The 60,271-nt window shown below is 38.7% G+C and overlaps 3 protein-coding genes across 12 annotated transcripts in view; 1 reads left to right on the plus strand and 2 right to left on the minus strand.

Annotated features, from left to right (window-relative positions):
- Positions 1 to 6,654, minus strand: part of marchf3 (membrane associated ring-CH-type finger 3) — a 12,697-nt gene extending 6,043 nt beyond the window's left edge. For 3 of the 7 annotated variants that reach the window (XR_015777742.1, XM_088083850.1, XM_042489794.2), the window contains exons 1-4: positions 5,458 to 5,784; positions 4,185 to 4,393; positions 3,213 to 3,417; positions 74 to 280 (exon numbers count right to left, since the gene is read on the minus strand). Coding sequence is in view for 5 of the 7 variants with exons in the window: in XM_088083850.1 (XP_087939976.1) it covers positions 74 to 280; positions 3,213 to 3,417; positions 4,185 to 4,372 (600 nt within the window). In the remaining 2 variants the exon portion in view is untranslated. The other 4 variants (XR_015777765.1, XM_088083753.1, XM_088083701.1 and 1 more) reach the window with 3 other exon arrangements.
- Positions 6,655 to 11,021: 4,367 nt separating this feature from the next.
- On the plus strand, positions 11,022 to 13,709 carry gjd6 (gap junction protein delta 6). The gene has a single exon (XM_042489891.2). The coding sequence runs from the start codon at positions 11,311 to 11,313 to the stop codon at positions 12,490 to 12,492; it is 1,182 nt and encodes a 393-aa protein (XP_042345825.2). The 5' UTR covers positions 11,022 to 11,310; the 3' UTR covers positions 12,493 to 13,709.
- Positions 13,710 to 13,843: 134 nt separating this feature from the next.
- sh3gl3a (SH3-domain GRB2-like 3a) lies at positions 13,844 to 52,236 on the minus strand. Of its 4 annotated transcripts, XM_042490290.2 has the most exons (11): positions 52,035 to 52,236; positions 28,944 to 29,012; positions 28,765 to 28,837; positions 27,825 to 27,968; positions 26,604 to 26,737; positions 25,375 to 25,533; positions 23,593 to 23,696; positions 21,975 to 22,099; positions 21,765 to 21,797; positions 19,589 to 19,654; positions 13,844 to 19,124 (listed from the first exon to the last, which is right to left on the minus strand). In XM_042490290.2, exons 1-11 carry the CDS (start codon positions 52,077 to 52,079, stop codon positions 18,922 to 18,924), a joined length of 1,155 nt encoding a protein of 384 aa, XP_042346224.1. In that variant the 5' UTR covers positions 52,080 to 52,236; the 3' UTR covers positions 13,844 to 18,921. The 4 variants fall into 4 exon arrangements, with proteins under 4 accessions (XP_042346224.1, XP_042346233.1, XP_087940130.1 ...); XM_042490299.2 differs by lacking the exon at positions 21,765 to 21,797; XM_088084004.1 differs by lacking the exon at positions 19,589 to 19,654.
- Between the last annotated feature and the right edge of the window lie 8,035 nt (positions 52,237 to 60,271).

Raw genomic sequence — 60,271 nt, forward strand, 5'->3', positions numbered from 1 at the left:
TCATCTTTCTGGTCCTCGTGGTGATTTTAGCACATTACGAGGTGTCTGCATGAGAAGGAGCATCAGATCCTACCACGGTCCAGAAGACGTATATGGTGAAGAGGGCCAGCGTGAGGACCAGGAGCCCCAGAGCCTCCATGCCGTTGGTGTAGTGGAGGTCCATGGCCCCCTGAACACACAGCCACCCTGACAGGCTGGCCAGAGGAGTGATGAACAGGAAACACACGGCGTCGCCACACAGCGTCCTCCTCTGCTGCTGCATGGACGGAGAACACAACCACTGCAGGGGACAAGGAGGAGAAGAAGGTTAAAAACACCTCAGAAAAGACAAGCAAGAAGACATTTATTGTACCACGATGAACTCCTTGAGGTGTATCGCCTTGTTTTCCAGGGGTCCCAAAAAAAGTTCAACCATGTTGGAGGGCATGATGCAGATGAGTGCAGCGATACGACTAAATCACTGTCCACAGACCTGCACCGAACTGACACCAGGGCCGGAGAGTATGGCATTTGTCCAGCAGATGGAGCTGAAAACTTTGATTCTGTCAACTGTTGCATTAGGTTTAAAGGTATTACTAAAAGTGAAAATAGGATTAACCCTTTAAAACCTGAGCAAACTGGTTTGGTTTCTTTCAAAAACATGGGGAGAAGGCAAAGAGCGACTTACAAAACACTGACCCAAAATTTGCAGGAACTTTGTTGAAAAAGTAAGAAGTAAGAATGAACAAAAACAGAAAAGTGACACCAAGAAGTGCCTACTTTTTTATTTTTTAAATTGTTAACATCACATTACATTACATTTTCATCTAAAAAAAATAGGTCTAAAATGTCAGTCCTCAATAACATTTTCTGGATTTTGTTTTGAAAATGTTCTTCCTTTGTTCTCATGTGACATTGCAGAAACGTTTATTTGTTCTGTCGCCTCTCAACATCCCCAAAACATCCTCAGATTGTTGCAGTGAAAATGTCACGTCTTAGTCAGTTTTTAATCTCACAGAAACATTATTTGAAATGTTAAACATTAAACATTTAAAATGTTCTTTGAACATTAGATTAAAATGTTTTCTTTGAAACATTACTGCAGCTTGTAGGTAACGTTAGCCAATGTTGTGGAAACGTTTCCTCACCGTCTCCGTCTACCAACATCATTATCTTATTTTAAATCACTTTTAAAAACTGATTTTTATCTAAAGGAATTACTTCTCTTTTCAATGGATTGTTTTATTAATATATGGTACCTGAAACTGTACTCAAGTCATTTCACAGTTTTGACAGCAGCTGATTTTAATTTTTTCTTCTGTGTTGTATTCTTTTTCTTTTCTAACATTTTTCCTGTGTAATATTCTTACATTTTTTCTTTTGTGGTATGTTTTAAAACATTTTTCTGTGTGTGTTTTGTGATTTTAAGTGTACAACACTTTGTGACATTGGTTTTGATAAGTGCTATATAAATGAACTTTATTATTATTATTATATTTATCTAGCAGGACTCAATCTGCACACAAAAATGCATAAGAAGACCTCTTAGTAACAGTGATATATCACCCATGTGAGAGCACCGTGTGTGTGTGTGTGTGTGTGTGTGTGTGTGTGTGTGTGCAGGACCTGCTGTTTGGACAGAGATGTCAGCACACACACCGAGCATCACTCATGTCAGCTGTTGTACCTGCGTCTCTGTGCATGTGTGCGCATGTGTCCAGCATTGCCTGACAGCAGGCTTATGTTGCTCACTGCTGTAGCTTAACCTGGTGGAGAACGTGGTGCTTAATCAGCAGATTACTGTCTGTGACCGCACATGCAGCAGGAGGAGCAGGAGGAGCAGGAGGAGGCCGCCAACACACACTGCTGCACCGCGCTCTGCGGAGGAAACACCATCTAATCTGGCTCTCAGGCTAAGTGGCTTTAGGGGGACACACGGTGCAGCTAACAGCAGCAGGTCCTCCAACGTGAAGACAGCACCTCGCCACGAGGCTCCTCCTCCTCACGGTGGCTCCTCCTCCTCACTGTGGCTCCTCCTCCTCACTCTGACTCCTCCTCCTCACTCCTGCTGCCTCATTGAGAAAAGAGAGCAGGCCTGCTGGATATCACACTGTGTTTGTCACATTGGCTGGACATAACATTGTATTTCAGTGGGGCTTATTATGGCATGAAATAGTTCAATATTTGGGGAAATGGGCTTATTTATTGATTTTTTAAAAACGTGTTTTTAAAGTGACATTTGAAGACTGGGGGACAGAGCTTTTGTCACTGCTGCCCAAACCGTCTGGACCTGCCTCGCTCTAAACATCCGAAACTCAGACTCACTCTCCATCATTTAAAAAATAAACTCAAAACCCACCTTTTAAAAAAAAGCCTGTAATACCTGTGTCCCACTAACCTCCCAAATCTGAATATCCTCTGAGTTTTGCTTTTGTATTCTGTTCTTGTGTTTGCATCTGCTCTGTTCGTGCAAGAGGTTGTTTTTTTTTAATATTTCATATTTCTCTTTTTTGCATTTCGTGTAAAGCGTCTCTGAGTACCTCAAAAAGCGCTATACAAATTATTATTATTATTGTTGTTGAGATTGATATCAATGTCACACGTTTTTGCAGCTCAGTTGCCAGAAAAGAATAAAAAACAATAATAAGTATAAAAAACTAAATAAGCTCATTTCCTAAAATATTGAACTCTTTCATGTGATAATAAGTCCCACTGAAATACAGTTCTATGTTCTGCCGAACAACACAGGGTCTCTTTTCCCAATGAGACGGCAGGAGTCAGAGTCAGGAGGAAGAAATCTCTCTTTGTATTATTTAATAACTCATTAAAACTGAAATTATCTGTGTGCTCGCATTCAACAGAGCTGCTTGCGATTAGTTTTGGCGGGAACTTCCTCCACTGCGGATATCGCTACAGGCAGCCTCCGGCTCTCAATGACATCACCCACATCTCGGATATTTTAACCTCACTTCAGGACAGCGGGGGTAAATTGGGGCGTGTCGTCCATCTATATATACACTGTATGGTCATACACTCCTCAAATGTTTTCAGAAACATCTTTTAATGTTCTGTTGAGCTGTAAATGAAAAAGTTTGCGAACTGGCTGCAATGCACCCAAAAGCAACAAATAGAGACCTCAAAGTCTGGAAAACCATATAGGGAGTGAAAGCTAAGAGGCATGATGAGCCACACTGTCACAAAATAACAAAGCTGTGTGCCGTGAAACGTCCTACCTCAGTGAGAGGTTTGGGAAGGCGCTCCAGTGCAAACTGGTGGTGGCAGAGTTCACAGTGGCTGCTGTTGGAGGCGGTGAGCCAGTGCTCCAGGCAGGCCCGGTGCACCATGGCCAGGCTGCCAGAGCACTCGCAGGGGGACAGCAGCTCCCCCGAGGCCCTGCCCTCATGGCAGATCCTGCAAAACGGCTCCTCGCTGCACAAACTGAGACACAGAGAGAACGGCAATCGTTTAATTATAATAATGATAATAATAATGGCTAACTTTATAAAGCACCTTTGAAAACTGAGTTTCCAAAGTTTTTTGACAAACAAACAAAGCAGAAGCAAGACGGGTTTCTTGCAGAGGCAACATAACAATAAGAGCCAAACAATAATGCCGAAATAAGGCCAGACAATAGAGAGAATAACAAAACAAAACAATAACAATCCTTACCAACAAGAGTAATTACAATTCAAAGAACATTAGCAGCAAACACAGAAATAATAGTACTAATAATAAAATTAAACACGATTAATCACCAACTTGGCAAGAAATGTCCCACAAATCGCAAGAAATCTGTAAAATGTGACAAAAAATAACAAAAAAAAATAGTTTTAAAAAAGAGGACAGGATTATTAGAAAATTATCCAAAAAAGGAAAAATGTCCCTAAAGTTATATTTATGATTAGAACAATTTAATATCTAAACGTGTGTAAAAAAGACAGATAGATAAAAAAATTTCTGTACCTTTTTGTTGGTCATTTTCTTGTCTGTTTTTGTCTTTCATTTTTTGTTTTTTTGTGCATATTTTCAGGTAATTTTCTTGTAATTCTTTGATTTTTTTCTTTTTTTGCAAATTTTGGGGGCTTGTCTTGTTAAGTTTCTCGTTGCCTTCTGCTCATGTTTTTGAAAAAAGTCCAAACAATCATACGTGCTCAGAGGGATTCTCTGCAGGGACGCGGCGCTGGACAGGAGAGATGAGACCTTACCTGTCAGTGATTGGTGGATCTGCCTCGGTGTCTGGCGGGCCTGTGCGATACTGCGTCACGTCTCGGTTGCAGTCGTTGAGCTCCTCCTCCAGTCTGCGTTCAGGCGTTAACTTGAGCTCCCCCACAGGGCTGGACACCCAGGGGCCCACGGGCTCCTCTGCTGTCATGTCTGCTATATGAGGGGCCATTCACTCATGTCAGCATCACATCTGTGAGCAGACAGAGAGGAAACAGAATTTAATAGACACTGTTTTCCTTTAATTATACCAAACTAAAGCAAACACGTTAGACACAACTCTTTGTAACTCCTAAATAAATTAAAAGGATGTTAAAGGAATTCATGATCCAACGTGCACAAACAGAGTTCGACTTGTTCTGCTGCCCAGAGTGACACCAAAAATAAAAAATAAAATTAAAAAAATCAAGGAATGCAGCTTTGAAATGTTGCCTGGGGTCAAGCTGTCTGTCCACCAGTGAAGCAGTGAGGCATTTTTGGACTTAAATTACTACAGAGTGACTGAAACAATGTAATAAATAATAAACATTGCTTTTTTAGACAAGCAACAGATTAAAAACAAGGCCGTGATAAAACAAAAACAACAAAATGTAAACAAGACAGTGATCATATATCAAAACCTAGAAAAACAGCCACATATTCAATATCGATAAATGCTTTCCTATAAAAGAAAAAGTCTTAAGACGGTATTTAAAAGAAGCGAATGATGTAATGTGCGTTCATGTACCAAAATAAAAGCAATAGCGGAGAAAAAGAACTATTAAACAATCTGTCAGTGTTTGCAGAAACATACATATCTGTTTTAAATGAAATGCAAAGATTTCTAAGATTCATTTGTATTTCTAGTGCAGCTTCCTTGTTTGTTTTATATCGTCATTTCTGGAAGATTGCTGATTTTTAAAAAAAATGTTTTTACTGAAAGTAGGATAAACGGTTCTATTCAAATTTTATCTTTCTTTTTTAAAAATTAAACTATATAGTAAATTTCTACTGATTTCTACTGAAAAAAAAGGTTCACCAAAATATTTTTCCGCATTGCCAGGTTTTAGCTTTGTTTTTTTTTTTAAAATATATAAAATTTTGGACTGATCATATTTTCTGCTGAAAAAAGGTAGAATTTTACTGAAAATAGCTCACCACATTGCCAGATTTGAGCTTTTTTCCTATTATAAATACATTCTTGGACTCAATATAGCCAGAAATTACTTGCTAATATTGAGCTTTTACAGTTTAGATCTGAATAGTAAATGTACTTACCTTTGTCTCCTGTGTCTAAAGCAACAGACAGGTGACTCCCTCTCACAACATTTGTACTCCAATTGTTGTCTTGTTTTTTACTTTTTCATTTTCTGTTTTTTAAAAAAAAGACAAAAGTGTTGCTCAGAGTCAGCTCGGGTCAACATGCAGCTAAAATTAATTTGCACGATAACGAACTCTGCTGCTGACACAAACACAGAAGGCATCGACACGCAGACATGAACTGTTGCAGAGATAATCTCGAGTAACAGTGGAGCTAATAACAGCTGAGCCAGCAGACCTCAAACATCACTTTATATAAAGCAACAAGTCAGTTTCTAACAGCAGTCTTACCAGCAGCCTGACATCCACAAACTCTCTGTGTGTGTGATGCTCCCTCCTGCACACCGACCTGCTGTTTATAAGAGTCTCAGTGTGTGTGTGTGTGTGTGGAGGCTTCTCCTCCTAAAGCCTGCCAGCAGATTAACCAGGTTGACGGACGGCGGTGAGAATAGTGAGGGATTAGCTGGAGGGGAAAGTGAGGGCCAGGCCAGACAAATGGAAATCACATCAGAGTGAGTTACACCAAGAGGGAGCAGCACCTCACCGTGTCCCCCCTTAATCCTGTTAGGGGGCTCCTGAGCAGCAGAGCGAGCCTTTCAGCGCCGCCCCCCAAAGATCAGATGGAAATGGAGGCTGAAAACAACACAGAAGAGGAAGGACATGAGACTGTGGTGGTGTTGTTGTGTTTGTTTTGAGACAGGTGTGTGTGACGGAGAGAGACTCGATCTTTGATGTAAAACCACATCAACAGTCTTCAGAATAGAAATCTGACAGCAAGTGTGGACAAACAGAGAGACAAATATTACAAACACATAACTGTCCCCCTGTTAGAAATGATTTTAAAGACTGTTTGCGTGTTTGTGAAGCTGCACTCTGTTTAACGCACCTTCACTTTCACTCAGATCCTCCTGCAGGTTTTTTAGACTCTGTGTGCCAAAGTGCAAATTAAACTGCTCGAGGCAGTCGTTTGTCACCATCAAGTTTTGCTCTTTGCACTAAGAGAGAAATCTGCATCACGTCAGAAACACCTGCAGTCGTGCAGCAGGACAGGGTTTCAGGAGTTATTAAAACATTTTACTTACATGGTTTGTTGTTTGAAGCAGCAGGAGCAGAGCAGAGCAGTGCTGCGGGAATCCCGCTTCACGGCCAGATAATGACACGTAGTCTCGGTTTGATGATGAAGACAGCCTGAAACAATCAGAGACACATTTAATACTCTTCCAACAGAGCAAGACCACCGAAAACCCAGAGAACAGCCTCGCCTCTCAGATGATGCTGAATCCAAATCCAGCCCTGATAAAACACGACATTTATAATGCAGAATAACCTCGGCAAGTCTTTTTTTCTGTAAAATATCAGAAATAAAAATCTGTTAAGACATAATAAGCAACTTCAAAGACACTTATATCTTTCTTTTTTTTAAAAAGCAAACTCAAGACCTACCTTTGTAGTCTGGCTCAACTAAACCTATCTATTTATTGACTATTTATTTATATATTTTTAATCTATTTTTCTGTTTTACTAGTTGATATAACATTTTATCTTACATTTTATCATATTCATTTATTATTCTACTTTGTGCTGATGTACTCTCATTTATCTCATATCTACAGTTTAGAGTATTTTATTTTGTGTCATTTTTTAAAATTTCTTCATTTATTCATTGAACTAATACATTTCTTCAATCCTTCTGTCTTATTTTCCTGCCTCTGGTGTTTCCTCACTATAATATTTATATATTTCTGTGTTATGTATTTCTTTATATTTCCTCATATTTCACAAAACTGCAATGGAAACACTTTTTTGGCTTTTCTAGGTCACATGATGCTGTGGCTCTGTGCTTGTCAGCAGGAACTGGCTCCCTCATGATGCAGCAGGAACTAAAACAGCTGTTATTGCATCACATAATCCCAAAAAACTGAGCGAATAAAGTTATAACTCCACAATTCCTCTGAAATCGTCGTCTATCATCTCCCAGAAATCCCTCATACGTGGCCACTCCCACTATAAGTGGCTCGCCCATTTAACACGCCTACGTCGCCTTGGATTGGAAATAATAACGGCTAGTGTGTTGGCTGCAACAGAAATAAACATGCTAACATCCATCGTCATGCTTCTTGAAATGTTATCGCCAGAAGAGAAGTCGAGAACATCACTCAGTGGAAAAACAGTCATCTCGCAATTGTGTTTTATCGACATTTTGAAAATATCATGCAAGTTTTGCGTAAAATCTGTAATGGAAACACGACTAATAAACAAGGAAATAATCAGTTTTTTAGTTTCACCTGCTACACAGAGTGAAAGCTGTCTGTAAGGAGCAGCTTCAGCGTCGAGCCTGCTGTTCTTAAAGAAGCCCCTCCATTCATATTTATAGCCTGTTGGAGCTTTTTACACATAAGCTCAGATAAAAGTCCTGCTGAAAAATAACTCCTGAGCACAGAGGAGAAAGAGAGGCACTTTCTGTGAGTGTCAGAGTGGCCGTCCCTCTCTTTCGCTCTCTTTTCTCCCTAATCCTGTCTGTTATTCATTCCCAGGCTGCTCCTGACAAAGCCCAGAGGGGACGCACATTGTTGGGAATTCCATCATGAACAGACTGAGAGGGTGGATAATTCCTTTGACATCGGCGGCGCACACAGCCCCAGACGCGCTGGATAAAAACATATATGCACAGGGCCTCCGTCACGCTACTCTGGAGAAAAGCCACTTCCTGTCCTCTCTGTGGCCGGCGCTGGCCCGGGCCTGACGGGCGCTGCCTCTGGCTGCAGGTCTGGGTCGGCTCATGTTGTGTCTGGGCTTTTAGTCAAGGTCTATTTGCGCCCGGCGGACCCTTTGACCCCCCTCCTTCATTTGCATTGTGTTAGAAGGGACTGGGGCCCTCTCTAATCCTGCCAGGAGCGAGGGGCCACTCTCAGTGTATCGATCCGTCGCTTCATCAGGTCTCATAACAGCCATTAAAAGATGTTAATCCAGCGTGTGCCTCAGTCTGGATCGATGGCAGACAAAAGCTCTGTTGGAGGCTGTCTGGACGTGAACTCACACATGTGCTTCGTGTGTTACCTGAACGCCATCATCATCGTGATGAAGATACAGCAGCACCAGCTCCTGAGGATAAATGAAATAGCAGTAAAAACAAAACGGAAAGGCAGGAAACGCAAGCGCAACATCGGGTCAACAAAGGGTCAAATACTTAAAAAAGGTGTCTGGACGCAGCAAAAGAAAACTGATGTTGATAAAGGTTTCAAAGGGTTAACATCCCATCACTAATGGCTGTCTTTGGGTGATTTTGGAATAGGGCCCTGACACACCAAGCCGACAGTTGGCCATTGACTAATCGCAAATGGTCGGTTGAGGGCCTCTTGCTCTGCAGTGTCCCACACTGCTGGACCTCGTCAGCTGTTTTTTTGGAAGATTCATTTTGCTGAATCAGCATCAGAGACTGTGGATAAACTCACTCTAATTCACGGGACGTTAAATACAGCAAACTGGTCATTGGCTCTCAGCTTTGTCTGCAGCAATGATGCTGCCGCAATCACATAACTCCTCAAAAGTTGAGCGGATCATCCCAGAGTTTTGAATCCACAATTCCTCTGTGAAAATCGTGGACTATCAACGCCCAGAAACCCAGAAATCCCTCATACGAGGCCGCTCCCATGTATAAGGGGCTCGCCTTTCCATTATTGCTCGCATAACACGTCGCCTACGACTAGAAATAATGACGGCTAGTGCAGTGGCTGCAATAGAAATAAACCTGCTAATGTTTTGAACATCCATCGCTGTGTTTTTTGGGACGTTTTTTTGAGAGAGGAAGTCGCAGGCCATCACTTAGTGGAAACATAGTCATCCTGCAATTGTGTTTTATCTACATTTTCAAAATAATGCTGAAGTTTTGTGCAGTGACGTCTTTACAGTTAAATGACTTCAGTTTAGCCGATATTTCTAGCACAACTTCAAGGGGGGCGTTTCAAGGTAACGAAAAACATCAATTCTCATCTTCAGGTGATTAAACACAAATGGAAAGATAGTTCTAAATATTCCATTTCTGCAAATATATCCTCTAAACCCCACACATTGGACCTTTGAGAATATATAGCGTGACTTAAATGCCATAAATAGCAGGTGGGCAGAGCTCTGAGACTCAGACGGAGCAGCCAGCGCTGTTTGAAGTAAAGAAAGGGGTCACTGAGTGTTTTATCTGGGGACACGACGATTTGATGCTCGCGGACCTTTCAAGGGTCTTTTTTTAAAACACAGATAAGAGGATTGGCAAGTGGCTGGAGAGGAGCAGTCAAAACACGTCCCGGGACACAAAACCTCAGCAGACACCAGACTGAACTCTGGAAAACCCCATCAGTCGTCCAACTTGCCGTTTTGTATGAAACAGTACCGATGCTCTTCTGTACCGGTCATCATTTAACCCTTAATATTACACACACTCTCAATTCTCTGTGTAGTAATATTATTTTCTAGTTTCTTTGAGTTTATTATTTTAACCAACATCAGTCCTAATCAGAAATATCAAATATTCATTCATTTTCGGAATTTCAACCCTTTAAATGCCAGTTTTTTTGTCATGATGCCACTATGTTTTTAATTAAAAAAAAACACAAAAAAATGAATTATTCTAGCCTATAATATGTCAATGATTGGCAGCAACAATGAGTTTTATACATTATTTTTTGTGCAGGGTCAAATACTCGCACTCATACTCCGCAAAAATCAGGTTATGAAAAAATATTATACATTCATATGATTTTCTGCTTTCATTCGTTTTGTTTTTTGAATCAACATCAGTCCTAATCATAAATATCAAATATTCATTAATTTTTCCTGAGTTTTAACACTTTTAATGCCAGGTTTTTGTCATGATGCCACTACGTTTTAAATGAAGAAAACAAAAAAACAAAACACAATCAAATGAATTATTTTCAATATACTACATGCAAAGTAGATGTTTTTTTGCTGATCAGAGTCTGGGATATGTCAATGATTTGCAGCAACACTGATTGTGACAGTGCACCTAGTGGAAATAATAGACTGAATGGTAAAAAATGACGTCATCAGGTGGAAAATAGTAAAAATGACAAATTCAAAGGAAAAAGCCCAGAATGACACCCAGAAATAACACAATTATTTTCTGCTTCTATGGCTGTGGGATCAAAAATGTCAGTTTCATGGGTTTCAGTGAAGCATTTTTTCCACAGTGTATTTTAGACTTATTTTAGGAGCTGAGCTAGAAATTCAGCCAAAAAATTAAGAATGAAAACAGTCCCTCAGGGTTCAAATGCGTCTCTCCATGAAAGGACGTTTGCTTTCAGAGGACTAATCTGTGAAGAATGCTCTTTCGGTCGCTGCTATCAGCAGCTCCTCCAGCAGAGGAAGGGTGATGTCTCTCGGTTTTAAAATGGATCCTAAAGACGAGAGAGAAGTGAGCGTGCCAAGTGACTCATGTCAAGTGGACATCCTTATCTAGGAAAGATGGGTGGCTCTCGCTTCCAATGGCTCCACTGCTCTCAAGGCAGCCGGACAGAGCTGGAGGACACTCAGACAGAGAGGACGTCTGGACCCAGGGAGGGTCGAGCTCTGATTTTAGGAGAACCGTTTTACGAAGGAATAAGACGTTACTAGAATTGAATAAAACGCTGGAGAACAGCAGATAAGTTTGCTTCGATCTGGTGTTCTTCGATGTTTACGATGTCAAGACGTCCAACAGGGTAGGCGTCCAGGAGGCGGAGAGGTGGATCGGACCAGAGCAGACTGCCCTTTTCCAGGCAGCTTGTCCCTCCTCGAGGCAGCCGGCAGCCACAGGCCACCATGACGGAGTGGACGCTGCTCAAACGCCTCCTGGATGCTGTCCACCAGCACTCCACCATGATCGGGCGCCTGTGGCTCACCGTCATGGTCATCTTCCGGCTGCTCATCGTCGCCGTCGCGACCGAGGACGTGTACACGGACGAGCAGGAGATGTTCGTGTGCAACACGCTGCAGCCGGGATGCTCCAACGTCTGCTACGATGCCTTCGCGCCCATCTCGCAGCCTCGCTTCTGGGTCTTCCACATCATCAGCGTCTCCACGCCGTCCCTCTGCTTCATAATCTACACGTGGCACAACCTGTCCAAGCTACCCCACAGCACCACCCAGAGGCAGGGGCCAGCCGACGTCCCAGGGCAGCAGGCGGAGGTGGGTCAAGGCGGCGGACGGGAGGTGTACGAACGCAGCTGCGACTCAGACAGCTGCTCCATTCGCTCCCATAAACATCTGGGACACAGTCTGGCGGATGTTTTGGAGGGCATCAACCCCAAAAGCCTCCAGAGGATAGACCCAAACCACATGGCGTCCCTGAGCCACGCCCGAGACTGCACCTTCAAGGAGGGGGAGGTCTCTGGAGGAGTCCTGTCCAAATGTTACGTCTTCCACGTGTGTTTGCGGGCTGTTCTGGAGGTCGGCTTCGTCCTCGCTCAGTGGAAGCTTTTTGGCTTCCAGGTGCCCGTCCATTTTCTTTGCACCTCGGCGCCCTGCAGCCAGCCGGTGGACTGCTACGTCTCCAGACCCACGGAGAAGACCATCTTCTTGCTCTTCATGTTCTGCGTCGGCGTTTTTTGCATCCTGCTCAACCTGCTGGAGCTCAACCACCTGGGCTGGAAGAAGATCCGGCAGGCGGTGCGGCTGAGGGAGACGGCGTCCTGGAGAGGCTGTCCCGGGAAGAGAGCGGGGTATGAAACCTTCCCTCCGGACAGCCCGTCTCCGACATCCTCGTTAGGCCTCAGGGACGTGACCAGCACCACCTCGCTGCCCACTCTGGACCTGGTGGTGGGTCACCAGCCGGACTGGACCTGCGCTGTGAACTTTGGCAGGATGAGGGAGCCAGAGGAGGTCAGAGGGACGAGACCGGAGAAACCGAAGAGACTGGACTCCCAGAAAGGAGAGACGCTGCCTCTGAAGAGTAAGAGGGGCATCAGAGAATCCAAACAGAGGAGCGCCGAGGTCTGGATTTAACCTGAGACCACGAGGACGCCGCCGCTGCCTTCATTTGTTTGACCCAAGGATCTCACTCTGGAATTTAAAGCTCCTGTGTGTCGGATTTAGGGGGATATTTTGGCAGAAATGGAATATAATACAGTGGTGGAATGTAACTAAGTACATTTACTTGAGTACTTTTTCTGTAAAACTTCAATTAATAATATTATTTGTTTAAATCGTTCGCCTCAACAGGCTTATATTTGAGACAGGCTTTTATTTCCATTCACACAAAATTGTTGTCCAACAAATATGAGAAATACTATCAAATTGGGTGTATTTATTTTTATATTTTCAAAAACGTGGGAATAAGGTAATGTGCAAAAAGAGAAGAAATGAACGAAGTTCAAGAAAATTACTAGAAACTTTGCAAAAAGACCCCGAAAACCTAAAAACGAAACAAAATAAAACACAGGAACGTTGTTTTTTTTCAAGTGAGAAATTACATATGAAATATTAAATATTTATAATAAAAATAAAACATAAAATTATTTTAAATATTTTTGGGTCTATTTCAAATAACCTTTTTCATTTTTTTCCCCGTGTTTCCTGAATTGGTTACTTTTAATTCTAATAATTTAGGTACATGATCTTGATTATACTTATTTACTATTACTTAAGTTAAATTTTCAATGCAGAACTTTTACTTGTAACAGAGTATTTCTATAGTGTGGTATCAGTACTTTTATTTTACCAGAGGATCGGAGGACTTTGTCCACCACTGATATAAAATAATACGTTTGTTTTCTTTAGTGTATAATCGCCCAAAAATATGAATTGTTGTGTTTTTGGAGATCGCCATGTAGCCCTGCTGTGTTTCTACAGTAGCCCAGAACGGACAAACCAAACACTGGTGAAAGACAGACGTAAGTGTTTCTGTACTGTAGTTTGCAGCCCCTCCATGATGAACAGTGCTGGAAAAACACTTTTTTTTAATGTGAAACTGCTTTTTTCAGTGTTTTTACCGGTTTGAATCCCCTGGTCTGCTTGTTGTGGCGAGGAGGAGACCTCTGTGAATAATTCAGCTCCTGGTAAAAACCTCCTGAACGTCTGGATCTAAAGTTAGCAGAGAAAAAAGGTGAGCACACAAGTGCAGCCTCAAAACCTGCAAACTGACACTATAAAACAAAGAAAAATGAAGCAACAATGCAAGTTTGAATGACATTTCTAACATAAATTGATGCAGAAAAAAAATGCACAAATCGGTGCAAAAAATTTAACCTTGATTTATAACATGACTTGTCTCAATTTTGGAGCTTAAGTGGTCAACAACTTCATTTTTCAGTTTTCCGCTCGGTCATCACGCACACAAACAAGGCACAGATGTGGCTCAATATTTGCTTGTCATTTATTTACGCAATATATTTATTAATATATTCATTTACAACATCTATAAAACACCTTTTGCATAAATTATGCTACTGGAAAAATAAAACACAACTGCGCAGCCAGTTTCCTTTGCCTAGTCGTTGGTTGTACAATGAATACTGAGGAGAGACTTTCATGAGCTGCAAAAGGCAAACAGAGGTACAGTGTTGAGAGAGATCTGGTTTTAGTGTATCAAAAGTCAGTCGCTCAGATTGTGGAGCCTATCTGCAAACAAAAGCAATATTTTTAAAGTCTTTAAGCAGTAAACAAAGTCTGGTTAAAGACTTACTTTGTAAATGCATGGTTACAATGAATGGTTTCATGATTTTCCTTAAACCAAAGTGCAGTCTTCTGTTGTTTTCTGGAGACCGACCGCAGGATTTAACGCTGTGATGGACATTCCTTGTGCTAAGAGCTCCCCAGTATCCAAAATCCATAATAACAATCTTTAGAAAAAAAGAAAATCATCATGCAACATCTGGAACATCTAGGCAAGTGCAAGCTAACAGTAAGTATCCTATACATTTTTCTTTATTTTCTCTCTATTGTATATAAAGTCGAGTTGGTCCACATACGATAAAAGACAAAAATGTAATATCGTAGATTCAGAATGGAGTCCATCGAGCACATGTGGGGACAAATACCCAAATCTGAGCTCAGGTTTGGGGTCACGTCTGCTCATATTATTAAGACTGTGGATAACACAAAAAAAAAAAAAAACTGAAGAAATGCGCAAACTCCTGGAGGGAAGTGTTTTGTTTTTGTGTGTGTGTGTGTGTGTGTGTAATTGCCATGACAACATTCTTGAGCTCCTTAAATTCTGGTGTAAAAGTCAAATAGTAAACTAATAAAGGCAACTTAGCATTAACCCTTTAAAAACTGAATTGACATCAGTTTTCTTGTGCTGCGTTCAGGCGCCTTTTGCAAGATATTTAAACCTCAGAAAAATGAGCAAATTGTTTCGATTTATTATGAGAGCATGGGAGAAAAGTTCCAAGAAGTTAGTAAAATGTGACAAGAAAATTACCTGAAAATTTGTTTTAGAAAAGGTGGGAGGATTATTAGAAAATTATCTAAAAATGAGGGAAAATGTTCAAAAACCTATAATTATTATAAATATATATTGAAAACTGTTACAAGACAAAAAACCCATGTATTTCTTTAATATTCACTTTTTTGAGTCACTTTCTTGCTTCTTTTTGTGTATTAATTTTAGGTGATTTTCTTGTAAATTTTTACAAATCTTGCTCATTTTTGGGGCCATCATTTCCTTCTTGCTGTGTTTGTGAAAGAAATCAAAACCATCTGCTCAGGCTTCAAAGGGTTAAAATGGGGAGGGGAATTACCTGTGTAATGCACTCGATAAATGGAGATTAAATGTTCATCTCCACAGCACTAATTCCATCTGTACAACATCAGAGTCGCATCAGACTCACCACTTTGCTCTTATTAACAAAAACGCTGTTTTTGTTCACAAATTAATCTGCTTTACCTTTTTTGACGCAACGATGACAAGATACTATCGGTTTCCTGCAAATGTTAAAAACTAGAAGCTTAATAGAAGAGCAGTTATTATTGAAAACAAAGCAAAATACTTAAAACAATATCCTCAAGGTTTCTTCTGGATAATACAGCAGTCCGACAGGTTTATGTTAGTTTTAATTATTCAAGTTTCGAGCTGAGAATTTGTGTTTTGTCCAAATTCAAATGTGTTGCAATTGTGAACAAAACCCACTGTAGCAAAATGTAAAATGTAAAACCACTTTCCATTGACAGTGGACCACGTCACAGATTTTTTTGGAAAAAAATGGTGAAAGAAAACAGTATTTCTGTTTGAGATGAGGAACTGTGAGCAGCAGAGTGCTGAGTTACAGTTATGACTCTGTTGCTGTACAGACGGAAAATTTAAATCAGCACAATTTAAACAAAAAAAGGAGAAGATCAGAAAACAGGGGGGCTTCTTACTGAAGTATTTTAAAATAAACTTTAAAAATGTGACAAATAAATAAATCTGCAGTCGAGGTAAATAAAGGCCTCGGACAGTCGTCAAAAATTTATTTTAATTCATCTCTTCGACCCGTTTTGTTTGGTGGCTGAATTCTCTAAATCTCGGTTCTTGGTCATCAGGCAACCATGTGGAAAGCCCAAAGTGTCATTAAACGCCTCGATTTTCACCCGACTTGTTTTAAAAGTTTTTTTCCACAGTTTTATGAAAAATAAAATAAATAAAAACAGTGCTTTTAATGCTGTTTTTTCCTTTTAGAGCATAAAATAAATCTCATTTTATGGCGTAAAAAGATCTAAAATAGTTCTTATTTTAAAACAGTTTTTTTTTCAAAGCATAAGAGAAAAGCCATTAAAAAAACACACTACTTTTTATGTTTTAAAATAATTCAGTGACTTACTTCAAAATGATGCTTTTTTACAGCAAAAAATAAAAATTGTAAAACAAAAAACCCAAACACTTTTTAACTGCGTAAAAAGGAAAAAAAACGACTGCTTTTGTGGGGCTTGAGTGATAGTTCAAAAAAATTTTTAGGCTGTTATAAAAAATACATCAAAAAAACAGAATAACTAACAAGAGTGCTGTAAAAAGCGGCATTTTTTCTTTTTCTTTAAAGAAAATCGTGTGAAAATACAGGCGCATAATGACAGTTTCGGCTTCCCGTGCTACCTGGGTTTTTTTTAACCAGCTGACGCCGTGATGAGACTTCCTAAATAAACACGTTTATCAGCACGGCCACAATAACTGCAGGCTCCTCCTGCAGCTTATCACGAGCTGACAGAGGAGCTGGAGTGAGTTTCACGAGGTCACAGGATCTTCTACTTTCACATATTTAAGATGTGATTCGACCACTTTTTATCCAATCTACGTTACAATAACCGAGACTCATTATAGCACAGTCAAAGAACATCTGCGGTTATATGGATCTAAAAATCTACCACTCTGACTCGACGTACGTTTCTGATATGGTAGTGATTCTAACCCTGCGGTGAGGAACACAAAGTGCCGAAGAAAACCGAAAAACTAAATATCAACAAAGACAAAAAGGTGCACGTCCATGAGCGCATGTGGTAGGTAGATTCTAAAGCTTCAGTGCAATAAAGACGACATTTCAAGAAGCACTTTCTGACGGTGCGTTCATCCCTATCGGACACAGAGCGTACGTTATGTCGCAATAAGTCAGAGCATGTAAACAGAGAGAGACAGAGAGGGACATTCAGAGAGACAGAGTCCACTTCAGTTCCTCACAGTCCTTAAAAACATGTTCTGGGCCACACTTAAGAGCACAGCAGGCAAACAGGCAGAGTCCGTTTTTGGGGAAGAAAGACGCCACAACACGAGACAGGTCCACCTGAACGCAGGCAGAGTCCAACATTAACATCACTGTCGCTGTCGAACTCTGCCGACTTTAACCTCTCGCTGTCCCAGAGCTGTGGTTCAAAAATGTTCACAAAATCAGAAAAAAACGTGTCCAAAATAAATAGCAACGTGGAATGTCTGTGTGGAAAGAAAGAGCGTCGTCCAGCTGAAGCCCACGCTGAGCTAATGCTTCACATTTTAAAGGATAACTCTGGTTTATGACAACTTGTTTTTTGTAATTTAGGCCTTAATTTCTGTCGGTGAGGCAGAAAACACGAGCAGTCAGACAGTCAAACGGGGGCAAGCCGAAAATGTATCCGGCTTATATGAACAAACTCTTTCTTTGGAGGAAATTATTAAAGTGAGCACGGCTGGAAAGTTGCTGATAATTCTTGATTGCACAGAGAAACCGTGTGTGCAGCTATGCCGAGCGTCAAAATTAAACAGAACGTCAGTGGACGTTTAAAGTGGACATACTGGGTATTAACCAGTTCTCATTCCGAACACGTCAAATGGCGCCGCTCTGTTGGTACTGTTGTCCTTCGAGTGTGACACCAAAAACAACTTTATACGTCCATGTGCAACGCACAGGGACGTTGTTATCGTGCGCTGTCGGACGTCCAAAACGCTCCAGGTGCGTCCACATGCAACACGCACTGGTGGCGTCGCTTGAGAATGCGACCAGATCAAACTGGTAGCGTTCGCATGAAACGCTGAAGGACGGCGGTAATAACGCTGCCGGTAACCACATAATACAAGGAGACCCTTGATGACAGCAGAAACTACAAAATTAAGATAGAAGCTGTAATAAACTGGAATTATCCTTGAACTTTGGTAAAGCTCTGCTGGAAGGCCTCACAAGGAATCAAAAAAACTGTTAAAAAATGAGGCTCGAGTTTGGACAATAACACAAAACATAAAAAAAAACACGAAACACAAAATACGGTGGAGCAAAACGCCGTGGCGACCATATATATTATTCTATTGCGGCAGTGTGGCTGAGAAAAGGTCGGGTTTTTTTGGGTCATTTCACCCAAATTAAAGTGAAATCTATTTTCTTAGCCACCTCTTGAATTTTGGAGTGGCTGAGTGTATTTGTACTGTGATTATGTAACTTTCTTGGAGCTGGTATGAGGCCTCCATCATTTTTTGGGTAATTCTATGGAAATATTATAGGACTAAAATATTCTGAAATGTATAAACTGTCTCTAATATGAGACATATAATTAGTTTGAAAGTTTTCAGTCGCGATGTCCGTTAACGAGCTTCAGTTTGAGGTGAAACCAAAAAAAGGCAGACAGCTCGACGAGATAAACTTCAGCGTAAACAGGAAGCAGAGTCCTCTGAGGGACAGACACGATGGACTACAGAGTTTGACGACTGTTGGACATTTTCACCTCGGTCGGACCCAAACGACACCGAGGGTCCAACCTGGCGGAGCGTCCCACTTAATGGCTTGGGTTTCAGTTGGCTTCAGGTTCATAAATATTAACAGAGAAAACAACGTAATCGGTGAAATTTGATCTTAAGTCAGCTCGGGGACAAAACTACTACCTCTCTGGCTCGGTTTGAAAATCAGATTTTTTTTTTCCAGCTTCGGGCTGAGCTGGCGTCCCCGAGTCAGGACGGAGGCGACGGCGATGAGGCAGGACGGAGTCTGCGGAGGACTCGAGTCTTCACTGAGGCAGGGGGACGATGACCTCCACGTAGTTGATGGGGAAGAAGCCGGACTCGCCGTTGATCATGCCCTCGTACCAGTTCTCGTCTATCTGGTTGGTGAGGATGATGATGTCACCCTCCTTGAAGCCCAGCTCGCCCTCGTTCTCCGGCTCGAAGTCGTAGAGGGAGCGGCAGCACGGCTGGTCCAACAACTCCGACTCTGCAACACCAGACGACATTTTTTCACGACGGGAAAATTCTGCTGCATATTTATGGTGAAAAATGGCATCTTTTCTGATTTATATGTTAATAAAAATGACAAAAACACACCGAGCAAACCGCCGCTCAGTGCAGTAATTTTTATTTAAAACAATATTTTTTGTAAAGCTGAGAGGCGAATTCTAATGTTACAGGTGGAAAGAAATTCTTTGTAAAACAAGTCAACATGTCACAAATGTCACTCTGTTCGCTGACGTATTTTCTGACAGCAATTTTCACCTTTCACTAACATTTAAACCTAAACAAAAATGGCTTGATTTTAAAAAACATGGGAAAAAACACAATGTAAAACGTAGAAAAATAGTGAACTGATGCAGGACTCATTAACCAGCGACACTGCTGTTGATTAACGTCTTTCAGCACAGATTTTGAGCTGTGAATGCAGAGCGAGTGTGTGTTACTCACGGTGAACATTGCCATTGGTAGTGGGGCTCTCAGGCCATGACAGTGGAACAGAGGTTATATGATCAGCTGGATGAGATGTGAAGACAAACGAAGATGATGTTGAGCACAAAACAACAACAAAAAAAAACACACACTCAGTTTATGAGGACGAAATCATCCCGATCTACAGCAGAGCTTTGATTCTCTGCCTGAGCTCATTAAGGCCCAAATGACCCGCCGCTTTTAGGCTGTAATTTCTCACTGTTCCCTCAGGCTTGAATCAGGTCTGATTCTTGCCAAATTAACATTTATTTTCTAAATATTTTTACTGAACTGTCTCATGCTTGAATGGCACTTTGGCAGAGTTTTATTGGACTCAAGAGGGAAAGAGAAAGAAAAAGAGACGCAACATGTGGAGAGGGGGACGGAAAATGTGAGAAAGAGAAAAAGAGTTGGTTGTCAGTTTCTGCTTCTCCCTCCCCAGCAGTGAAAGAGATGGAAATAACAATCAGCAGAGAGTGATGATCAACATCTGCACGCTGCATCGCCATCGCCGTGTGTACCACACGCACTGAGCGGCGCTGTCTGCTGTGCCGGAGCTGTCATGCATGAGAGGACAAACTAACAGAAGAGGAAGGAGAAGTGGTGCAAAGAAACACTCCCTTAGCTTGTAATACACGTATTAATATTAAAAAAATGTATTTTATAATATAGAAAATGTAATTTACTATTGTAATAGTATCATTTTTATAGCACAAATTCCTTAATCCGGCCAAAAACTGCTGCCGTGGTTCAGGAAACTGTGCAGGTTCACGCAGGATCAGGCCTGATTTTTTTGGGCCCAATCAGAGCTCTAATCTACAGTGGATCACTCTGCACCGCACGTACACACTATTTGCATCTGTCTGTTACCAGCAGAGGGCAGCAATGTTTCCTCAGACATGGACGAGACTTTGCACCAACATGCGTGCTGGGGATTGTTACCACACTAACTGCACAGTAACAGCAGGATCATAAAAGGAAAACCACTTAAAATCAATTCATCAAGACACAAGTTGAATTATGTTTCTATAGCTGATTCAAATCAGTCTTCTTTTATTGAGTTTGTTTTATGCTCACTTAAGATTTGTTTTGTTATTAACCTTTAGGGACTGTTTGGTGCATTTTAAGCACCTTTTATTCATTTATTTTTGATAATTTTGGCTGTGTTCATGCATATGGCAGAAATTTTGGCAAGATTGTGTGTTTTTGTTTAATTTCCAGCTCAGCTCCTACAATGAGTCTAAAATACACCGTGTACTAAATTGTTACATTCATACCATAAATCGCAAAAAAAAGCGCCATTAAAAACTACTCAAACTGTAAGTTTTGTTCCTACAACCATCAAAGCAAAAAAACATGCACTGTATTATTTCTTTTTTTTGCCTTAAAATGTGTCATTTTTACTATTTTCCACCTGATGACATAATTTTATGTCACATGTTACATGTTATTTGCACTAGGTGCACTGTCACAGTCAATGTTGCTGCTATTTACTGAAATATCCCAGACTGTGATGATTAAAAAAAAATCTCCTTTGTATGTAGTATATTGAAAATAATTCATTTTTTGTGTTTATTTTTGATCTAAAACATAGTGGCATCATGACATAAACCTGGTATTTCAAGGGTTAAAATTCAGAAAATTAATGAATATTTGATATTCATTAATTATATTTATTAATTTTTTTTAAATATTAATTTATATTTATGATTAGGACTGATTTTGGTTAAAAAAAATTATCTCAATGAAAGTAGAAAATAATATTAAGGTATAATCATTTTTAAAGCTTGATAATGGAAAGCGCATTTTGTGCACAGGGCGATATGAGTGTGTGTAATATTAAAGCGGGCCCTAAAGGGTTAAAAAGCACACAGACAGCTCATGTAGTAACAATCAGACAGAAATGGTTCGTCAGGACGCTGGCGGACAGGAAATAAGTGAGACGTTTGCTGTCGGTTTTAAAAGATGGAAATATTCCTAAACAGTGTGCATGTTAATCTGCGTCTGGAGATGCACGAGAGACACACTGAGTGCATTACATGTTACATGTTTACATGAGATCCACACACTTTACATACATGAGAGACATGAGTATAGCAGGTGGAGGGGAGCACGCATGAGCAGAGACCTAAACACTGTACAAAGAAATACCTACTTTTGCCATTGACTGTGTGGTTGATCTGGATCTCTGTAAGGGATAACAGAAACAAAAGTGTACACCACAACTCAAAGCGAACAGTGAGGATGGGGCTGACAGAGAAAATGACAGGAAACAAAGCAAAAGCACAGCTTGATGAAAGGCAGGTGTGTGTGTGTGTGTGTGTGTGTGTGTGTGTGTGTGTGTGTGTGTGTGTGTCAGGTGTACCGGTGGATTTGAGCGAGGAGCTGTAGGTCAGGCCGTTGTGCTGACTGTTGTCCAGGGTCTCGATGCTGCTGCGGATCGACTTTGGTTTGAACTCTCTCTTGGGCCGGCTGCTGGCTGTGGATATCCTGAGGAGACGAGATGGCGAGGTGAAAAAAAAACATGTTTCATTGGACAAACAAATCAGTATTTTGAAGTTCCCAGCTGTGTTTATACTGCTGTCAGTTCATACCACTAAGAAATAAACAAAAATTATTTTTTTGTCTATACTTTTTTTTCATACAGCTTTTCAGTTTGCAGTACATTTCAAATAATTTTGCCAGTCAAAATCAAAATATATATTAAAAGACATAAATAACCAATATATCTGCAAGACAAACAAGACAAAAGCTAAAATACTAAAAGACAAAATAAAATAAAATAAATTAAAATATCATCTCTACAATCACGAGTCTCTTCCCCTTTAGACACCACAGACAAATATATGGAATAAGTATGTCATAAAAAAACAAAAACAGCAGTGATACTAGACTTTTTCTAAAATAACATAGAAAAGAAAACAGACCAGAGGCTGAAACTCTGCAGATCAGTGCTGCAGAGATCAGCCTCACAGTTTTGGGCCGTTTGCAGCCCCACTGCTTCCTCTCTGAGCCTGACGTTCTCACTCACATGCAAACTCAGGAACCAAAATTTGGCACTGAATGATTTAATGTGAATAGTGACTCAGCAGTACAACTCAAGTGAGAACAGCATTTTTTACATTTTACAGTGAGGAAAAATTTACGCTATTATTTGAATACCTTTCAGCTACATGATGTGCATTAAATTATTTTCCTTAAAAAGTTGGTTTTTTTACAGTAATATGCACGCCCATATTTTTGAAAATGTTTGCTCAGACCTCTTTACCGACATGCAGCTCGTCTCAACATTTCATCCATCATCAAACATGCGACTGAAACAGTTTGTCGCAACTCAGAATCAACTCTTTGACCAAACACGGACAACGCTTTTTGTTTTCCAACAATAACACTTTGTCATTCGTTACACAATGGCCTCACAACAGGTGGCATTACAGTATTTATCACTATTGTTCTTGAAGCGGCTTTAATATCTTATTTAATGTCTCATACTTAAATATAACATTATGTCCATGTATTTTTACAATTCTACTTTTTTTCTGAGATGTAAATAGAACAAAATGTAAATGTGAAAAATGTAAATTAAATGAAAATGTGCAGAGGTTTGGTGTTTGAGTTTGACTGTGAAGAATTTTTTAAGGAGATACAGGTCAAAAGTTTGGCTTATTTTTTAATTACAGAAAAAACATGTTTGTACTGAGTAATGTGCAGAATATGAGACAAAAAAAACTTTTGCAAGTCTCTCATTCGCTGTGTCATTCAGACAGTTAGTAAGAAGTCATTCACCAGTCATGGCCACTCTCGGTTTAATCCCACGTGTTGACAAAAACAACAACACGCAGTCAGTGTGCTGCCAAAATGACGAAGAAATGAGGGAAATGACTTTTTGAGCAGCAGGACCAGAGTGAGACTGTGATTGTCCCACAGGGGACAGACGCTGAAAAGTAATTACTACCAGCAAAGTGAAGTGTGTCCTTCCTCACCTCTTCTGCAGCTTTCCACTGAGCTCCTCCAGGATCTCACTGGACTGCCGGTGGTACTCGACGGCCGCCTCGATCAGAGCCGCCAGCTGGCTCACCTGCTCCACCTGTTGGACACAAATAAACACGCAATCATTAACTGTACGGAGGACTGACACAAAACAGCTAAATAAATACATTTAAAAATGATTAAATAAATATGTAATATGGAAATTCAAATAAATGTACATAAATAAATAAGAATATACATATGAAAATGAATAAATTGATGAATAAAATGGAAAATTAAATGGGAAATTAAATTATTATTGGTATTTTTTGGCATTTTCGGTTATTTAATAACAACTATTTTTGAATTTGTCAGTTTCAGTCCTCCATATAACTCACCCTCCAGCAAAGTGACATAACTCGTTACAAAAAAACCCCTTACATTCATTTATGGTCATTATCATCATAAAACATCATAATACACACACACTGTAATGTTTTATACATTAAAAAAATGAAAAAACACCTAGTGCAAACTGGTTTGAATTTTTTCAGAAAAGTGGGTAATACACGATAAACAACTTAACAAGACGAGGGGGCAAGTAGTAAAAAAAGTTACAAAAAAAAAACAACCTGAAAATTAGCAAAAAATGAAAGTAAAAAACAAAAACAAACAAAAAAGTATTGAAAATAAAAGAAATAAAAATAGGTATTTTATTTGTTCCGGAACATCATTTTAAATATAAAAATGTTATAATTTTAATACCGTGACAATTTTATTTCACACACAAAATTCCTTGATTTTTCAAAACTTCCAATCTTTTTTTAATTCCACAACTTTTCTAGGCTTAAAAAATGTGATTTTGAAATTCTCTGAATTTTTAAGGTTTTCCATGACCATGGGGACCTATTTTTTTGTTATTACATTTTTTTTTTTGGATGTCTACAAATTAGGAAATATGTAAAATCTTTCTCAGCAAACTTTGTCGCAGTTGCACCAGACAAACTTTGTGAGTGTATTATGTTTGGGATGAGGTCAGATCTGTGCCTGAAATGTATCACGCGTCTCAGAGTGGCTCCTGGGAATCACCCTGAGTATCGTGTTGACCTATGACCGAAAAACTCCGACCTCAGAGTCGGATTTGACTGCTTACTCAAGAAGTTTTCAGCACTAACTTTCAGCAAAAGGAAAACTCTGCAGAGAGTTCGACAACACTGACAGCTGAAATGTGTTTTCTGACAGCTGCAGTCTGAAATATTTAACAGTGAAAAAACAGCTGTGAAAAACACATTTTTATCACGTAGGATTATCAAGTGAGGTAAATACTGGTGACTTAGCTGTTTAGGTTTTACAAGCAAAAATATCATGCCAAAAATAATAAATCAAGGCTTTGCAAGGCTTTAAATATAAATGTTTATCGTTTAAAACAGTAAATAACTGGATTAAACTGGATTAAGCTGGAAGAAATAAACTGAAACTATTTAATTTTATCTTCTAAATACGTATCTGAGAGTTCTCTAAAACCTTATACATAGAGAAAAATTCGATATGAGATGTCAAGGAGATTTAAAAAGATATGACAGTTCCTTTATTATACCTCAGCGCTGCAAGGACTTTTCACTGACTTTAACTTTCAGTTAAATATTTGTCTTCATGCACTTTTCATAATTTAATGTAATTTTATCATAGGATGACCACAGAAACACTGCACACTGTTTTTTGTTTTTGCTTTTTCTCAATGGAAAAATGTTTTAAATAAAATATATTTAAAAAAAGAAGAAGTTGTGTCCTCTTACGTCATTCTCCAGGAAGTTGAACATGCTCCTCTCGGCCAGCTCTCTGCTCTCGTCAAACTTCTCCACGGCCTGCCGGATCTCCTCGTCCGGGATTTTTCCGTGACGCTTCTTCTTATAGTCAAAGTCTAACCGGCGGCCCTCCAGCTTCTTCAGGTGGTGCTGCAAACAGACAGGAACTTGTCAATGCTAATTATTATTATTTTTATCTTTATTTTTTAATACCTCATGACCTTTTATGTATTGGCATCATCTCACAGTCTTAACAATAACAGTAACATGTACATGATGTACATGCAGTTTATGCATAAATAAAGATTCTGTTTTATATCTCTTTTTTTGGGCAAAGATATGTGACGTCTGTGTGCAGAACTAATACTTTAACTGAATTTTCATCACCCAAAATCCAAATTCACATTATGGAACTTGGAGCAAATGCATTTTATTTTAAAGCTGGTGAGGTTTATGACTCGAGATTTCACGGACAGAACTGAAAACTTAGCAAACTCAGTGTTTAGTGTCAGTTTTTTTTTGGTTCTTTCACATGTTGATTGTTAAGAGGTTTAGATTTGAGGTATCAGCAGGGGAGAAAAAGTTAAAGCGTCTCTTTTTACGTGTTGCAATTTGAAAGGTAGATTTATTAGCCTGCATTTTCATGATGGGTATATGCAACTGATGGATGAATGTATTTGGGTTTTTTCTGTTTGTTTTTAATTGTTGTATTTCACTGTGTATGTATTGTCGTTTTTATGGTTTTTTTTTTATACTGCAGACACTGAATTCCAAGGCAAATTTCCCACTGGGCCAATAAAGTCTATCTAATCTGTTGCTAAACCAAAATCAGCGTGCTGCTAATTAAGATCTGAATCTGAGGATATTATTTTGATGTTTTCCACAGTTATGACTGTTTGGCGTGTTGTTATGGGTATGTGCTGTTTGTGTAATTGTATGTCTAATTTGTGTGTGAACTTCTTGCTGTCTGAGGACGCAAAATTAATTTCAGTGTAAAATGGCAAAGTTGTATCATAAATGAAATTAATGTTTTGGCCTGATTGCAGATTACAAACCGTTATTGACACAATCTGGAAGTGTCGTCACATTTCCCCTCTGTTGCAAACACTTTTTAGAATTTGAGTGTGAGACTTTAAACTGTAGAAAATGATGAACTGTCTCGCAGTCTCTAGTTTGTGTTTCACTCTGTAAAATCTCAGTTACAAGCTGCTTTGACGTACCGTGATCTCTTTGAGGTCCTTGTCCTGTAGATTCTGCAGAGGGTCAATAAAGTTCTGTTTGACGTTAATGTCCAGGGAGTCCTTCACGTCTGCCATCTGCCTCATGGCCTCACCCATGTCCACCAGAGCAGAGCCTGCAGGACAGAGACAAAGCACATTACACAACCTGTGGCCTTTTCAGCAGAGCTGAAAACAAAGACATCATCTGAAGACATGAACCAAGTCTTTATTTTGGCTGAACAGGTGTATCTGTGACAGTGTTGTTTTTCTTTATTTATGCATGCATGTATGTATGTATGCATGTATGCATAAATGCATGTATGTGTGTAAGTATGTATGTATGTATGCGTTTATTTATTTAATTATTTTTGTAATTCCCCTTTTATTGGTGTATGTGAATGTACAAATTCAAAATACATAACTAAATCAACATGAAGACCTTTCCATCATGGAAAAAGGATAAATAAAACAGATTAAAAAAAAAATAATAATATATATATATATATATATATATATATATATATAAATAAATGAAAAAGAATGAACAAAAATGTGTGGGAAAAAAATTTTAAAAAGGGGGGAGTTAAATAATTAAAAACAAAAAGTAAGGACAGAGGCAAACAAAAAAATACATTCTGTTGACAACATACACATGGGAGGTACAGTACTGTTTTTTAATACTACAATTTAAAATCCTACAATTAGTGGATTCAAACTTTAAATTTTTTAAGAAAGACATATCTTACTTGTCCCTTTAGTTACTCCACCTTTAAATATTAACTCGTTAAAATATTTGTCTTTTCAGCCACTATCTCAGCATTCCTGGAATATGACAATGCTTAATAAAGCCCATCTGATACTGGATTTTTGGGGCAGATGTTTAAACCAATTCTGGGAAGCAAAAAAAATTCTGATTTATCGGACGGTATTATATGCAGTTATGCAATGCAATTATCCCTCAGATTGTTAGCAAATACCTGTGACAGTGATATGTGATGGAAACAGGATATCAGTGCAAATTAGTGCACTTAAACAGTAGAATTCAGAGGGAAATCGATAATTATACATTAGTCTGAGCATCTTTTTCTGCGCTGTGTTCTGTTAAAAATACACTTTTGATATTGTGCAATTTATAAGCCGATACCGATACATGTGTCATGGGCCAATATCGGCCAATAAAAACAGCCGATTGATATAAATCGGTCGGGCTCTAATGGTTACCAAAGACGGAGTCCTCTCCCAGCTCGTGGCCGTAGCGCAGCATGCAGTCGCCCAGCAGTCCCTCAGTCTGCGGGTAGCCGGTGGTCTTCACCTGCCCTCGGATCTTCGACATTGTGTTCAGCATGTTCAGTTTGGCTCGGGAGGCTGCGGAGGAGAACGATGGATAATAAAGTGTAACAATAAAGTGTTTAACCCTTGGGCCCCGCTTTAATATCACACACACTCATGTCGCTCTCCGTACAAAATGCGCTTTTCAAAATCAAGCTTGAAAAAATATAAAAAAATAATATGAAGTTTCTACTTTTACTGAGTTTATTTTTTGACCGACATCAGTCCTAATCATAATTATCAAATATTCGTTAATGTTTAGAATTATAACCCTTTAAAGGCCAGGCTTTTGTCATGATGCCATTATGATTTTAGATTAAAAAAAAAAAAAAACACACACAAAAATAAATTATTTTCAATATACTACATGCTAAGTAGATTATTATTTTTTTTTACTGATGATTAGCAGCAACACTGACTTTTATACAGTATTATTTTTTGTCCGTTGTCAAATACTCACACTCATACCGCTCTGCACACAAAACGCACTTTTGAAAATCAGGCTATAAAAATATTATTCATTAATATGATTTTCTGCTTTCATTAAATTCATATTTTTAACCAACATCCGTCTCAATCATAATTATAAAATATTCATTCATTTTCAGAATTTTAAGCCTTTAAATGCCAGGTTTTTGTCATGATGCCTCTGTGTTTTTAGATGAAAAAAACAAAACAAAAATTGAATTATTTTCAATATACTACATTGATAAGCACCAACACGGATTGTCTCTCCATATGCCAGATATGGTAAAAATGATATAATCAGGTGGAAAATAGTAACGCATGTGATCCATGTTTGTTTTAGTTTTTTTTTTGGTTTTTTTTTTACCTGGGTTCGGCTGGAGGTATTCTTGTGTTTTGGACAACAGGTCAAACACCGACTTGTTGGTCACCTCAATTTTCTAATGAGAGCAAGACAACGATGTTAAAAAAAAACATAAGAGATACTGCAACACCATCGTGAGACCGTGTTTACCGCTGAGCAGACGCATGATGTACTGAACTCACCCTCTCCATCTCCATGAAGTCTTCATCCAGCTTCGTCCCCTCTGCCCCGCTGATCTTTTCACTGAGGAGCTGCAGGAGGAGAAAAGAGAGAATTTTGGAGGGACTGATGAAAACAGGAGGACAGGAGGTCGGGAGAAGAGCATAATGTTTATCTTATATTTTTGTATTGTCCACTACTTTGTCATTTTATTTGCCTTTTCTTTGTCTGACAAAGTACTTTGTAAACAACTGTTTTTAAGTATTATTATTATTATGTCTCAATCCATAGTTTTAATTAAATTGTTAGTCATGGTATTTATTGTTTAAATTCAGTCGTATCTGAACATAAATGTCTCAGTAAATTCATGACCGTGTAACCAGCAGTTGTTCTATTATTAAAAGTCTGGCATCATCAGGATTTGTCTCTAGATGACATCATCCTCACAATCTGTCCCTCTGTGGTTCAGCTCGAGTACAAATTGTTTCAAATAAAGTAGAAATTTGCAATTTATGAGCACCAAAGAAGACACTATTATTGGCAAAGTAAACAAGAAAGACAAAAAAGAGATCAGTACACGTAGAAGACAACATTTAAAAAAAAAGCTAAGGAAAAATGTCCAGTGAACAATCCGAATTATATATTTAAAATTATTTTACAGAATTATTATAATTTTTATGCATTTTTTTTTCAGGTTTTCTTGTTTGTTTGTTTTTTTAAATTGATCATGTTTTGTTTATTTGGATTTGAACTTTAAGGTAATTTTCCTGTACTTTTCACAGATTTCTTGCTAACCTCTGGGTCATTTCTTCGTTTGTGCTCATTAACTTCTCCCCATGTTGTTGAATAAAATAAAGCTAATTTATTTAGGTTTCAAGACTGAAGACTAAATCCATTCCTGATTTGGATTCAGTCTTTTAGGTAAATCATTGTTTCAGTTACTAGTATGATACGATATGTGGCCATCCATTAGTAGTTTAACCCTGCATGGTTTTAAAATGTGCATCAAACAGAGAAAATGGGACTTTGACACCATTCTCTGGCAGATTTAGAGAGGATTAAAATTCTGTGTGCACAAATAGTGGACTAATGCTGAAAGATTTAGGGCAGCTGGCCAGATAGGAGGAAACTTCTGATTGTAGGTCAGTTACCGAGTTCTTGTTCTACAAATGAAACACCCGGTTTGTAAGTTATTATAATTATTTTGCACTTTTCTTTCTGATGAGCCCACTTTTATGTCAGTCTGCATCATAAATCCGCTACTACATCAGTGATTTTCTGCATTATATATGGTTTCCACTAGAGCATGTTTATACTCTTTAATGGTCAAAAACACTTTATTTTCCAAATACTGTATGTTGGAAGACCTGTATTCACATCCTGTCTGAGACGCCCCGTTGTAGCTGTCTCTTTAAGTCCCCCTACCAAAAAAGCCTAGTCTGCTATGATGGTTCAGTGTTTCCGGGTCACCCGTATCATAAGTAGCTGTGTACTTGCAGCAAAGGAAGGACTGTAACAAAATATGCTGGCACTTTCTGCCATGAAAAATCATTAACAAAAGCTTCTAAACCTAAATCCTTTCAGCAGGAATATGAACCAAAATGTGGGTGAAATTTCCAACATTGGCAATCAATTCCTGGCATTAGCATGTAGCTACATTAGCTGTGTACTTGCAGCAAGGGAATGACTGTAATGAAGTATAGCTACTTTTTCTCCTGTATTACCGATAATAACATCTACACCAAAATGTTCACAGCAGAGCATGTTCCAGCAGCAGTATGATCCGAAATTAGAGAGAAATTAACATCAACAACCCAGAATAAATGATTCCCTGATGTTAGCATGTGGCTACACGTAGCTGTGTACTTGCTGCCAATGAATGACTGTGACAGAACATAGCACTTTCTACTGGTAAACAATCACCATGAAAAGTTTCCTCCCTAAAATCTTCACAAACCGACATATTCCAGCATGAATATGATCCGAAATTGGCAAATAATTAACAACACTGGCAACCAGGATTACATGTTTCACTTAGCATGTAGCTTCATGTGTGCACGTATGCAGCAGGAGAATCACGTACAGTACAAGTACAGTAGCACTTTCTCCTGTGACAAATCACCAATAAAAGCTTCTGAATACAACATCACATGTTCCAGCAGGAATACGATCCGAAATCAGGAAGACGTTAACAACACTGGCAACTAAGATAACATGCTGCCCTGACATAAGCATGCAGCTACATGTAGCAGTGTAAGCTACATAAACACTTGCAGTAGCGTGCATGGAAAGGATGACTACTATATATATATATATATATATATATATATATATATATATATATATATATATATATATATATATGTATGTATATATATATATACACGAATTCTTCCTTCAGTTGCACAGTTTATTGAAGCAGCTGCAGGTAGAGGGCAGACAGTGATATTGGGTGCTGCAGCATCACTAAAAATAGGTCTAATTAGCAGCTCGGCAAACAGCACAACCTTTAACAGGGAGCTACTAAGTGGAAGAACCTGGAGATGGACTCAAAATAGAAACGAAATTTCAGTCATCGTGACTGGTGCTGGTATACGGCAGAGTCATCAGGGACATTAGTTGTCATATATGGAATAGGAGCATCAATGTAAATGAAGTGCAGATCCTCTGCAGACTTTCTTTAGCTTACAGCAAGTTAGAATTAGGAGTTTTTAATTTGTTTTTCATGCATATCAGAATGAAATTTAAGATCAATTTACCAATAATCATTAAGTGACATCATTTTGATGAAATTTCTATTGTCACAAAACATTTTTTGGAAAATACCTGGTGTTTGTTGGCAGATTTTCTGGGTGATTTGTGTTTTTTTACGCTGCCTGTGGGATTTTACTGCCTTGATTCCCATCAAAGTTGTGGAAAAAATACATTGAGCCTTGAATACATTGCCTTGTACCAGTTTTAGCCATGCCAGTTTATTTTTTCCAAACTGTGACCAATTATTCTTAGATTTTAAAATGCAAGTCTGGACAAATAAAGGATTTAAGAGAGCCTACTCGCAATGTGAACATTTTAAGATTTTTTTGAAGATTTTAGACATTTTAATTCAACTTATAGCCTTATTTTTAGATTAATTAATTCAGTGCCCTTTAAGACTTTTTAAGGATCCAAGGGAACTTTGCTCTAAGACTTTAGAAGCAGGGTCTTGACTCAAAATTTAAAGGGAACCTCATTCAAAAACAGACGCCCCCTCTACCTCTGGATTAAAGCTCAGTTAAAATACAACACACAGGCATCATACACAATACTGGATGCTCTGTGGTTGTAGTGGTATTCATAAATATCCATAAATCAATGTAATAAAATCCTAACTTCAGATCTTGCCCCAGAGACAGCATATTTCGACATACCAAATGTTATAAAGACATTCAGGTGACCCAATGATCTGTATATTTGCTATGATCAAAGTCGATCTCTGCCACCTGATTAAACAGTCATACCTGGAAACTAACATGTCATTTACACTCCAATCAGTCATCATTTCAGAGGGAAATCCCTAGTAGCTCAGTAAATGACACATAAATGGCGTCATGCTCTGCAGCCAGGCCTCGGTGGTGGAGTTTCAGTCATGCTGTCACATGGTCGCAGCCTACGCATCTTTCACAAAACAAGATCCGCACATCTTTAATCCAATCCAAGAAACAAACGATGATTATTATGCTTTTTTAACGTACATCCAGGTGATGAAAGCTTACAGTTGCTCTTCTTACCACCGGCTGGCTGGTAAGTTTTGAGCCTTCTGGGGCAGAGTATAAAATGTTTCTTTAGATTCAGATTCAGACAACTTTATTACCCAATGAGGGCATTTCATTTCCAGCTTACTCCATCCACAAACAACACCCAGCCTGTTATATGTCAAAAAGCACAGATTAGCAAACAAAGAGGTCGCAGAACGGCAGCAATTTAAAGTTAAATAAGGTCAAACACATAGCAATAAAATAAAATAGATAAACAGACATCAATACGTGTGTTATTATAAAATGTAAAAGGCAAAGTCATTAAAATATAATTTAAAATGACTACTGTCTGCGTTTAGTCACCTGAACGCAGATGGAATAAAAGCTGTGGAGTTTCTGTTAGTTCTCCTCAGAGGTCCATGATAACGTGAACTCCCGAGACAAAACATGATGAGTTTGGCTGATTATATTGTTCTTTTTCACTGAATCATCCCAGAGGGAAAACACAAGTCTCTTTGCTTGACTCAGTCTTGAGTGTCTTGCTTGAGATTCAGATGATGAACATTAAACTGATGGCCCTGAGGCCGGTCACTGTAATTATCATAGTGCTAACATGGGAAATCATGACGCATCATTTCTTCAAAATTCATCAAAGGCCATGTAAAACAAACACGTAAAGAAATATAAAGAGCAACTTGTTGCAAAATTTTGATTTTTTTTTAGAAAAGGTGACAAGGAAATGACCTGAAAACGAGTAGGGTGAATTGTAAGATATTAACAAAAAATGTCCAAAAAACTATATTTATAATTCTCTTACATATGTATTCAAAATTATGTCATAGAAAAAATATTTTTGAGCTCTCTCTTGAGGTCATTTTCTTGTTCTCCGATATATTTTAATGTAAATTTTAATGTATCTGTTCAGCTTAGTTTACATTTTAAAAAAGTAATATTTTCTGGTAATTTTCTTGTATTTTTAAAAATTACTTTCTTGCTATTTTTGGGCCATTTATTTTGTTTTACTTTTTTAAATATTTTCCACAAATTTTCTTGTTTATTTTATTTTTTTTTAATGAATTTCTTGATATTTTTGGGCCTTTTCCTCCTGTGTTGCTTGTCACTCTTCCATGCTTTTCAAAGAAATCAGGCCAATTTTCTCCGTCAAAGGGTTGATGTTTCATCTGTTCAGCACAACTCAAACATTCTTCATCTAAGAAGAAAATTTGCAGCCTCAAGTGGTTGATTTCAGGTTTTTACTGCCAATATTGTCGTCCTACACAACAATGGAGCAGTGTTGACACCTCTGAACATCTTACATCATGTGATTCACAGCGATGCAAATATTGATGCAATGTATTCCTGGCTGGTGCTGAGTAAAGAGTCTGCGTCTGTTGGCTGAGCGTAAGAGGAGCAGGGTAGGAAGTTGCGGTCACCACCTCCAGCGTGCTGCATTGTCTTGTGTCAGTAAGTGTCGACAGCAGCACTGAAGTCAGTGCCGCTGCTGCCAGGCTTTGTGAAAGCAACAAGACGGGATCAACAAACAATGTACAGTATGACTGAGGCTTTGGGGAAGCATGGGCGGGGGGCGGGCAGCTTGAAAACTGCAGCGGCTCTGTGTTGATGTTGTGAATGTGGAGGTCACACAGTATAATGAGCGGTTGAAAGCACTGGTAAAAAAAAACAACAACAAGGAAATAGAGCCAATGTCATAGAGAACAAGAGCACACAGTGACAGCAGTGCCGTGTTCTGGGTTTCATCGCTGCTGTTTACTTCACTGATGTTACGTTTCCCTCAGCTGAATCCAAAAATCATCCATACTGGGAGTACAATTAAATCCACAATAGAACTGTGTCTTAACTTTATCAATACAGCTTTCCAAAAGAGCACAATAACTATATAACTATATTCACCTGTGCCTCCACAACATTTACAGCGCACATGCACACAATCAATGCCAAAAGCATATTAATAAGAAATACATGCACCTGAATCTCAACAGAATTAACAGTACAGGAACATTCAAAGCCAAAAGCACATTAACAAAATACACTGCTGGGAGGTAAGTTTAAGAAACCCAGGTATCAGTCGGCAGGAGGGCTGCAGCTACTGTATATTTTGCGAACAGCTCTGCCAGAGTCTCATGTACAAATCTTAGCTCAGTTACTTGAGTATTTTAAACTCATGCCACTTTCTACTTCTTCACTACACTTCAGAGGAAAATATTATACTTTTCATTCCACTTCTATTATTAGATAACTACTTTACAAATTAAGATTTTTGCGCACAAACCAAAAATATGAAAATAGATTAGCTGAAACAATTAGTTGAACAATTAGAAAATTAATTAACTATTTGTATATTAGTTTAAGTCAATTTTCATGCAAAAAAAATGTCATAGTTCCAGTTCATATATAGGGTTATTTATGAGGGCTTTCACATTTTTTTACACAATGAATTTTTTTTTAAAATAATGGGTAAAGTGGTTAAATAATCGAACAGCTAGAACAGTCCGGTAAGTTCAGAAAATTACATGATTTTAATATAATGCAGCCTTTAAACCCAGAAAAACTTAAAAATATAACAATATCCAAAAATCTAAGATGTCATCTAGTATCATATCACAATATTGATAAAACATTAGCATACTGCTCAGCCGTACATAGACTGATCCACTTGAAGGGATGAGGAGAGGAGACAGTCGGTTTCTGTCTGCACCTGCTTTTTAGGTAGCCTTTTGATAATTTTGGGATGGTGTAACCCATCATCACAGGTGCTGTTCCAACATCAAGTGGGCTGGTGGTGGCCTCGTAGCCCACTAGGTGGGCTGGCCCATCTGGCATTTCCCAGAACTGCCAGATCTGCACGTCGAGCCTGAAAGCACAGGTCGTTTATTCAGCCAACCTGGCAAATCTAAACACAGAGCTCCACTGCCCCTTTTCCATTACAGGTGGTGTGAATGTGTGTGTGTCTGCGGCTGTAAGAGCTGCCAGCAGTCGAAGGGTTGTAGGCACCAAGTGGGTCAGAGCCTGGGTAAAATTAGCAGACTCAGAGTGGAGAAATTAGACCAAAACGGCTGCCAGAGCCTTTCTAGGACAGCGGAGGGGGCTCAGTGATTTCAACAGAACTATAAATCTTTACAGTCTGCTCCATCAAGTCATGTACTATATACTTAAAGAATTATTTAACTGCTAAAAAGATGGCCTGTTAACAAAACCAGGATGTCTATGCTGTAGAAGTACACAAATACTTTTAAAATTGGTGCTACATGACCAGAGAATATAGAAATAACCGACTGCAGCATTTGCTTTACCTTAAGAGGTAAATAACCTACAAGTACCAGAATTCACTGCAGTGCACCAGATCACTAATCACTCCCGCTGACAAGAAATGATCTCATATTACAGTTAAATACTAAGATAAAAATGTATTTCTGAAAACATTTGAGACAAGAAATAGGCACCCCAGTAACAGAATCTTGGTTTATATTTGATTAGTGCTGCCTAGTTTTATGGTTTGAACTCAGTTGTTTCAGCCTCTGTTTTCACCGCGCAGGAAGCAGTATGGCACCCACATCCTGGTCACAAACTCTTGCTACTAAATATGTTATGTTATATGTATATGTTCAGATATGTTTGCAAGAACATTTAAGGCAATAAAGAGACAGTGCAGTAACATTATCTTGATTTATATTCAATCAGCACTGCCTATTTTCACTGATGGATCGGATTTTAGTTCTATGGAGCTAGATCAAGGCCAAAAGGTTTGTTAATTTGAGAAAAAAAAAATGGATTGAAAAAATACAATTTGAAAGTGAAAGTTTAAGTTTTGATCTTGAATTCTAAATCCCCACCTAAAAAAAAACACTCATTTTCTTTCTCTTTGAGTGAGATCAGAATAGTCGAGTCACAGACAGAAACACGAGAGAGCAGTGAACTGTGAATCCAAGGCTCAACAGACAAAAGTAAAACCGCTCCAATCCACAGGTGCTTTGATAAGAATGGACTCTACAGCGAGCTGCGATCTTCATCGCCAGGATGCTATTTTTTCTTTTTAATCACAGATCAAAGAAGCCGCCAGCACTGAACGTTGGTTTTCAGCCAATTCTACACTCATTGTGTGACTGTGCTGTTGGATGTGTGTTTCCTCTTCCTGCTCTCTGAACACAGGTCTTTACAGACGGGCCTGAAGGAGCTGAGGGGACGCACACACTGTTTGTTCCTTCCTTTGTAGAGAGCGCACACACACACACACACTCACACACACACACACACACACACACACACACACACACACACACACACACACACACACACACACACACACACACACACACACACACACACACACACACACAGGAGATGTAAACAAATCTGAATGTAATGTAACTTCCAGTATAAACCACGCCCACGTCCGGTCTTCTATCCAAATACAGAGACAGAGAAAAATCATTACGTTGCTTGAACAGATACTGATAAAGACGTCACTAAACACTAATACACACACACACACACACACACACACACACACACACACACACACACACACACCACACACACACACACACACACACACACACACACACACACACACACACACACACACACACACACACACACACACACACACACACACACACACACACCATTGCCTTTTCACTCACTGTGCTTCGTCTGAACACACACAATGACGACCTAGCAGTCCAAAAACAGTCGCATGGAGCATTTCCTTTTGAATGACCTACTTTAATGGGGCGTTTTTAGCTCGGTATTTTATGAAATACTCACTTAAAATTAGTTTATCAAAAGACAAAAAAACTAAAATTAAAAAAGGATGAGTACATGTCTATATTTACAGAAATTTCCCAAATGGAAAATCATGAAAGAAACTGTTTTTGATAGTGGTGAGTGAGCGCTCCACCCACAGCACAGTGACTTTCAAAACGTTAAATCTTTTGCCTTCCTGACATGCAAAGCACAAAATTAACTGAAACAACTTCAAGGTTTTACACATCCATTTGCACACAGGTTCAAAGAAAATAGAGGACATTTTAAAGCTGAAGATATGGTGAAAATATTCATGGATTTCTCACAATATGAGCTGATTTCAGGTATTTTACAGCACCATGACGTTTCAAATCAAGCCTTGCAGTGCTTTTAACACTATGACTACATCCTACATTACACTGTATATACAAGCTATGTGGTCAAATGTAGGTTTTTATTGGATAATTTACCACCACACTGAATCATGCTCAACCAGTCGAAACATGAAACCACCAATATCCATTTTCTCGACAGCAGTTTGGTACGTAATCACTTCAGTCCACCTCTGCTCATAGATCAGCTGCTGATGCAGCTCCAGGCTCTGCTCCAGCAGAGGTCAGAAACCACCGACACGCCAGCGTTAATCACTCTTTCTGCAGGCTGCCTGTTTAATTAATGCTGGTGCTGATCAACAACAACAACAAACAAGCGGAACAGAAGTGAAGAACGAGGGGTTAAGTTGCAAAATCGCCAAGAAACGTAGCCTAATAATCAGACTAAACTATCACTGAGATGCAACTAGATAAACTAAATACAGTCTTCTTTGTTATTTTATTACATGAAAAAGTAGATTTTCTGGAAATTCAACTGCGAGACATACACAAATATTGCAGCACCGACCTTTTTAAAAAAAGAGGATGAAGAGAAAGAGGAAGGATGAACTAGCTATGTCCAACACGTCCAATAATGGGAGGAAACTGAAAAAATCCTTTTTTGATGCAAAGATGCAAAATGATAAGCAGCTCTTCTACATTTCCATCTTTTGATATGAACAACATGCCAGGTCATGTTAATCAGAGTATGCACGCATGCATGTAAACCGGAGTGTTTTTATTAGTCATGTAAACAGTTATTGTATTGTGTTATTGTGTAAACAGAATATTTTTGGAATAAGGGCAAAATCCGGAATATTTTGTGCATGTAAACGTACCCGATGATAATGCAGATAATGTGTGCTCTGTTAAATGTTTTAGTAACACTTAATAAAATACAGTTACAAGGAAGTTAAATAAAGTACTTTTAGAATGAAAATGTTCTCATTTTGATGCAAAATAGCAAAATGACATGGCTGAGTGTATATTTTCCATATTTTGACATGATAAACAACATTTTAGGTCATGATAATCCCAGTATGCACGGCTGCATGTAAAGGGTAGTGTTCGTGGTAGAGTCATTTTCAGTGGTTATATAAACACTTTTTGAAGGAATATTGTCTTTCAAAATAAGGGCAAAAACTGGGCTATTTTGTGCATTTTCCGTACTCTGTAATGACGCAGACGGATAACTGTATGTATTTAGTTCAGAGTTGGCTGAAGCATGATAATTAAGTATTAATTAAATTGCAAAAAAAGCCCTTATTAAAAGGAAATTTAATTCACCATCATGTTCTGAACTTTTATGAAACTCATAATGAGATAAATTCATTTTTTTAATAAAAAACTCATTAAAAACACCCTAGAAGAGATGCGACAGTCTTAGCCTATTCGAGGAGATTTGACTTCTGATTAAAAGGCTAATGAGAAACACTGGATTTAAAGACTGTGAGGTTAATTCAATTATCTGATTTTTCAGGCTGTTAATATTGGTTCACACTAATTAATGCAACGCAGAGATAATGCTCAGCACGGACTCGTCAGCCTCACAGCGTGGACGATCTTGTGGGAAATGAGTCTGGACAAGTTATGAGGCACTCCAGCAGGTGGGTCTGGACCGAGCGCCTGCAGGACGGACGGAGGAGAAAAATGCAGAAGGTCATCAATAAAGCGAAAAACAAAAGTGTGACCCTGCCTGCTCGGGGCTCTGTGACTCATCGACAGTCTGTCACAGATCACACTTTCTCCTCAGCTGAGATGAGCTATTGATAGAGGAGGGAAAGTGGCATGAAGTCAAATCACACAGCAGCTTCCCCTCGAAACAATGTGGAATCTCTCGAGGAGGTGAATCTCCGGGCTGCGCTCACGTACGCAGGAATTGTTGTGGTGGGTTTGTGTGTGTTAGCAGAACAATATTGTTTAACTGTGTCTCCCAGAGGAGCTGTGCTGCAGAGGCAAAGAGGAGGGACAGATCAGCACCGACTCTGCGACTGCAGCTAGAGAGAGGTGTGTGCAGAGGATATCAAAACCTTACACAGCTTTTAGAGACCGCACAATGAGGTTTTCAATGCAAAATATTGAGAAATATTTTTAACCCCTAGGGTGGGCTCCAATATTTCACACACTTGTGTCATTCTGCACACTAAATGCACTTTAAGATGAAGCTTTTAAAAATGTTATACATTAATATGATTTTCTACTTTCATTGAGTTCATTTTTAACCAACATCAGACCTAATCAAACACATATTTGATGCTATATAATCAATGTTATTGTAAATCATTGACATATTCCAGTCTGTGAAAATCAAAAAATAATAATCTACTCTGTATGTAGTACACTGAAAATAATTCATTTTTTGTGTTTTTGTATCTAAAAAGTATAGTGGCATCATGACAAAAACCTGCCATTTAAAGGCATAAAATTCTGAAAATTAATGAATATTTGATATTTATGATTAGGACTGATGTTGGTTAAAAAATTAACTCAATAAATGTAGGAAATTATATTAGTGTATAACCTTTTTTAAAGCCTGATTCTGAAAGTTGCATCTTGTGTGCAGAACAGTCTGAGTGTGAGTATTTCACACTGCACAAAAAATAATAATGTATAAAAATCAATGTTGCTGCTAATCACTGACACATCCTAGGCTTTGAAAAGCAAACAATAATAATCTATCTCTTTTTTATCTAAAAACATCGTGTCATCATGACAAAAACCTGGCATTTAAAGGGTTAAAATTCAGAAACTCAATTAATATTTTATATAAATGATTAGGATTGATGTTACTTTAAAAATGAACTCCATGAAAGTAACAAATCATATTAATGTATGGTATTTTTGAAAGCTTGAGTTTGAAAAGCAAATTTAGTGCGCAGAGCGATATGAGCGTGTGTGATATTAAAGTGGGCCCTAAGGGTTAATAATGTTGGTGTCTGGGGAAATTGCTTCTCAAGGCAACGGCTGAAGAAACACTGCTAAGATTACACAAGGCAGGAAAACATACCAAAGCTGCTATTAATTCCATTCCTTTTAAGTAACCTGTCACAGAAGTTTGATCTGCGCGTGCGTCCATCTAATACACTAAAGATAGCTGCTGCTCATTGATCTGAGCAGGTCAATGAAAGGCCTACAGCTCACTGTACAGCCGGCTCAATAACACACAGTGCAGTGCTGTCAGAGCAGGTTTCAGGGATCACAAGCACTCAGGATCCATTCATGAGGTCCAAAATTGAGTGATGAAAAGTTTGTCATGTTTGGTTTTACGCCAGCGAAAAAAGGTTAAAGATTCTAACCAATATTATTTACATGTATTCAGCCGTACAATTCAACAGCAAGCAAACTGAAGCAATACGTTTCACTCCCACTCATGTATACAAAGCCTGTAGTGTCTCATGTTCGTGTGTGTGTGCGCGTGTGTGTGTGTGTGTGTGTGTGTGTGTGTGTGTGTGTGTGTGTGTGTGTGTGTGTGCGTGCGCGCGCGTCTGTCAGGTCTGTAAGTTGAAAAGCTTGAGATGTCCTTGGATAGATAACAGTGAAAAGAGCCTTTCATGCAGCATTTACGCTATACACACACAGTTATCTACCCGACTGCCTTGTCTGTGCGTGTGTGTGTGTGTGTGTGTGTGTGCGTGTGTGTGTGTGTATGTATTACGCTGAGTGTATATGCAACCAAAATCTATTCTGCGTGTGTGTGAGGGGGTGTTGAACTCACTTGTGGGTGAGTTTCTTCATGTGTTCAGGTTTCAGTTTGTGCAGGAAGGAAGAGGCAGCAGGCAGTCTAGCAGACACTGTATTGTTTATGTCTGGCTTTAACCCTTTAACACCTGGATCGACATCAATTTTCTCGTGCTACATTCAGACGGCTTATCCTAACATTTTGACCTCTGAAGCCTGAGAAAATTGGTTTGATTTCTCTCAGAAATAGCAACTTGATAAGAAATGTCCCACAAACTGCAAAATTGAGTAAAAGGTGACAATTTATTAGATATTAGAAAAGGTGAAAAATGTCCAAAAATGTTAATAATAATAATACCTAATACCCTTCATCAACATCAGTATTTCTTGAGCCGCAAACATCTTTCACAAGTATTTTACCTTTGAAACCCAAGCAAATATAATTAATTATCTTCAGACACATGGGGCAAACTGCAAGAAATTGGTAAAAAGATCAGAAGAAAACAACCTGAAAATGAATGTTAAAAGTGGAGAGAAAGAGAGAAAATTTTAAGAAAATTAAAAAATCGAGCTGCTTGTTCAGATTTCAAAGTGTTAATTGTATATTTAAAATCAGGTTACAAAAAAACCCAATACAATATAGCAATTTTTTTCCACTTTTCTTTTTTCTTTTTTTTTAAACTTATTTTCTAATTTCTTTCTATTTTTTTTTTTGCCATTTCTTGTACAGTTTCTCATCGCCCTCTTCACATGTTTGAACAGAAATCAGGCCAATATGCTGCACGCTGTATGTATGCATAACACCACTGCTCTGTTTCTGCAGGAGAATCATCTTCTGACAAACTCAAAGTGAAGTTAACAAGGCCGTTTACTGAAAACAATCTCAAGATTTACAATTAAAATTAATGAATCTTTGCTCAGTGAAGAAGAAAACAACACATCAGAGAGGCTGGCATGACATGATTGGATTAATCCTCCCTCGTCATGCGTAGCCTAAACCTGCCATCCCAGGTAATTGCCTCATTAGAGGACCGTCCAGAGCGGCGACACAGTTGTCTGTTACCATCAGCAGCGTCGTTAGCTCGGGTCACATCTAATGTAATTATTATTCCTTCGCTCAGGCCACATGTTGTGAGTGGAATTATAATGACAGCTGGTAAACACGCAAGCATGACACCATACTTATATTTTCATATTTTTCATACCACGTTTCTCTCTTGTTATTTTAACGGGATAAAATGTTGGTGTCATGGAAGAATGGTTGCTGTGTTGTCAAGAGCGTTTAGTGTGAACTAAAATTGGACAAAGACAATGACAGTATCAATACTTAGGAGTTTAAAAATATAATAACAGCATATCGGCTGATTTTTTACATATACATATTACCAGTTTCTGCTACTGTACTGCAAGCCAGGCGGCATTTGGGATTTTATAAAAAGCTTTTAATTTTTCTTAGATGTTTTCCAAACTACAGCAGCCTAGAGAGAAGGGGTCTACAGATTATCAGCCTTGCTGATTATCAGGGCCAATATTTGGCTTTTTGCTGAATATTTAATGATCTCTGATAAAAGTAAGAGTATTACACTCAACCAGCACCAGGAAAGGCAGTCTGCAATACATGCGAAGAAAGTGTCAGCATTGGAGGAATTTTTAAAACCTCAGGGAGCTAATTTTATTTGTTTTTTTTTTAAATTATCACTAAATTTTTTTAAAAACAGGGAACTTGCTGTGTATGATGTCGAAAGTTTCCGTTTGATTTAACATTTGCTAAAGGTATTTAAACAGACCTTTGTGTTGGAGTTTGTTATATTCACAATTAAAAAATTTTAACAGAAATTTTTATTGTAAATTGTAATTGCATATCGGTCCCAAATATAAGCTATCAGTTTCATTAAGAACCAATAATCGGTATTGCAGCTGGCCCTGAAAAAAAAACAATAATTGTCTATCCCTACCAGAGAGTGAAGAAAAACACCCTGCTAACAGTGGTGAGCGGACAACGAAAAACTACGAGCCACAAAAGAGATGAAAACATGCCAAAAACTCAAAAAAGAAAAAAGTTAACAAGCTAGCAATCGAAGTGTAGCAGCTGAAGGCCGAAGGAGCCCAGCACCGAAAACTGAAAGATTCAACTGACACTACGACAAACACCTCTGACTGAACTGCAAACTTTAAGAAACAATAAATACACAGAATAGTACAGACATCAGCTCGCAGAGGTAACCTTAAACAGAAAAACAGTGACTTTCTAATGAACATTATCGAATGTAATTACCACCAAAGTAAAGCAACAGTCTCACATTAAAATGTGAAGTCTATAACTTCAGTGTTTGATCTTTGCCAATAAAAAGGCGCTACAAAGTAAAAATACACTGAAAGATTTGTCAGAGCAGAACGGATGCAGGTATATTTTGCCAACTTGGCAGTGAGCTACTGGAGCTCATCCCATGCCCATAATCCTTTCTGCCCCTGCTCATTTCCTCTGTATTTCTATTTTTCTATTAGCGTGAACTTTTCTGTCGTGAGCTCTTAACCAGAAACAATAAAAGGTCTGGGTCTGTTTTCTGAAGATTGTGTCCACCTTCTCCCACTGCTTTTTATGCCATTATCCCCTGGCTCCCCTGGTACTATTGTTCCAAGTCTGCCGGAATCTGTGCTTTTAATGCGAGCAGCAATCGCACTTCCACAAATGATTTTTGACTCCCGGCTGATTATTTCTGCAAAAAAGTTTCCCACAAATGCTTTTTCAATGTAATGAAGACATCACCATTTCCACACAGTTGCCAAACAGCTATCTGGTGCATATGGAGCATGTTATTGCCCACAAATAGAGTGATTTCCACCAAGTTTTTAAACTCAAGAAAAGCTACTGATCTCATATTTCACTCCTTAGGAAATCCTCGGAAAGGACACCCTGTTTCTGCAGATCATGTATCAACTGCTGTTCAGCTGGAAGGCTCTAATTTTGTACCATCAACAGAACCACGTCACAGTGGAGCCGCACACAATGATGATGAGCTCCTGAATTGTTAATGAGCTGAAATGCTGCCTGCCAGACCACCAGGCTACTGTGACTCAGTCCTCCATCCCTCCATCATTAAAGATGGATAGATTCTCTTCACCCAGGTGTCAGCTGCGTCTTTATCTCGCAGAATTTTGTGTGGCAGGATGCAGGCACACATAGATTACAGTAAACAGAGCAGAGAAGTACAGCTCAGACAAAAGATAATTGATGTCGCAGGCACGTGAGAGCACATTAGTTCTGCACCGCGACCTTTGGTAAAGACAGCTCAGACCCTGGCACTTTAACCTAGATTGTTCCTTTCAGATAGTGTTTTTAACCTTTGTTTCAATATGCTTTGCATAAAAGTCCTTACAGTAGGCATGTTTATACGAAGCCTACCAATTAAACTAGAATAGCTTTAAAAATCCAAAACAGATTTAACAAATTATGGGTCTTTTCAGCCAAAACAGGATCTTTTCCAAACCACATGTTCAAAACAGTGTTGTTCAAGTTTCACCGTATCCGCTTCAAAATAATGTACAAATGTAACATATCCATGGTTTGCATGAGAATAAAGTGGATAAGACGTGATTAAGACTCACTCAGCAACAGGAGATCAGAGACTGCTCTGCGCACATCTTTACAGAGACATGGTTAACCCCTAACAGCTGTTGCACTGGATGGACTGACCTTGTGGATGCCATTTGGACACAAGACTTCGATGTAAATTCAAAAAATGCACTGCAGGAATTAAATGATGCCACCAGCAACAACATGCCCAAAGAACTGGATGGAATTTTCACAGTAGCTGCTGATTTTATTCAACTCATCCTTCAAATCCAAAGATGTAGCAGAATCAAGGACAAAACTTATTTCGTTTTTTAAACTTGGTTTAAAAAATGACCAATAACTCTACCTTCTACCTTCTTAAACATGAAATTCTACCTCTAACTATCCAACGACATTCAAAATTCCAAGGCCTCTGGTTTTGATGATACGATTTAAGTAGCTTCAAAGATTGATCAGAAGCTGTTAAACGCTCAGAAATTATTCAACGTTGAAGAGCCCACCTGCCACTAAAGTGAATACATCAAGTTCACAAGTGTATCCCTCTCAGATGAAGTGGAAATTACAGTGGAGGACAGAGAAATTGGGTAACTGCAGGTTTTTATGACACTAACTAACATTTCTGTGTATGAGACGTCAGTTGTAGTGGTCATAAAAAACTCCAGTAAGTTCCACCTGTACTGTGGACTTTGAACAGAAAACTTAACAGCAGATCTGAAACAACAGCAGAGCCGTTATCAAGAGACAGATGCAGGACAGATTGGACCCTCAGCTCATAATAGGTTTTCTGCACGTGTCACTAGTTCAATAATAGTGGAAAAATGTTCAGATTTGGTTGAAGTAAACAGGAAGTTTCAGTGTTTTCCTTCAGTTATCTGCTGCTGGTCACTTCACATTTCCACTTCAGGAAGCAGGTGAAATACCAAACAATATTTTTGACATACACCTAAAAAAACTGATTTTCTGTTTGCTTCTTTTTGCCGTGGTGATGAGTCTGATTGATACAGTCTGGTTGTTATTTTCAGAAAGTTTTTCACGGTGTTTCCAGTGGCAGGAAACCACTGCAGGTGACGTGAACGTTAGAAAAGCTCTGAATTGTTTCAAAGCCTCGGCTCTGACTGTTTTCACAGCATGACTCAGAGAACAACAGCAAGATCAAACAGGTGCCGGGGAACATCAGGTGGAAAATACTGTACACGTTTACATGCAAAATCACTGACCTCAAGAGGAAAAATCGCTGTTTCATTTGATTTTTCCCACGTGTGCAATAAATAACAAGAAGAGTGGCTACATTTCTACGTCAGAAACCTCAGTGTCATCACATGAAACAGACTATGAAACAGTGACTCATCATTCATTTACATTTTTACCAAGTTTCAATAATTTTTCTACGACTTTGAGGCAAATTTTAAAGACCATAAATTATCTAAAACGGGCATCAATACTCCTTATAAGTTCATTTTCATTACTGTATAAAAGCTTTGTCAAATATATATCATTTTAAAGAAAAAATGAATTCAGAACATTATCAGAACTAAATGTTTAAATATAACTTAGAGACTGTTGGTCATTTATAAGAGGGGAGGTGGTGGTGCAAAAAGGAGGCATGTCAAAAAATGTTTGAGGTACTGGGAAGGGATGTATGTTTTTTTTATTTTTGGGGAGGGCATAAATCTTTAAATCTTTAAATGTTAATCTTTGCTAGCAATTTTTACAGAAAACATGCTTTTCAAACCCCTGTGGGTCTGGAAGGCAAGATTCTGTCTTTCAAAAAGAATTTGTCATTTCTTTTATGTTTTTGACAATTTTTAAAGAAAAAAAGCCCATATTTTTTTCATTCAATTTATTTGTTTATTGGTGATTTTTAAATAAAACATTTTCTTTAAAAACGTTTAATTTTTAAAGAACACATGATTTATAAATCAGTGGCCCCCTGGGTTTGGAAGGCATGTTTTCTTTTCTATTTATCACAGCCAGAAACTGTAGAAAGATAAATTATTGTTGTATTTTCAGATTTCCAACGGCCTTTGAACAAGTTATGTGTTATTACACAGGTCTGTGACACAAAACTTTAAGACTTTTCTAAAACTTTCAAGGTATGTTTAGTTTTCCATGTCTGAAATTGCTATTTTTATTGCAAATTCCATGACTTTTCATGACCATACAAACCCTGGTAATTAAATGTCTCTTTCATTGTCCAACTGCACTGATCAAAGACTGCAGGGGATCATACACCCCAACAACAATCAGGAGCACAGACAGGAAGTGGCAGGTTGACATTTAGCTCATGCACATGGGAATAACTCTGCTAGATAAATAATGACATTCATATTCCCCTGCTTTGCCCCCAGATGCTCAGTGTGAGATTTCCTCTCTGCAGTGAGGGAACAACACAGTGATATTCTGAATTACACAATGAGTCTCTAATGTGAATCCTGATCTATGATTCACCCAGATGCTGCTCGTAGGTCATCGCCAATGTCAGCGCTCTCTATCTAGTTAGATAGCTGATGGTATTTGGTCTGGGAATTTCAATGTCACACGAGGCATTATGGCAGCTCTAATCTGAGGTAAGTGGGAGGAATTTCCACGACGAATGAGATCGTGTTGAGAGGAATTTCAAGAAAAAATCCAACCAATACTACAATTGAAAATTTAACTGAAATCTGTCAGATATACTGCGGTTCATAAGCAGTATTTCTGTGGTTAAAGCTGTGAATACTACATAACCTGTCTTAATGTCTACAGGCACACACATATGGAGCTGAAATCTTTAGGTGACTAATTATGGTGTTATGTAATTATCCTAAAAGACAGGTCCAGGCCTGTACACGGCGCTATGTGAGTGAGGCGTTCAACTGCAAGGTATAAAAAAAACCTGAAAGTGCAAAATTTAACTGAAACCAGTTCTGAGGAAAAAAACAGCAATGTTTTTACAGAGAAATTCATGCCAGAGCTATTTAAAAGGAACAATGCCCCGTAATAAACACAGTATTTGAGGAGTTATCTTGTCTCACAATAAGGCCTTTTTACAATGTCACATTTATGACAGGAACAGGAATTCAACCCCTCACAAGGGGTCAGAGGTCAGCTACAGGACTGAACAAGTAAAGGATGCTGAGTGCTACTCTGAAGACACTTCAGGGTTTTTTTTGTCATTTTGTTTTTGCTAATTTAATGATGTGCCTCCAAAGACTGAATGAGAGCGAGCAGAGCAACACCAGAGACAACAGGGGAAAAAACAGTGTGTAGAGCCATATTTCCACATCTGTCTTGGTGAATTAAGGGTTTATTTTGAAGAAACGCGAGATGGTGATTGTTAGAAGAGTGGAAAGACTAACTGAGACAACTTTGTTTAGTTTTATTTTGTCTGTCGAGTGTAAATAAAAAGTGTTTTACAATGCATTTAAAGCAATTAAGGCCATCTTTAGATGACGACAGCCCTACTAGAAATGGAAATTTTTTCCTTTGCATTTTAAAAAAATCTGCATTCATATGATAATGTGAGAACTATCTTCATGTACAATGATCCGCAGAAACAACCAAAAATGCTGTAGTATGCATGCCAGTAGTTGGCAGTGTAACTTTGTATTGACACACCATAGAAGAAGACCAGGCACATGCGCCAAGTGCAGCCGGGACGTCACCGTTCTCTCCGGCCATTGCCAGCTAACACAGCAACAAAAAGGGGTTGCGTTTTCAAAAGATTACATTTGGGAACCCAGTTTCAAAAGTTTGTGTTTTCAGGCCCCCAAAACGCTTTTGTCATGTGAACCAAAGGCCAAACCGCAACAAAAGTTTCCGTGTAAACGACCCTTTAGATAGTCTTATGCTACGTTCACATGAAATCCGACAGACGGTACACGGCAGACGCTTCTGTATTGCACGGGAAAAAAAGAAAATAGATCCAACAGATTGGCAAGGCAGCAAAATACGCACGTTGCTATGGTGATGTGTCAAAAATGGAATAAATAAAAGCTTCACTTCACTTTTAGCTTCACTTAGGCATAGCGGGAATAAGTGGGGTCATGTCATCCGTCTTTATATATAGTCTACGGTTCAAACACATCACCCAGCACGAGTGTGCTTGTCACTATAAAAGAGTTGATCCACCAGAAAACACTGACAAGTTGATTTTTCAACTGAAAAATGTCCCACTTAGTATGCATGTTGATCACAATAACAATAAAAATAGTTATGATTTGTGTTAAAAATATAAAAATATTGACATATATATATATATATATATATATATATATATATATATATATATATATATATATATATATATATATTCGGCTGATACTATCACATTATCAAACTATTTTAACTTCCAAATTACAATAATAGAATTGGACACAGAAATCCAGTGAAAATCAAGCTCTAAAACAGAATTTTAAAACCAGTAAACCAGTAAAACCAGAACAATAAGCTGGAACAGGCTTGAAAAGCCCCTAAGAGATGAGTGGATCTTTGGTCATGTTAAGACCTGACTTGGCTGACTTGCACCCAGCTCAAGGCAAAGCTATATTTTTCCTTTGTTTCATCTACTGGTGATTATTAGCTCGCCAAGCTAATGCAACCAGTTGGCTCCGCTCTGTCTCTTTCTATTTCCATCTACTTGCAACACGTTACACATAGAGGCATCTTATTGGCACAGTCAGACGGAGAAAAGAGTACATTTCAATTTGAAAATAACAAAAATCCAGCCTTTGCTTTTAGTTTTTTCCAAACAAAACAGCTCAACCTGCAGCCCAACACTTTCTGGTCAGGCAGCCTAAAAGCCAAATGCATCAGCGGGCAACAATTATGATAAGACCTAACAAATGGACAACAAATCTGTGAGGTACAAGCCGAAATCCAGTCCAATCCCATCCATTTCCACTTAATGATTCAGCTGCTGGCTCACTTACTTCACTGACAGAGGATCTTAAGGTTTAACAAAGCTCAAGACATTTCTGTTGTCATTTAAGCGCCACTGCTCATTTAGACAAACAGCTGATCCACCAGCCCGCCTTTGTTGCTAGTGACACGCTACCGAAATGTTCGAACTGGTTCACAGTTACTCACAGCCGCCCACCATGGTGTATTTTGGTGGCAGGAGGCTGTGGGAATAACAGGCCAAGGAATTTTATGAGTAACATTAAAGTGCATTTCAGAGCAGTGGATGCATGCCCGGATTACACAATACCGACAACCTCAGTGTGTCAAACTGTTATTATAAGGAGGCCCTGCTGGGTCAGTTTTTCTACTGTCTTCATGTTACAACACCTGACATTACCTTACAGTATGTTGCAGGTGCGACAAGTTTGAAACATATTGCTAGTCTACATGAGACAGCTCTGTTACTTTTGATTATTTTATAATTCCTAAATAAAGTGGGCAAGACAGACCTAAAAACTTGCTGCACAGCTCTCTTATTCTGAAACAGCAATATTGTATATGTTTTATTTGTTACAATACTAGTATATTTGTCAGATTTTATTGTAACCGTTCTACTCTATATTTATGTTCTTGACTGTTGCAGTACTTCACCTTACTTTAATTCCTCTTAAGGGAGCGTTGGTTGTTTATGAGGGGGAAAGGAACTGGTGCAAATGGGGGAGGCATGTCAAGAAATCCTTAAGCATTGGGGAGGGACTTGTGTTTTTTATTTTGGATAAGTGTAGGGCATGCATCTTTAAATTGCTATTTTTTGAATTTATTTTATTTACTTTTTTTAATGAAGGTACTTTTTCTTTTTAAAAAAATGGCAAAATTACATTATTTAACATGGCCAGAAACTGTAAAAAAAAAAAAAATCGCAGATTTTTTAAATATCTGACAGTTCTTGGACACATGAGTGAGACAAATGCTTCTCTCAGAAAATGCATCACCAAAATCTGACCTTAAAATAGTGATATTGCATAAAAATCACTTTATTCTACATCTCATTTAAAAAAAAATCCAAAAATAAACTATTTGCACGCACTGACCTGCATTAACAACAAGAGTGAAAAACGAGGCTTTTTCCAACTCCAGGATTTCGTCTCCAACTTTTAACTTCCAAACATCAAAGAGTCAGTTTTCAAAATCTAATGACAAATTTATGGTGGAGGGAGGGTCATGCATTTTCCCCAAGTAAATCAGGGGAAAATCAAAATTGTAAAAAAAGGTCACACCCCAGCCACCTCTCTCCTCTGATCTGACACATAAAGAACAGTCCCTTATCTATTCTGTGTTGCAGTACTTCGCCCTATTTCCATTCCTCTTAAATTGTACTGTACGTTTATGATTTAATGAAAATAAAAGAAATTCCCTGTAAACTAGTCTCAAACTAGTCATAGCCTGCATGTGGTTTCTCTCCAAAGGCTGTCACATGTAGAGATTTAAAATAACGTCATGCCAAACTACACTCGATTATGTGTGATTATTATTATTATCATGATCATTATTTTTGTTATTAACAAAGATTTTCGTAAGTATTTTCACATTTAAATAGCTTTCCCCCATGTTAGGATATGACTATATTTACTGGCACCTGTTAGCTTCGGAACAACGGCAACAAGGTCCACCGTTTCGTTAACATCCTAACATTTATTACAACAGTGTGTTGAAAACTGAAGAGCTAAAACGCCAATAACAATGCCGAAATACCCTCAAGATAGCAATGTTTCTAAAACGCTCTTTAAAAAACTCAAACAACGAATGTGTAATCGCCAGTTTGTGAGAAAACATTGAATTTTCGGAATTTTCTACGGAGTTTGGTGTGACGTTCTCTCCGCACCGACAGAACTTGTCCCAATCAAAAAGTAACGATACGCGGAGGGCTTAAACGCGTCGAAACTGCGCCTGCTGTGGCGCCACAGCCGACCTCAGTTTCATATAAGACTTTAAAGTTGGCTACTTTAAATGTTTTGTGGTCACCTGAAGCCTGGCTCCGTTCACCGTTAGCTGCAAACATGGTTCACATCCAAACAATTGTTGTTATGAAGGAGGGTAACAGGCGGCTCCTACCTGACTGGCTTTGTGGAACTGTTTCTTCAGCCCGGCCACAGACATCTTCGACGGACGTGTGAAGCTTCACCTCCTGAGGAAATGATCCGCGAAACACTGAATAAAAGTAGGAAAATGTAGGTAGAAGAAAGAGCCAGGCGACTCCACAGCACCGCACTCATCAGTCAGCACCGTTCAAGATTGCAGCAAAGACCTGAGCGGAGTCAAGCTCGCGCAAATATGGCCGACGGAACCGGAAAAACTTTTATTCTCTTAAAAATAAAAGTGTCATCTTTCTACACGCCGATTTTGTACATTACATTGAACAATTGTATATTTTGAAAACTAAATAAAGATAGTTTTAAAAATAAATTAATAAAAGTGTCACTTTGAACACTGAAACTGTAACCTTTCCTCCACTCTTAATATTTATTTTATGAAAAATGGTTTTCAAATAATATTATTTTACTGACGCAGTTTAATGATAAAAGACTTTTGCTGAGCTACACAGACTTTCTCACCAAATATGCTTTATCTGTAACACCAGATAAAGATTTTTTGTTTGTGAAAACAAACAAAAAACAACAACATTGGGCGACAGCAATGAGCAACTTGGCAGGGAATTCATCAAAACTAGCATTCTTTGGGGTTTTTTTTTAACAAAAAGGAAAATGACCTGAAAATTCGTACAAAGGAATGACTTAAAAAGGTGCTAATGTACAAACATGTACTTAAAAAAAAAAAAAAAAAAACTTCAAATAATTTCATCCCTGCTTTTAAAAAACAAGAGAGAAAACAACAGATTTTCAGGTCATTTTCCTGACATCTTTTCCTTATTTCTTACAGTTTGCAGGGCACCTAATGCCATGATGCTTGTTGCCTTTTTTCCGAGGTTATTGAAAAAAAAAACATTTTTTTTTTCAGCTTTCAGACGTTTTAATGTTTGTTAAAGGTGTCTGAATGCAGCTCAAGAAAACTAATAACAGTTCAGGCATTAAAGGGTTAAAAGGTGCCACTGAACAAGAACCACTATTACAGATTCCTTAAAATGCTCAGATGCTGGAGCCAAGTGCAATTATCCTCCATGTGCAATTGTTGTACATATATATTTTTCTAGACTGTTGAGTTGTTGGCACCTTGTGATTTTATATTACTATCTTTGCACCTTGTTTTTTTTTTTATTATTTATTATTTTTTATGTTTGTAATTATTTTTTACTATTGTATTGTTCTTTTGGTGCTGTCCTATACCTCATAGATGCTGTAACAATGCAAATTTCCCCACTGTAGATCTAATAAATTATTATGTTATTTTATCTTATAGATGTTTTAAATATATTTTAATTTCTCTTCAATACTTTGATTCTTCAGCCTAAATGTGATCATAATTAAACAGTCTTTCCATTTCTTAAGTGTCTTCCTTACTTTCTTTTTTACAGACTTATTTTATACATTTGTCATTTTCACAAAGCAAACTAGAATGTTAAAAAGCATTGGACATTTTGTTTTATTTTGAAAGTGTCCACAGGAAAGCGTATCTACCTGATGTTGCTTGACCCGTTGATTGGTGGAGGAGGAGAGGGTTTCCTGAATTGCAGTGATGTCGCCACATCTCAAACCCCATTGGCTGTCAGCTGCTCGTGCGGAGGAAACCGCGGCGGAAAGAAATGATGACTTCAAAGCTTCAAAGGATCGGAAACAGTAGACCTATGATAATGAAAGAGTTAACAGAAACAGCTATAGTCAGTTTTACAGTGAAGCGAGATAAGATAAATATCTTAACACTTAAATCAATCAATCACACTTGTATTGCTCTGTGCACAAAGTGCACTTTTCAAGCTTTAAAAAATATTATTCATCAATATTATTTTCTACTTAAATTGAGTTATTTGTTTTTAACCAACATCATTCCTAATCATAAATATCAAATATCGATTAATTTTAGAGGTTTTAATCCTCTAAATGTCAAGTTTTTGTCATAACAAGAAAACGAAAACAAAATAACCTGTCAATTTTACGTTGTTCTTTGTTTTTAATTATTTATTATTTATTTAGACACTGGCGGAGAATGAGAGTTGAGTGGACACCGGCAGAGACATCGGTTGAGAATAAGAGCAAAGCGGAGAATGAGAGCAGACTCCAGCGGGGACACCTGCGGAGAATGAGAGCAGAGCGGATATTTTGAGACACCAGCGGGGACACCAGCAGAGACTGAGAGTGGAGCAGACACCGGCGGGGACACCAGCGGAGACACCAATGGGGACATCGGCAAGGACACTGGCGGAGAATGAGAGCAGACTCCAGCGGGGACACCTGCGGAGAATGAGAGCAGAGCGGACATTTTGAGACACCGGCGGGGACACCAGCAGAGACTGAGAGCGGAGCAGACACCGGTGGGGACACCAGCGGAGACACCAATGGGGACATCGGCGAGGACACTGGCAGAGAATGAGAGTGGAGCAGACATCGACGGAGACACTGAGGAAGAATGAGAGTGGAGCGGACATCAGTGGGGACACCGCAGAGAATTAGAACGAAGCGGACACTGGCAGGGACATTTTTTACTAAATAAAGACGAATATATGTCTTTTCTCCCATTTCTGAGACATTTTCAAAGTAGTGCAAAAAGAAAGGTGCATGGAAATAATACTAGGGCTGGTAATACTACTAATCTAACATGTTGATATACTTACATATCTCAGCATTATAAACAGCACAGGATTTGTTATTTTGTTTGTTTTTTTTCCTCTCCGTTTTTTACAATTACTATTAACAACAAACTCAACTGTTTGTTCTATATTTAAATATTATGGAGTACATTTAAAAAATCTTTTTTTTTCATTAAAGCCCAGAGGACAGAAATGCAAAGAAAAACAATCCCATCGCTCTTTTCTAGGTGAAGACTTATAAGGACTATTCGGGTTATTGCCTGTGACTGTTTTTCTGCACCACCAGGGAGCAGTACTGATCTGCAGAGGAGCAGATACTGGAACCAGTGAGGGTCTGACTCTAGCAGCAGGGGGCAGACTGGCACCAGTGTCCTCCCCTGTGCTGGCTGCCCAATGTGCTGAAGCTGGACCGTGATTTGATTTTAATATGTGTACACAGCTGAATCAAGGATGAAGGATATTAGACTGGTTCCAGGATCCTAAATCAATGAAAAGTTTATCTAAGAATATTTGATCTTTGAGTGTTTTCTCGTATCTTTGTAAAAGCACAGTTTACGTTATGGTGGAAGTTTTAAGTGTGTTTTTACATCGTTTTGCAGCACACAAATGTTTTTGATGGACATGACACAGTCCAGAGACGATAAAAAACAAAAACAAAAAAACTTGTCTTGTAAAGCCAAAAATTTCACTACAGCCTGTCTCCTCCTTCCCTTGGCTTTTACTCCTCTCCACCTCCTCCACAACCTCCTCCTCCTACTCTTCCTCCCTCGGCCTGCAGAGTTTTTGGAAGAACGAAAGTCATCTGCTGTCCATCTGGTCGCCGTGCCGGGCGGTAATACCCCTCATATTCCTCAGCTTCCCAAGCACCCGTGGACAATCCATTCTCTCCCCCTTTCTCTGCCTCACCCTCCAGTCCTGCCCCCCCACCAGCCCTGATCCCCGTCCCAGGACTGAGAGGTGGGATCCGGTGTCAGTGCCCCAGAAAGACCCCTCTCTCTGGAACATGTGGGGGATCAGGAGCCGTGTTGTTCAGAGGGCTCAGTTTCACTGTTTGGGATTCTCACAGTAGCGTGCACGTATCCGCTGCTCTCCAGGTGCTCGCAGCAAATCTGACTTTCAGGATCACAATCAGCTGACGTATTCTCAAGAAAAGCAGGACAAGTTTTTGTTTCACTGATATTTTCTGGGGATTTCGTAGAGAAAGCGTAATACTGATTTAAATTATAGTCACACTTCAGGATTTGGAGCGACCTGCCTGAGGAGATGAGGCAGATAGAATCAGTGACGTCTTTCAACCCTTTAACACCTGAGTCAAAACCCAGGTGTTAAAGGGCTGTATTTTGTCATTTTGTTCTGAGTAGCTATCATTTACTTTTAGTAGGCCTAGTTGTACATTTTAATATATGCATCTGTTGGCTGTTCTGAGTGAACCTCAATGACATCTCACCCACTTTATTCTCCTGCGATCGGACTTTAGCCAGAAGAAGGCTTAGTGGAGGAACAGCTCTTGGTCCAATTCGGGTAAGCCTCGCCCTGATGCCGGCTCTCCTCCCTCTCTTCTACCAGGGCGCTTGGTCTTGTTTCTCCCCTCTGGCTATTCAGTTTATGCCATTGGTGGGGATCCTCTTCTGGTCTGCTGCATTCAGTCCAAACCCCACGAAACTTTTCCCGATGTTGATAAGTGCTTCTCTATCGTAGAAAAGTCGTGCTTCAGCAGAGGGGACCATGGAGCGCGTATACTTAGTGAGTTGCTGCCATCAGCCTCTTGTTTAAATGCTCTTAGCATTAAAATGCAACCCACCTTCTTTGTAGCTTCCATGTTGTTCCCACTTTACAACCTCAAATCACATGAACACAACCAAGTCGGATGACATGAATTCAGCATGAGATCTCAGCACCAACAGATAACAGAAAATACTGATACCACTTATTGTCAAAACAACTTAACTTAACTGGCTGGTTTGTCCACAGGTTGTTCAGGATGGAACATCGTCTCACATTGTGTTTTTCTTGCAACTTTAACCACTGGATGTTTTTTTTTTTTTCAGTTTGTGTTCAGTCACACCAAAAAGTCAATATTGCAAAGAAGTTAGCTGTGAGCTAGCTCCCAACCAACGTGTTGCTGTGTGTGCTGACGGCTCAGCCTCAGTTTCAATCTGTTCCATATTTACCACTGAGCGCTTCCTGAAAGTGGTCCACTGCTTCTTAAAAATAGCCCTAAAGATGCCTGTTGTTCCAGATACAGATACAGCTCTGTGGAGGAAGCTGAGCAAGTGCTCCACCTCTACAGATCAACCAGGTTCTCTGCTGAATATTGTCGCCTACATACAGCACACAGGAGGGACTGAAATAACCCATTGTGCCCTCTCTGAGTGGTACTAGATTCCTGCAACGTGCCAGAGAAAAAGGATGGGGGCCACTTGTCAGAACTGGGTTTTTCAGCTCCAAAGTGATGAGGAACCGCTCTGCAGGCTCACTAATGTACAGTAAATGTGACGGGTGGGTTGAATTGTTGAGTTATGCAAGGCTTTCAGCCCTCTGTAATAGTGCAATACTTTGGCATGTTGCGTAACAGATTTGTCCTCCTCGCTTTTTCAATGTGGGCCCAGCGATACTTCCACTGTCCCCGGTCCATTTCCATCCATGCCCTTTAGCTTTGCATCGCAGTATTACAGCGATTAATTCACCTCTTCAATAACGGTGAGAGCTTTTTTCAGCGAGTGTAGTGCATGCCATTTTGCGGCGATGCGAATTTTAATAACCGCTGAATGTGACTACCATCTGGGTTCTTCCATTTTTATTATGCCAAAAGAAAAGGATCACAAAAATCAAAATATGATCAAAACACTATTAATGCATCTAAATATCCCTCACCAGGTGGATGTTTTTACCCCTTTAACGCTGTCTGTGTGCATTCAGACATGCTGTCACTGTGTGTCTACATGCACGGCAAACTGCAAAATCTGACAAGCTGACATTATTTAACCTTTTGAACAAATGGGCTTGATTGTTTTCAAAGACGTGGCAATAAGGCAATGAGCAACGAAAGAGGAAATTACCCGAAAATTTTAAAAAAAAATAGGAGGAAAATAGAAGAAAAAAAATTTTCAAAATTTAAGAAAACAAGAAAATGACCTCAAAAAAGGCTATGCAATTTTGATTATTCGATATATTTTTTGCCAAGCTTTTTTACCCTGGCTTAAAAAAAAACATGTACATAAGCACTTTTTCCAGTTAATTAAAAGTAAGCTTAATACTTAGATGTAAAGTAAATATAAGTTAAGAATTATAGTTATGTATTTACTTTCCTTTTCCAAGGCAATCAGTTTCTAAGAATATTTTAACATGTCCATCACAACGACGATTTTTCCAATAATTAAGCGAGGAGTTTTGCGAGTTCTGTTTTCTTTACGTGTTTAAGAAAAACACAGGTAGGATCTACTAGTCTGCAACCTGCAGATTACAGATATATAGTGCAGTAAACTTAGTTTACTCAAGTTGCTGAAACTTAGAGGGATTGATTTGAATAAACTTGTCATTTTTGAGTTGCAACAACTTCACAAAATTAAGTAAATACAACTAAATGATGCATAAACTTAACAATCAGATACAAAGTTACCATGAATTATGACTGACAGTTCTATTTACACTTTCAGGCGATTGGTTTCTTAGATTTTAAGTAAAATCAACTTGTCAGATTTTACGGTGCATGTCTCTGCGTCTGCAGCTGTATTTGTGTGTTTGTTTGTCTCATCAGTCAAACAATGACGGGGTCAGGCAGAGTTTACCTGCACAGTTATTCTGAGGGCCCCCCCCCCCCCTCTCAGCCTGTCAGCGAGGCCTGATGGCGAGATAACCTCTGAAAACAAGTCCTGCTAAATGAGCCATTTAGTCTCCTATTAAACCCTCATTTTCTTGAGTTTGGCGAATTATTGCTCTGAATATGTGCTGTCGTGGGATTTAGTGGCATCTAGCTGTGAGAACAGATTGGCTTATTTTTTTTCCAAAACATGGGGATGAGGCAATGACAAACCAAAGAAGAAATTACCCAAAATTAGTAAGAAATTAGTACAAAAAAAAAAAAATAATAATAATATTTTCATCCAAAGAAGCAAAATGTCAAGTGACTCCAGCCGTTCTACTTTTCTTTATTTTGATAAACCACATGTTTGGGCATCCATATGAACCTTAAAAACAGGAATATTGGCAGAATTTCATTAGTTAGTTAAACAGCTCAGTAGGAATATTGTGTTTTTTGTTTTGTTTTTTCTTTTTTTGGAATAAGGGCGGAAAAAAAGAATATTTTTGTGCATGTAAACTTACTCACTGACAGATGATTGAGATTTTGCCAAGCAAGCAGATTTGCACAGAAATGTACTCATTAAGCAGATTTTCTCATTAATTAAAGGGTCAATTCACCGAAACTTACAACAAAAGCGAATTTTCTTTCTTACCCCTGGCCTTTGCTGTAACTAGTTTTCATATTGGGATATTTTCTCAATACAAAATTCACCTCCAGAGAGGCCTGTGGACACTGTTTCCAGAATGAGATGTTGAATTTTTTAAGATTCTTTTAAATTTTTAAACTCGTTTGTCACTGATGCAACAAACAGAAATTAAATTCTGTTCAGCTCTGTGGCAGAAATCTCAGACACAAATGAACTATCTGATGCCTAAATACTGTAAGTGGTAAAACTCCTCTTAAAATACATTTTTAGTTTCCCCTCTGTTGTGAATGACTTGTCATGAGGAGGAGCCCGTATGTTATTCTCCCAGCAGCTCATTGCTGAATGTATCTGTCAGAGGATGTTGCTCCGCCTAACAGCGAGTTTTACAAGCACTCGAGGGAGTCAGCCGGATCAGATGATGCTGCCGCGGAGATGAGGACGGCGACAAACCTCCTCTTTACATCTTTTCTCTGTACTACTGTAATTAAACACCTTTCAAACATGCATATAAACATTGGGGCTGTCAAAAGTTAAAGTGATTATGACATGTTTTAACACATTTTCGCTTTTTTATTCACCAGATCTCAAGAATTTGGAGCAGTGTTGAGGCTCATTTGTACTTTCTCTACAGCTATGTATGAAATTCATTCATTTTAAATGTTTTAATTATTCAACATATCCTAAAACAACAACTATACATAGTATAGTATGTTAAAAAAGAGGTAATAGTGTAGTAAGTTGAAAAAAGTCATAGCGTAGTATGTCGTAAAAAAGAGTCAAAGTATACCATGTAGAAAAAAAACATTATAGTATAATATGTAAAAAAACTGAGAAAAGTATGTTTATATAAAAAAAGGAAAAAAGTCATAGTATAGTATACTGTGTCATAGTAAGGTCATAGTATAGCACGTCAAAAAATGAAGGGAAATTTATACTATAGTATGTTAAAAAAAAATCGTAGTATAGTATACTGAAATACTCTGCCTGCCCCATTAACGGCAAATTTTCAGAAAATATTTTTCACTTTATGCAGTTATTGTCACACGATCAACAATACTCAACTGTCTTTGATTGGGGGCCACTATCGCAAAATGTCAGGAGGCCAGGGGCCGCTCACAGCAGCCCATACAAGTTTCTAGTAT

This window comes from Plectropomus leopardus, chromosome 1 (genome assembly GCF_026936395.1).
Source record: "Plectropomus leopardus strain MGB_pleo_1.0 chromosome 1, ASM2693639v1, whole genome shotgun sequence".
NCBI lineage: Eukaryota > Metazoa > Chordata > Actinopteri > Perciformes > Serranidae > Plectropomus > Plectropomus leopardus.

What these genes read in the sequence shown, in the direction of transcription:
- sh3gl3a (XM_042490290.2), bottom strand. Translation starts at nt 52,079, where the DNA reads ATGTCTGTGGCCGGGCTGAAGAAACAGTTCCACAAAGCCAGTCAG. An exon ending in TCAACTTCCTGGAGAATGAC is followed by an intron (nt 23,697 to 25,374) that starts GTAAGAGGACAC and finishes TGTGTCCAACAG; the next exon opens with GTGGAGCAGGTGAGCCAGCT. An exon ending in CCACACAGTCAATGGCAAAA is followed by an intron (nt 19,655 to 21,764) that starts GTAGGTATTTCT and finishes CATCTCATCCAG; the next exon opens with CTGATCATATAACCTCTGTT.
- gjd6 (XM_042489891.2), top strand. Translation starts at nt 11,311, where the DNA reads ATGACGGAGTGGACGCTGCTCAAACGCCTCCTGGATGCTGTCCACCAG.